The following is a 72089-nucleotide window of genomic DNA, read 5'->3' as shown; positions in this document are numbered from 1 at the left end:
AAAAAATTTAAATAACAATCAGTACTTTTCAGCCATGACTAGAACCCCCCCAAAAAAAGATCTATGCGAAGAGGCATCGGACGTCTCAACAGTGATGACTGACAACTGTGTCATCCTCAGCTAACCAAATTAATTGGAGGGGCACGTGGTCAGCACACCTCTGTCCCGGACCTTGCCAGTTTTTGGCAACGGCGATGCTACTTCTCAGTCGAGTAGCTCCTCAGTTGGCCTTACAAGGACTGCGTGCACCCTTATTGAACCTTGCCCACACAGCACAGTACAGAGAGCTTCACTCACAATGTTTCATCGAGATGTGCGTCGGTTAAAATCACAGGTGGTTTCTTACAGGGCTCAGAATTTTGCTGCCAAGCTGGATAACAGACATGTCTAATCCCACAACCATAGTTTTTTATTACAGTCCCAATGTATTTGACTACATTGCTCGCTAACAAATGAATACTTCACTTACCAACATTTACAGGCTTTGTGAAAATTGGCTACATCTTTCAACAGAAATTTGCCCACTTCATCATAGCTTGATGTGAGGAGTAAGAATATCGTGGTCAAAATTTTGTGTTTGCTTCGAATAACAGTATGCTATTAATCACTTAACTTAAACCATATGCTAGTACATTTGTATGTCATCCTGATACCAGGTTCCCACCATATATTTCATTCCCTTGAGAATCAGCTAGCAAATCTCCTTACACTCTATTCGTGCATGGTACGACATATGACCAGCTGTCTGCTATCCTGAATGGACTCTTCCAAACTGTGACCAACAACCACCTAAACTGACTCGTGTGATGGAATGGGGCATTTACACAACATTTTAAAATATTTCACATTCCAAGCTAAAATTTCAATTGAAACAAGAACTTTCTTTCTGTGGCCATAAAATGATGTAGACCTAACTATGAAGCTATTATAATCGTTACAGGACAACTTTTCAACACTGTCATAAAACATACACAAGTTCTTGTGAGTTCATAGTAGAGGTCCACCTTGAGCCGTGCAATTAATTACGAATGAAGTACGGTATTGATATTAAATGTCTGAGTGATAGTCAGTTTAGAGAGTAATTTAAAACAGATTTGTACAATAGCTGGGAATAAGGGGATCTGGCTGAGCTCGTCTGGAAAGCGGCGGTGAGGGGAAACTTTCACTGTGGCAGCCTGGCCCAGTAAGTGTCTTTGTGATCCCTAATGGCACCACCGTGTGGATGGACAAGAGTCAAGACATTCTGCATTGTTCACTCACACAAATATTTTACGTGTTGGAGTGAGAAGTAATGTTTGTGAAAGATGCAATTGACTGCCAAATGCAGAAAATCTGGCTTTGGGATGTGTGCCAGAGATTGCTGTCTTACAGGTGAACTCCCAGTTAGGCCTTTTAAATGCCACCAGACACATAACTCTTACAAAAATTTTGTTTAGGGATTTAAGACCTTTGGACAGTGGTTCATCTTGATGTTTTTCAGAGTGACAGAGAGCTAAAAGGAAGCTGCCTCACTGATACGGGAGAGAGATACGAATAGTGAGGCATGACTTTTTCCAAGGTGTATAGCAGAAATGGAAGCAATGGTTGCCCGAGTAAAACATAGCCCAGGGAAGGGGAGTTGTGCTCTCTGAGGAGCATTTTTCCCAGTCAGAGCTTGGAAGATCCAGAGCACAGCCAGTAAAATGAAGCACATATAGAAAAATTTGGCAATTTGAGGTTTCTCTCCTCACAGTTGCTACACTGATGTGTAAGGAGACTTGTCAAATATTTGGCCAGCCACAGAAGTGGTCTGCTGCTACTGAATGGTATCAAGGGAACTTCAAGTCATCTTGTAAATACAATCTCAGAGATTCATTCGGAATATTTGTATTGCAAAGTCGTTAACACTCTGCTTCTAAAATCCACAAAAAGTGTGACAAATTACCTCCAATAACTTATTAGTTTCAGTAGTTCTATTCTGTGCTCATAAACCAACTAATCACAATACATGTTCCACAGTCGTAAAACACTCCTTCCCACCCAAACACACAACCTCTCAAAGCTTCCAGAATGAAATTTTCTCTCTGCAGCAAAGTGTACACTGATTTAAAACTGTGTGCTGTACTGAGACTCTAGCTCAGTACCTTTGCCTTCTGTGGGAAAGTGCTCTACCAACTGAGCCACCTAAGCATGACTCATGACCCATCCTCACAGCTTTACTTCCTCCAGTGCCTCATCTCCTACCATCCAAACTTCAGAGAAGCTGTCCTGCAATGCTGGAAGAAAGGATATAGCAAAGACATGGCTTGTCACAGCGTGGGGGATGTTTACAGAATGAAATTTTCACTCTGCAGTGGAATGTGTGCTGATGTGAAACTTCCTGGCAGATTAAAACTGAGACTCAAACTCAGATCCTTTGCCTTTAGCAGGCAAGTGCTTTCAAAGCTTGCCACTGTTTGGAGCTACCATGTACACAAAGCCATTGCTGCTAATTTTGGCTAACAATAAAAGACAAGCTGCTCCATTACACTCAGTCCAATACATTATTGATAGAGTAGTTTGTATTAGGAAACCTGCAATTAAGTTCTATGCATGCACACGGATTAGCATTTTACTTAAGTGTCAGTGTACACCATTTTCCCAAAACTGCGAAAAAGAGAATAATGTATCATGTAATAAAATGTACTGTAGCCTGTTTGATGCATCAGTCCATTTGTCACAAGCAACTGGAGTTGAGTACAATAGTGTTAATAGCAGACTAAGAGTGAAATGGTATATTGAAACTTACTTAACATACTTGTAATCAGAGTGTCAGGGACACCGATTATTAATAACAACTTTTTCATTTATGGTCTTGTGCTGGTATGAACTACCAATTTTCTTTTGGTTCCAGCTGTATGGAATTGAATTCTCACAAGCTTTTTGTTGAGTACTCGTAAACCGATGTCAGATGGTAGCTGACTCTCATACCAAACACGACCTCATCCACAGCCATGTTGCCAGCACTATCATGAAGATGGCTGCAGTATAATTGGATAAATAAGATGATCTACTCACCACACTGGTGGCAGCAGAAACTATATGCAAAGGATATAGAAATGTGGAAGCTTTCAGAGCCAATGGCTCTTCCTTCTAGCAGAAGATCTGAAGGGAAAGAAAGAAGACTGGCAAGACTTAAGAAAGGGAGAGAGTTATGGAAAAGTTGCCCAAAACCATAGGTCAGAGGAGACTTATCAGACAGGATGAGAAGGAAAGACTGATCCTTGGTGCCTGCGCTGGATGAGATTTGAAAACCTGAGAGCTTAACGATGGAAGATGCGGTAATCAGCAAGACACAATTTACTGGAAAAAAAAGGTCATTTGGAGTCAATATGAGCTGAAAGCTAACTGCATTGTACATGATAGGCATATATGGGGAGGGGGAAGATGGTGGAGATGTGTGTGTGTGTGGGGGGGGGGGGGGGGGGGATAGACGGACTGCAAAATGAAAGGGGAGCAAAGAAAAGGAATAGTTACTGAGAATAAATTCTGACAACACTATGATGCAATTTTACTTTTTTAAGCTGATGTTTCTCATTGATTTTGTAAACAAAACAAACGGATCACATACTTTTGGACATATAAATACAGACTGATTATTGGCTCCAGTGTCCAAGGTTGTTGAATAAGTCAGTTTGCAGTCTGCTTGTTTCTATTAAATCATTGTCCACCCACGTTAGCTGAGTGGTGAGTGTGACATACTGTCGATCTTAAGGGCCTGCATTTGATCCCCAGCTGGATAAGAGATTTTCTCCACTCAGGGACTGGGTGTTGTGTTGTCCAGATAATCACCTATTCATCCCCATCCAAGCACAATTCGCCAAAGTGGTGTGAAATTAATTAGTTTGTTTATTTTCATTCATTTTAGAAAAACATCTGTCTGTCTCTGATTTGATTGTCTTGGCCATGGTTTCTAAATCTGCCTCTACTTGTGTGACACGCCTCGTGATGTCATCATGAGGGGTAACGCACTTTCCTACTTTTGTCATTATGTGCTACTTAAAGGTTTGACATTGATTTCATTATGTTTTGCTAAAACTGTTAGTTTTGAAAACTAGGCGGCCATTTGAGTGATCCTTTTGTTCAAGTCAGTACCAATTTTGGTTAATTTAGCGTCATTACTGTCAAGTTTTTTCTTTATTTCCTGAAATTATTCCGTAAACAGTTTCTCATTGTTCTGTAAACTTGTATTCATCTGCTGAAATTGTTGCATGACGGCACTGATAAATTGTGAGAAATTTACTGTTTGAACATTATCTGCTCCCGGTAAATCGTGAGAATTTACTGCTTGTGATCCACTTTCCATATCTTGCAACTCTATGTTGCTGTCGGTTCCTACGGCTAGATTATTTAGGTTCTGTATTTCATTTACTGTTTCACTTGTTTGAGCAAGTGTAATTTAATTCTATGCTGCTTCATTGGATATGGAACTTGCAGTAGGCAAACTGTTTATGTTATCCATTCTGTGAGTCATGACCGTATCAATAGTAATAAGATTTTTTTTTTAAACTCGTCTCTACAATGTTTAGCTTGTATGTAATGTTATTCAAACAATGCATAGAGTTGATCTATTATTGACAATGTCTCTACACGCCATGTTGTCTCCACTGAACTGTGTATCGGCCATTTTGCAGTAATTGTTGTCGTACTTTGAAAAAAACAAAAAATATACACTCAGCAGTAAAAATCACTTTTTAACTTTAGCAAAACTTCGCTATATATCGTGAGTTAATGAAAGATTGTGCCAACAAACAGCCCAAGATGCTATGGGGCAATGTATCACAGGATGGCATTTGGCACCTTTATGTGTCAGAATATACACCTGCATTGCCATCAGAGAGTGGTATGCATTGTAGTGATGTGACAGGACACCCTTCACTGTGACACATGTTCCATTTGACCTGAATTACAGCGATGTCACATCGTATGACAAAAATGACCATTTCCTTGAGGATGTTGCAGTTTCTTCTTTCAGCAGAGTAAATGGTATGCATTTCATTGTAACCTTTCTAGTTTAGTAAATAAATCACCTTCCTTGATAAGGATCTCAATATCTGTTTATTGTTGTTACTAAGTATATACTACAGGTCAAAATTATTCGATCACCTATGAAAAAAGCTGTGCACTTTATTTTAATAGACAACTACACTCTTCAAACTAAATAGGCTAACAATACAAATATTTTCTCTCTCTCTGTCATTAAGTACCCTTCGTGCTAAGAACAGCTGCGCAGACTGTTGGCATTATGGAGATAATATTTTTGCAGAGATTACAGTCCCATGCATCTGTAATCCGTGGATTTTCAACATTAGATGATGCCAGTTCTCTGATCTCTCTGCCATGTTCATCCCAGTGGGTGAGGTGGAGCAGTGGTTAGCACACTGGACTTGCATTCGGGAGGACAACGGTTCAAACCCATGTCCAGCCATCTTGATTTAGGTTTTCTGTGATATCCCTAAGTCGCTTCAGGCCAATGCCGTGATGGTACTTGTGAAAGGGCAGAGTGGACTTCCCTCCCCATCCTTCCCTAATCCAAGCTTGTGCTCCATCTCTAATAACCTTGTTTTCAATGGGACATTAGTGTTTAATCTCTCTTCCTCAAGTTCATCCCGTAAGTATTCGATGGGATTTAAGTGAGGCGGCTGACTTCACCAGACCATATTCTTCAGTTTCCCAAATTTCTTTCCTCTATTGACTTACTATTGGCACAATTTAGAAGTCTGTCTGAGATCATTGTCTTGCTGCAGATCAACCCACAACTAATATGCCTCTTGGCAGATTGAACTGAATTGTTGATCAGTACTGACTTCATACGTTCTCCACGATGTCAATGAGTAAACATTCAGTGAAGGCTTACAAATTTAAAACTCGATTAATCCTTGGACCATTGCTGCGCCCATTGCAATCAATTCAACTTCTCTCTCTCCATCCATGTAAGTCATGGTCACACAAATGGCATTGCTCTGCTGAGACAAAGGTTGGAGCTTCTCACATATTGTTTACTTTATTATTAATTATAGGTGCAGGAGGATTCTTCACATTTACTCTGTACACATAGGAACTAATCTTTGCTTTACCGTGTTACTCAGGGTCTTCCAGATTGTCAAACACTTGAGCTGGCACCAGAGCAATGTATACACTACTGTAGGCTTGGTTAGGCCAAAATTTGTTACTATTGCCTTGCTAGAATAGCCTTTGTGATGCAGAGCTACAATTACAGCACTTTTCTCAATTCCGACCTCCTCCTTCCATCTTATTAGGATGCAATACAGCATGAACTTGAACAAGTATAGAAACTCACTTCTAGGTACACACAGTGTACAAAGGCAGCAAAAGAAATGAGACCTATTTAAATGGAACCCTCTTAGGTAAAGGCCACCAGTGTTGTGGAGACTCACCAGCACCTCTCTGGGTGAAGAATGAGCTTAGTTTTTGCATGTTTTACTATCAAAACAGGTTTATGGTGCAATACTCAAAGTTAAATCCCTGTGTTAACGCAAATCAATAGCTGTGACTGAAAACTTTTCTTCACTTTAGCATCTAAAATTCGCAGACAATGTGTGTGATCATCTGGACCACAGCCCTTGGACACCCAAAAAGATCAAAATGCATCTGACAGCAAGCCATCCGAGTCATTGGCACATCTCAAGGGCCCAAGTAGCATGTACGTGGTTTTATAGTGATCCCAACATAAACTGCTTCCAAACCTCAGAAATGGAATTCTGTGATTGAAATTCAACCTTTGTAAGAGATTAGAATGTATGCCACTTACTACTAGCACAGACATACTGCTATTTTAAGTGTTCTCTCTGTCAAGGTAACTGTAACTGAATTGGCAGAGAAGTGACTAAACACAGGAATGATATTGAGTTGCTACAACAAAATCAGGGATCTTCTCTTTATAACAGTATCTAATTTTGTAATATGTTTCTGCTGTTGAATCGTGTTCCATCTGTGTATTACAGTGCCTATGTAGCACCAAAATGTTCCATCTTCAAAATTTGAATTCAGAATATTTTCATGTGCTTTTGGAAGGTGTGAAATGTCACAACTCGTATCCCTAGAAGTGTTGGTATTATAATTGCCAGCTCAGAGACATGGTTATTCATTACAAATGATGGGGGAAAAAAGCCTCCAAATGAATACAAAGCTGATATATAAATGAGTGAGTGAACGTACAATTGCTCATTCGATTACACTGTGTCTGTTATTGTTATATTTCCAATTCTTAATTTTCTGCATTCAGTTACAGTTATCATTGTACAGCTTGCTACATCGAAGCATGGAAATCACCCCAAGACAGTTAAAATCACAGGGTACATGGGATTAGTGTCTGAACTGAAATGACTCCAAGCAAGCCACCCTGGGAATTTATTAATACTAAACAGCGTGTACTGCTTGGAGTATCTGACAAATTTTGCAGGGTCAGAAACACAAACATTTTACAGAAAAAGTACAAGATGTGGTGAACATTTTGACTGCAGTCTGGTATATTGAACTGCTATGGGTGAAACAGAGTACAGTACTGCTCAAAGTAGAGGTGCTAGTTCTTGGAGTGCATTTACAGTAACCAGGATGAAATGTTTGTGGCTTTGCTTGCCTGTGTGAGAAGGACTGTTGCTAAAGAAAAAATCCATTTTATTTTGCCAAATGTGTTTAAAAGTAAAAAATAATACATATATTGACTGAATTATAAAGGTAACTAATGATAATGGTGTTTCAGACATTCCAGACTACATCTTGGGTACAGTTACAAGAATTATCAGGTGCTGTGAAAAATGGTATTGGCTGCTAAACATTTAAATGTAATGCTGTGGTAATTTAGGATCAAGAAAGTGCCTTGAAAAAAATGTTTATGTCTCCTTTTTCGTATATTTTTTAAGTTGAAGTGACTGTACATCATGTGGCAATAGCTGAAACAAATTGGCAACAAATTTAAATGAAATGTATACAATTTTTACGGTTCATATAGAAGATAACATGTTTAATAAACAATGCTGTTTTTAACAATAGTATAATGAATACTATGCCTTATCTTACGATAACATTAGAATAATATTTAAATACCTAAATTTGGGAGTTGTTATAGCCAGTAGTGTCTGCAACACATCAAACAGAGCTTTTCGTTAGCTACCATTGTATGTTTCAGCACCATGTTAACAAGCCTGCCACTCCTATCATACTTTATGTACACCCTATATAAAGTCCAGGAACACTTTCAAGTAATTACTGCACAAGAACTAAACATTGTACAGATATCATACATATTGCAATTTGAAGCGAAACTGTAAAAAAACTTCCAAACAAACGGGGCACTGCTTCATCATGTGGTAGAGGCAGTACATACACCAGATCTTTAATGCGTCCCCACAGAAAAAAGTCACATGGAGTGAGATGTGGTGATTGGGGAACCATTTAGTGAAACACCTGTCCTCTTCTGTAGCAAGGCCGATCCATCGATGCAGCAGCTCTGTGTTCAGACACCCACAAACTTCACGATGAAAATGGGTTGGAGCTCCATCCTGCTGAAAAATGAATGAAGGGTCCAGTTGCATTTGAGGTATCAGCCATTGCTGCAACACATCCAAGTAGGAATATCCCGTAACAGTGCTCTCAGTGAAGAAGAATTGCCTGTACTGTTTTTGGTACGACAAGGCACAAAAAACATTTACTTTTGGGGACTCATGCTCAAATTCAATGCATTCGTGTGGATGCTTTGTACCCCCAGATATGACAATTATGCCTGTTCACTTTCCCATTAGTTTGAAAAGTGGCTTCCCTGCTAAATATTATGTAATCAAAGCCATTACCATCCCCATTCAGTTTTTGCAACTCTGAACAAAACTCAAAGAGAAGCGTTTTGTCATCATCATTGAGTTCCTGCACTAGCTCCAGTTTGAATGATTTCATTGACACCTTCTGTAGCAGGACTTTTCACTATGTCATTGGAGCTATTTTGAGATCATGGGATGCACGACGCACAGATTTTCTCGGACTCCTTATAGATGACTCTCGTATGCACTCCTCATTCACTTCACTCACACTGGGACGTCTGCTTCTCTTTCCCGGGCACAAGCAACCCATCATAACAAATTTGTTGTGCCAGTGGTAAATGGCCTTCCTTGTTGGTGGCTCCTTACCACACTAGCTTTTGTTGGACGCCAACACACAGAAAGCTCACTCCACACCTCAACTCACCATGTTTTTGACTTTTGCTGACTATCCACAAGTTACAAAACTACACTGTGGTGGTATACATTAAAAAAAACTTTCAGTGTCTCTTTGAAATGACACATGTATGATAGCTGCACACTGTTTGGTTCTTTTGCAATGAATAATTGAAAGTGTTCCTGGACTTTATGTACACCTTATATTTTTTGATACATGGAAAAATCATGATATTCTCAACATTAGAAATGTTCATAATGTAACCATATGCATAAATTAATTTGCAAATGAATGTAAAATGACTCATTCCTCATCATTATGATCCATAGAACATGTATCCTACTAACTAAATTGGATTAGATGATGATGCATCACTATTAAATCATTTGCCTGTATTCTCTCTGTCGCCAAAAAGTGTATTATTAAGGGAGATAAGACTATTAGTTTGTTCTTTCAGTTGTCACTTGAAACTGAAAATAACATTGATATGAATGATCATCAAAAAGAAAAGAAACTTTATGGTTCCATGGACCTTTACAAGTCTCAACCAACTATGCAGTATACATGTAGACTGAAGAGATGAATGAAAATTTGAACCCAGATCCTCTGCTCACTGGGCAGATGCACGAACCACTACACCACCCTGGCACAGTGGCTCTGCACTGTTTGCCCCAGCATGCCTCCCTCCTCAGTCCAAAATCCTGTTCACAACTCAGTCCACTTATTTCCCCAAAACACAAAGAGCACCACAGAGGATGTCAAACTGTCATGGAATAGCACCTCAGTTTTGAATGAAATGGGGATTCCTCTTTGGAACCATATAGTTTCATTTAATGAAAGCAGCTATACCTGGGTCTCAGGCAGGACCTCCTGTTTCGTTTGATTCTGAGGTACTATTCCAATACTGTTGGACATGTTCCACACCCAGGAGGATACCCTCTTTTGTGGGTCTGTGGAATAAATAATTAATGTAATCTAGTCTGAGATCCCCTCCTCTTGTGGCAGTTAATTGTATATCACTGGAGCAACAAGGCATTGTGACTAAAAAGGACACACCATTCCCATTTTCTGGAATGGTTGCAAGGCAAATGCACTTACTTGCAGGCCTTTATTATGGATAACAATCTGTTGAAGCATTAAAGAACACAGTTAACATTTCTGAATTGTGACACACTTTATAGACCACAATTGTCTTCTCTAGGTCTCAACATGAATTTGATGAAGGGTAATTGCCTGGAACTTTACTGATAAAGGCAAAATAGTTCTCTTAATTCACCTCAAAAGCACGATAACCGACCTCGATATCAGATGGAGCAATAAATGAAATATTCGAAAGTGTCATTCATTGGTTCTCAATAAATGGTCTAGCACATCATTTACAAAGAAAAGGCATCTTATTCAGTTTTGTACAAGGAAAGACAAATCATCACTAATAATGAAGCATTACGGAAAAGAAATATGTGAAGACTGATTGTTAAAAATACTTGGGGGTACATAGTGATGAGAACAAGAATTGTAAAACTGAGTGCAGCAACATTTGCTCTAAATTTGATTGCCATAAGTGGCAATGACATCACTAGAAAATTTAACTTCCTTCTTTCATTGATGTCATATTTAGAATGGGGGCCTCTGACCCCTCCCCCTCCCCATCCCCCTACACACACGCACAGTGCCTATCCTCAAACTTCACATAGATAAAGAAATTAGGTAGCCTCACAACACATACACTCTTACAAAGTTTGTTTTGAAGGATCAGCACAATTTGAAAATAATACTGGCATTCATAAATACAATACTAGGAGGAAAACAGTGGGACTTAATCTTGTTGTAGCACAGAAAGAAGCATATCATGCAGCCATAAAAATATTTGACAACCTCCCTTTAATTAACAAGGTGCTGGCTGATAATGAAAGTTGACAAGTGCTATTCCATAGATGAATTTCTGAGAAGGAAACAACAGGTTACCCACGAGCACTGATGTGCTGCTTCCTGGACTTGGGTAGGCGCGCCGGCCCCGGACTGAATCAGCCCAGCAGGTTAACAACGAGGGACGGCATGCCTGAATGTGGTTTTTAGGCAGTTTTCCACATCCCACATGGTAAATACTGAGCTGGTCCCCATGTACCACCTCAGTTACACAACTTACAGACATCTGAAAAACATTCGCACTATTTCATGGCTTACACTAGACGCAGACAGCTAGGGTACATTACTTCTGTCCTGGGGGGTACATGATGGTGACAAGAAGGGCATCTGGCAACAACACTCTGTGACACTAACATTGCCAACTCTATAGTAACAGGGTCAACCCCGTGTTGAAGCGGGGCAAAGGCCCAAGCAAATTATGAGAAGGTGACATCCAAAAATGAACATATCTACTAAATGCAATTTATCACAGTCAACATGAAACTTATTTTGGGCATACATAAGAATGAAAATAGCATACTGCAGTGTGAATGCCTTTTACTTTTAGGCCAAAAGGCTGTTCATATCTGTAAATCAAATCTACAATGAAAATATTCCTTTAAAAAGCACATTTAAATATGGACATGTTCTCATTACATGAACCATGAGCGATTTTCAAAACCAAAAATCTTCTTCTTTCTTTCAAAATAACTTACCTCTTATTGTATAATGCTTGTTATACCATATCATTTCACACATTTTTATAGTGTAGTATGTGATACCATAGAAAAAACTGTAAAGTGGCCACTATAGTACTAATATTCGTTTTCAATATTTTATTCAAATTTCAGGTTTATTATTACTTCACAATTATTTAAAATGTTTCAGATCACCATGCCAGAATAAAGTGACGTAACTGTGGCATTAACTATCTTTAGAAGTATTCTTTGATGTAAGTGTTACATGCAAAAAAGAATAATTTTCTTAACAGTCACAAGCAACATGGAAATATCATCGGTGATGGTTGTGTTCCAACTTAAGTACTAGTGATTTTGGCAGGCTTCTTAAAAAATAGTTTACTGTAAACCATCAACATCTTTTTTCCTATTATCTTAGACTGAATGGCTGAAAAGTACTTGGGCTTTTGTCCAAGAAAAGGGTTTTGTAGTGGTTCATCTGCTCTTTTACATCTAGTTGGGACTTCTAGAATGCATTTGTCTCAACATCAGTATGAGTGTTTCCCATAGCTTTGTACTTGTGTATGGAAATGCATTTTATTTCACATATTTAATGTGAAATCCCTATCTAAGGACCTACAAGATGTACATCGGCGAGCAAGGTTTCTTAGCTGAGTCACTGATTGTAGATCTCATTGTATTCCTCTTTTGTTACAATTGTTGGCCTTTTTCTTAGAAGTCTTCCTATTCTATCAAAAGTGGAGTCAGTGCATAAGTAACTGTGTCCTTTTAATAATAATAATTAGTAGTGCTATGCAACATATTATGAGGGAGCACGGAAGCACAAACGGTTGCTCTGCATTAGAGAAACAGTGTGACTGGAATGGAAATCAATCGACTGGATGTAATGGATTAGTTATCCTTCACACAAAATGTGTATGTGGACACAGATGTATTTTCCTAGGCTTGTATCTTGGCAAATGTTTGATTTCACTTAAATTGTATGATTATCTAGGTTCTGCTTATCCTGTTTGTTTTGTTCCATTCTGTGTCTCATTTATTTTAAATTCCTGACATGTTTGCTTTTGTGTGTAAGCTCCTCATATAAAATTTTGTTGAGGATTAAGGCAGCAACAAAGTTCAGTAAATAGTCAGCATGAACTAATTCTGTGCAATGGGAACCCCAGAAAAGCAGATGATAAAAGCTCTCAGGTTACAATTGCCTTCCTCATCTTCCAGAAAACACGCTACTTTTGATTTTTGGGTCATGACAAATGTTGACCATCTTGATGAGACCAGTCTCATTGACTGGGTGCACATTTGTCAAACATGGATTTCATGAGCTGGGGACTTGTTAACACGAACAGTCGATTGCTACTCTAAGCTCTGGACATACTTTTGCCTACCATCCAATGACACAGTAATGGAACATTGTACGTCATAGTGCATGGGATTTTGATCTTATTGGCTGAACTGTGAACATTGTAGGAGAAAAATAATTTTGAAAATGCACCATTTGTCAATAAGGGTTGAGGGGAGTGAAACAATCATTACTGAGTAACTGCTATGGAATATGCTGTACTGGGGCAAGCAGGGTTCTGTTTGGGTGGGCCCCAAATAGGCTTGTGATTATCTCACTGTATAAATTTCCAGAGGGTTATTGGTTGACCCTACCACCCCATCAGCAAACAAACATTTAACAGTAAAAATGTGATAGTAACACAGTATCAGGAGAATTATTAAAGAATGTTGCACTAGTTACAGAACACAGATTTGAACCGTTGCCTCGTGACTCACATTCATGTGTGTATCTTCTTCTGCTTCTACACAATGAGCACTGATCCAAAGGAATTGCTGAAGAAATGGTCTTGGATGGTTATTGATTCATTCAAGAGACATACTTGAGGTATAGGGACTTCTGAAATTAAGTTACGCAACAGGCACGGCACCCTTTCAGAAGACTGGGCATGTTACCAATTTCCTGAGAGACAATTCTGCTGCAGTACGGACAACAGGTTCATCACATTGTGGGAGTGAAATGGCTCTCCAAAGTTGAGGTACAAGGAACAGTAAGTTTCTTGTTAGCCAAACATACAAATTGCACACAAATTCGCCATGGAATTCTTGCAGTGTATGGTGCAATGCAATGTAGCATCCAGTCGCAGTGAAACAGTGCCAACAATTTGATGAAGACCATTCAGTCTTTCCAGCAAGCTCAGTGGATATTTGACAGGAAAGAGATTTTCCATCAAAGAGGAAATTCACACAGCAATCCTCAAATTGTTCCATGACTGAGGCACACGTTTATATTTTCAAGAAACTGAACAGTTTGTGGGATGTTACAATTGTTGTTTACAGGTTTTAGTGACTGTAGTGAAAAGTAGTATCTGCATCACTTTGAATTGTATTGCAGCATACAGTAAAAGTTACTCAGTCTGCCATAGTAACAGGTCACTTTCTTTCTGAAGTCTCATAGTTTCCTGCTGCTTTCACACCTTTCTTTGACAATCATCAGATGTCAGGTTACTCCTGGATGCATCAGTGAATGGAATCCTACTCTGCTGACTGAGTACCCATTCTGTGTTTTCCCATACCCAACTCCACAGACCAATGCTTTGGGGGAGGGATGCTAGTGCTATCTGAGACTTGGATTCTGTCTTGACCATAGTTGCCTGATATCCCAGATATCTGGTTGGAAACCCAACTCCCAACTGTACTTTGTTGGGATAGATAAAATTCCTGGTTACATAAAAATGGACAACATTATATAAAATGATGTGGTCTTCACTTCAAATTGCTCATTACCAATTTCTAATGAGGGGCAGTCTTGTATGAGTTACTGACTTAAACTCCTCCTTTTATTAACAGTGCTAAGTGGCCATACTTGACTAAATAGCCATTGTTTTCGAGTAGTGCATCAGAGGTCAATCGTAACAGTGCTTTGTAATTCTCTGCTGAAAAAATTGAATAGGGTTGTGCAGTTTCCTTCCCCTGTGGCAGCCTTAGTCGTCATGATGATCTTATCAAAACATTCGAAAGAGAAATTGTGACGAAGGAAGCTGGGATAATTTTTTAATTTTTACTTCCCCCTTGTTTTGCAATATGCCTCCTTCAAATTTGTTTCTTCACTTTCAACTAATTACCATTAACATATGTCAATTGTAATCTGCATTTTCATAAAAGAGAAAGGCAGCCCCCTCAGGTTGAATTTTGTCTGTGTAATTGATTTTCTAATTTATATTGAGTATTCCTAGTTAGTATCTTTTATTATAGGGCAAAATCAGTCATTTTTATGTAACTTTAATTCCGATGTGGACTTATAAACAAATATAAATGGGAAGTTGTGCACTGGCCATACATAACTGTGTATTATTGGGAGGATGTGAAAAGTGAAAGTAGAAGACTGTGAAACGCAAGTGTGCATCTGTCGGCTACATCATTTACAGTAGACAGTACTGCACACCCCTATGTTTTCAGCCAGTATGTAGACACCGAGGACAACAAAGGAACAAAGTAGGCAAACCACAACAAAATGGCAGTTTACTTGCAGCACAGTCTAAACTATGTTGAAAAATGATTTGACTTTGAAGAAAGTGTCTACAGGACTTTCAAACCATTTTCACTGACAGTGAAACAGAGCTCAGTTTCAGAATATCTAGAAGTTATTTCTTGCAGATGGGGATTTGATGTTTGAAGAATGTGTGCAGTTAAAGAACTTTCTCAAGGATGAAGAGAAGAACTTTTCAAGCTGAAATCTGATTAGTGGAAGGAATTTTTCTTCATTGTTATGAAAACTATGACAACTTCTTAAAACTTTTCCGTTTTGTATCAGATGATGGTGAACACTTGGTGAGCTGAGAGGAACCTTTTCCCAGCAGCAACATTAGAAGCTGAAATAATAATAATAATGAAGATGGTTTAGTGATTTACATGTCTCCAGTTTTACTGAGGAAGAAGAGAAGATTCTATGAAGGAGATTGAAAAGTGAGCAAAAATCTCAATAAGGTAAATAAAAAAAAAAACATTGAATTGTAGCCTGTGTGTGTTTAGTCTTGGTTTTTAAAAAATATCCCGATTTAGTTCAGAAAAAACTTGGTGTCTGGTCTGTACTAATACAGCTGCCTTCTAAATGGGCAGTGCACAGCTCTTTTGCATTTTCTTGTGGGTGCCTATGAGCCACAACTCTTATGCTCTAAACAGGTTGTCGACTCCAGGCTACCACTGGAAGATGGTTTGTCTCACAGTAGTGGTTCTCTGTTTGAATGATGTCACTGTGGTGTATGACAAATTGACAGGCAACTTACCATGCTGCCAACCTTCCTGCTATAGACTCACACTGTAGATAAGCCTGAAATGATCCTTCAGACCATGTTTACAGACAACACAGTTGAAGATTTTAATGAATCTGTCTCACAGAGATTTCTGTTCAATAGTAGATTATGATAAACATTCTGGCCAACAAAGTATCTGATTCCATTAAATTTTCAGCTATGTTTTTTCAATAATTGCAAATCTGCTGTTCAAAAATGGAAGCCTTTTGGATTGATATTTTGTTTGAAATTTCTTTCTGTTTCTTTGATGTTTGAGATTATAAATTTCATGTGTTTCAAATTATTTGGTTATGAAAATGCCTCATAGCACTTCTGTGTCAAATAGAAACTGTTATAATTTTTCATAACCACTAGAACAGTTCCTGAAGTTAATATTGTAAAAATGTACCTTTGATGCTTTGCACCCGTGAGTTCAGTTGTGCTATCGTTGTTAACTTTCTCAATAGTTTTAGTGAGGTTACTGAATGAGAGTAGTTGTCTTGGACTTGGTTCCATGTGACATCAAGTGCAGTTTTATCTGTTGGACTGAGTAATGTGAACTCAGTGTATATCATGAACTGTAATTTGCTTTTATACTTCTGCAACTTTGAAATCAGTGACTCTTTTTTAGCCGGTTGCCAAAGCTTTAGAAATGTGGTTTAGCTGTTGATTACATTTGGAGAATTGGGCTTATCAAAAGCTACAATGTTGTTTCATCAGCAAGTCAAGATATTAACTGAAACTATATGACCTAGAGCCCACATGAATTGTACTTCTAAATATATTTGGATGGTGAGCTGAGCCACAAAATACTTCAAATCATGTCGATGATTGTTGATACTGTTTTCTAGGTTATGCAACAGATGTCATTGGAACTCTATCCTACAGTGTCATATCCCAACATTACACTTCAGACAGTTCTGACAAACAAATGTTACATCATTTCAATATTTTCTTGTTGTTTGGAGTGAGTAACGGGACTCTTATAATACACAGGAAGAGAGAAGAAATAAAGCTCTTGATATCAGAGGCAGGAAGGGTCTTGGAAGATAAGTTGAATGGAATGGAATGGAAGGGATAAAAATCAGAAATTTTTGACATTCCTACCTGGAATTTCCATTGGTTGTTTTAAAAATGCTAAAATTCCACCAACCGACATATTGCCCCCTGCCAGTGGTGTGGTGTGATGTGATGCAACATGGAGGGGCAGCTGGTCAGCACACCTCTGTCCTAGGATTTTTTTTACTGTGAAACCACTACTACTCGGTCAAGCAGCTCCTCACAAGACTGACTGCATTTTGTACCAGTCACAGTCCCCCCCCCCCCCCCCCCCCCCCCGAGGAAAAATCGCTGGCAGTTAGTCGAATGGCACAGCTAAGGAGGCAGACAGTGGAATGGGTAGTGTGTTAAAGAGCAGTTCTAAGATGAACATAAGACAAGAATAATGGAATGTAGTCAAGTTGAATCAGGAGATGCGGAATGAATAACGAGGGATGATCAGCGAGTTTGCATTTGAAAGCTGTACGAGGAGGGGTGAAAAAGCTTCTACCCTAACAAATAAAGAGTGAAAGAAATTTCATAATATAAATTTATTTGTATATATAATACCTGTGTACACCAATACACTTGGAGGCATGCTCAGATAACTTCTGCAAACCATTCAAAGAAAAGATCTTTGATTTCAATTGCAACAAAGCATCAGTCACTGCATCATCATCATCCTTTGAGGTATTTTTTTTCGGTTTGGGAAAAGGAAAAAGTCTGACCCAGTCAGATCTGGAGAATATGGCAGGTGACACGTTCCACATCATTACGAAAGAATCGTGTTCATGATCCATGGAACAACGAATATAACTAACTAGAATTGGAAGTTTTTCATTGTCCATTATACGAGGTTTGTCCGGAAAATAAGTATAAAGGTTGAATAATGTCTTTATGTTACAGGTTGCAGTCACCATCAGGTGAGACTACTGCTGTAATCAATCAAATCAATGCTCAGTTCGAGTCAGAGCACTCTGCGTGAAGGTGGGAGTGTGCAGCAGATTGTGTTCTTAAAGACCGTGGATTGACAGAATGATTGCTGACGAGCTGTCAACCCTCAAAACAATTGTTCACAAAAACTTGAAATGAAGAAATTGTACCGAAGCTCTTGACACCAGAACAGAAAGCAAAGAGGGTTGAGTGCTGTAAGGATTGGTTGGAAGCAGAGGAACGAGGGGACTTTCTCAACCGAGTCATCACTGGAGATGTGTCCTGGTATTAGAAATTCGATGTGGAGCTCAAAGCAAGGTATGGAAACTAGCAGGAGAACCGAGAACAAAAGAGTCGCGAAAATCAAGGTCCAATGTGATGACAGTGTTGATTCTTGGAGCATTGTTCACAAGGAATTTGTCCCTCCCAGCCAGAGATAGAACGGAAATTTTTACGTTGAAGTTCTGACACGTCTCGGAGCTCTTGTGGCAAGAGTTTGACCCTTCATCACAAGAATGCGCCCGCACACATGTCGCTCGTTGTGTTTTTGGCCCGAAGCTCAATCACCACTGGATTTAATCCCGTGTGAGTTCTTCATGTTCCCAAAAATGCGTAATGGTGTGGCATTGGGAGATGTGGAAACGACATGGCAACTAAACAACATCACAACTGAAGACTTTCAGCAATGTTATCAACAGTGGAAATGGCGTTGGCAGAAGTGTATCACGTCTCAGGGTGAGCACTTTGAAGGAGACCATATTGTAATACCTGAATAATTGTAAAATAAAGTTATTATGCAACTTTTATATGTATTTTTCGGACAAACCTCGCAGATTAGGAAATGAGACACTGAAGATAATAGAAGTGTTTTGTTATTTGGGTAACAAAATAATTGATTTTGGCTGACACAGAGAGGATATAAAATGCAGGCTTCACTGTATATCTGAGAAAGAGGAATATGTTAGGAGTGGATGTAAATGTTACGGAGTCTTTTCTGGAGGTATCTGCGTGAAGTGTAGCCTTGCTCCGAAACGAGATGTGAACAACAAGCAGTTGAAGCTAGAAAAGGATGGTATCTTTAAAAATGTGTTTCTAGAAAGAAATTTTGATGATTTCGTGGATAAAACATAAGGTAAACTCTGTCCATCGGTACTGGCCGACCACCGTGTCATCGTTTACCAATGACGTCCAGCACACCACTATCCTGCCTGTGTCAGTTTTCTTGTCCTCGAGTTCCTCAGTTGGCATCACAAGGGTGAATGTACACTTTCCCAATCCTCTCACCCAGAAAAATCCGTGGCAGTACAGGGAATCTAAACCTGCGTCCTCGCCATAATAGGCAGCAGCAGTGAACACTAAGTTACAGAGGTAGTCAATAAGTGGATAGATGACTACTACTGGCACTCGACACCCTCTGCACTGCACCTAGAGGTGGCTAATGGAATAATTATGCAGTTACAGATCAAATTACCAGGGACCTAGTACTGAAAGAAATTTTCAGCACAACATGAGTAAAAGAAGGAACTGGTTGATAAGACATACCCTGATGCATCGAGGAATCATCAATTTGGTGTTGGTGGGATTTGAGTGAGAGGAGGAAAAACTGTTGAAGGGGAAATACAGTAAGCAGGTTCAAATAGATGTAGGCTTGCATAGAGAGCTGCATCAAACCAGTCTTTGGACTGAAGACCACAACAACAAAAACAGTTGGCTGTGTGTAGGAATTTTCTGTGGTCAGGAAAGCAATGAGAAATGATTTTCTGATTAAGAAAAGGGCAAACACCATACATTAATGTGGTGTAAAATGTTTCTTGAGCTGTTTATGAAGCCAGAGAAATCTTATATTAGTTCTTTTGGCATGATAAACCTGTACACGATGATTAAACTACACCTACCCATAGGTTTTATGCAACTTGCAATGCCTACAAATGTCATGGGCAAGATTTTCATTTCTCTCACCCACTACATGCAAATTACTAGTCCTACATAAAAAAATTAACAGGATCTTTTTGTGGGAAATTTAATGTAGTCATTTCTTTTTGGGAGGGGAGGGGATACATTTTTACTAGAAGCCATAGTTTTTGAATTATTTAACAAAAAGTACAAGACAGGCATTCAAATGCCTTTTTTCTTGAATGCCACAGAAAATGTGGTGTCCAACAAAGTACAAAATGTAATGTAGTTAATTTTGATACAAAAAGGTTCTGTTCATTGTTTTTGCAGGACTAACAGTGAGCATGTAGGGAGGAGAGAAGATTAAAATCATGGGTGTGGTTCTTGAAGATGTTGCAGGTTCCATAAAACTTTATGGCAAGGGCAGCTGAATAACCCTGTGTATGATCCACAAGATTCAACAACATGCTGGTCAAACCTCATGGTCAAACATGGCTGCTGATAGAAAATAGGTGGTTCATATTGGCTTGAGTATCCCCATTATGTGACTGCTGTAAAGAAGAGGATGTGGGGTGTTCTCCGTCAGCTTTTATACCCACACTGGTATGCCAAAAGGCATTAAAATATACAAGGCATGCCAGAAAAGTAAGTACCATTGTGGGAAAGGACTCATGAAAACATTTCTTCAGACCGTAACAGCCACCACTGTTCAGACATTTGTCATAGCAGTAATCCAACTTTTCTATGCCCTTTTCATAGAAAGATAATACCAGTTAAGACCTCCAATACTGATCACACTTGCTTACATCATCATAGGTGTTCAAGCACCTTCATCCTGACTGATGATGAAGTAAAAGTGGTAGTCCGAAGATGTGAGATCAGCACTGATTGGCAGGTGGTCTCACTGTTCCCAAGTGAATTGTTTAGTAAGGATTTCAGTGCCACCAGCAGAAATGAAGCATCATAATGATTCGATTGAGAGTTTTGCATCTTTTGTTTTGAATAGTGTGATGGAGTTCTCTCGGTGTTTTGCAGTATCATACAGCTTTCATGGTTTCAGCTCTGAGAAGGAACTCAACAAGCAGAATGCCTTGTTGGTCGCAGAATCCATTTCACCTGACTTTTTGCACTTGCAACTTCATTATGATTTCTTTTTTGGGGGTGGTGGAGGATTGTCGGACTGTCAGTTCCTTCACTCCATAGATTGTTGATTTTATTTTGGAGTGTCATGAAGACCCCAAGTTTCATCACCAGTCACGATTCTATTTAAGAACTCATCTTCCTTATCACTGTATTCAGTGCTGAAATGTCAAAACTCTGCCAAGGTACATAATTTTGAAAGCATTTTTCAAACGCAATTCACAAAAATCTAAGCAATTTATGACTGAGTCGTGCAAAACAGTTTTTGAAATACATTCTTATTGTGAACCATGTGTTTTCTCACCCATACCATCAGTGACAACAGAAGGCTGTCCAACACATGGTTCGTCATGAGTGTTTCTTCAACTGTCTCATCCACTTTCTCACCGTAAATGTCTACAAGTTGATGAATTTCAGCTGGCTTAATGTTCTGTGTGTTGGAACTAAACATAACAGAGCACACTTCACAGTCACTGGGCTCAGAGGTTGTCCTAAAGATTTTGACTGATCACTAACAAATATAAATACCACAAAATTGAGCTGCAGTGTCAAGACAATGAACCAGAGAAATGTGTGAACCTACAACACAAGTGCTGCAGTGGCAGTAGAATGATTTGGCAATTACTTTCAGGATGCACCTCATACTTAGGACTTCAATGGAAGTGCCTGTCGCCTTTTAATGTAAATTTTTGCTTATGATGGTAACTATGTTTAAGCAGTGTGTGTGTGTGGCAAGGGGGTAATTAACAGTTGAACTATCTTTGTTTTGTTTATCTCTCTCTAGTCATGACAGGTAATGTGAATCAAGGACAAAGGTACTTTCTGAGTTACCTTAGTCAAGCTCCAACCCTTCTGTCCTGTACAGCTACTTGCTTTTATCCTGAGGTTGTTACTCTCTGGTCAGCAGGTGCTCCTAAAAAAATTGCATACATTGTGTACAAAAATCTACATTTACAAAGAATTTGTGGGGCCAGACATGTTAGTAATTCTCAAGATATGGTGTGACTATTGGTATAGGGGCAATTCAGAAAATATCACCTGTCTACATTATGGCACAACTGGAATATGCTTGCTCAAATAGTGACAATGCATTCAGCTGAACTGGTAACCAGTGCTTCATATACCAACATCGTCTCCCCCTATAAAAAAAGAAATTTAGAGGCAGTCACATAAAAAAAAGCTTCTTTTCCTCTCCTAAACACTCGAAAATTGTGTGTATGTAGTTTGTTTTCATATACAGGGTGTATTAAAAGAGATGTCACCATTACCTACACTGCTTGCATGGTGTTAATTTGCACACAGATTTCTGGTTGTTCCACTGGAAAGCTTACCAAGACATTTACAGCATAAAACTGATACCTGCTTGTATTTTAAAAAATGTACACAGCTCAAAGGTAGTGCAACTGCAGCTCTGTAGAATTACCATGCCTTTCATGCAGTAAAACATTTTTAACCTCTGGGATTTGCTATGAAGTAATTACTCGATGCCATACAAAAAAACAAAACAGCCTCACTGCTAATATTTCTCACATACGTAATAGGTGATGGGAACAATGAAACCAACAAAATTAAGAAGACCATTAGCATTTTTTTTTAAATTCATCTATCTTTTACAGTAAATTTCAACCATAAATGTTTCGTAGGCACATTACTACATTAACAAACACTGCATTATAAATATAATTTGGGACTTCAGTGTGCAACTATATACATGACCATTTTTATTACTTAAGGGTTAATTTTATCAACTTACAGAAACAGTTAGGTTAAGAAACATTTAATCATGCCAATGGTCACCTGTTATCTCCCTGCAGTCTGTCACTGCTACATAGTGTTAAACCATAAGCTAGGTGGAAGACTCACTGGACGAAAAATTGTTAGAACTACCTACATACATTGGTAAAAAGCACTTCTGCTGGTCTCAAAATACTTTATTGTGCGCTTCTTTTCCAAATGACAACTTCACAGCTACAGTAATTTCACCAATAAGGTGGGCTACAAATAGGTTGTAATATTCTGACCTGAGTAGCTCTTCAGCAAATAGAGCTACATAATATGTGCTACTGTTTTTACATGACCACTAATGCTAGTCATGTTTACAATAGAAACAATAATTAGGCCCAATACATTTAAAATTGTATGCCTACAGCCAGAATGTACTACTTGTTGAAAATGAAAATTCATCAAAATACTTGTAGTACACACTGAAATACCTTGCGTCCATTCTCTCTTGCTGCAATAAAGCTAAATCTCATAGCCAAAGGCAGTTGTACATTGTTGAGGGGAACTAGAACAGCTAGTAAATGTAACTAAATAATATCTGTATTCATTTGAGTTTGTTTCACCAAGATCCAGATTATGTTGTCACTTATGTCCCCTTGTTCTCACATTAACCGATTAGTTTTCAATTTTGGCCAATTGATACAAGACAGACTTATAACTCCTTCATGTTCATTGTTATTGGCAATAACTTTACTAGCTCTGATAACAATACAAAACTCGATAAACAAGTCAATGCAATCTGTGCCAGCACTTACCTCTTTCAAATTTTGTTTACATTCAGTGCTATTCATTTTGTTCTAAGGCTTGTGTTTAGTATAAATAACCAATGGTGCATCTGTAGGCCATACCAGTTCCAATATTAAAACTGCCTCAATTTGATCCCATAGATTGCCACTTTACTGATGTGGCATTTAATAAATTAAAAAGAGCATCTCTCTTGAAATATTTACAAACTGCATACTGCTGAACAAGACGTACGTACATTTTGACACAGTTATACAATTGAAAACGTTGACAGATGCTCCAAAAATTTCTTTTGCAACCTGAATACTGAAACATGTTCTAGGAACTAGTTTAAAATGTTAAAATTCTACACTGGAAGACACTCTGTTTCATTTTTATATTACTGCAGAAGGGCAGGAGCAAGATAAGGTACTTTCAGGTTCCAGTACTGACCATGGTCTTACTGTCATCCAGATAGAAACATTCACACAATGTTAGTCATAGCAGAAGCACTTCCACTACAATGGTTGTGACAAGTATGCTCCTAAACCCTATTATTCTCATTTACTTTTTTGTGGTTTACATTGTTCACTGATAAACAATGGCATCCTAGCAGACACTGTAGAAATAAACTTCTTTGGACCAAATACATGTTAATTGTTTATTAGTATTTCTGTCACAACAATAGAAGGTAAGTAAGGTTGCTCCACACCAAAATTATAAATTTTTTTACTGCCAACACCAGTTGTTCTGCTCCAAAATCAAAATAAATTTTCAGGTCTTCTGTGTGGTCTGCAAGTTCCTTTATGTTGGGAGCATATGTTTTACTTAATAGACAAGTTTTCTAGAACTTGTGATTTAGTAGAAAGCAAAGAAAAAACTAAAAGGCGATGAAATGAGAAATTAGAATGTGTGAGAATCACTCCAATTAGGCCAGTGGCTATATAATCTTGGTGGTGCACGGAACTGGGTTCTCAAGGCTGAGAAGAGACAGAAAAATGAAGTGAGATGTTTATGTTCCTTTGAAAGATCTAGAGACACTAGGAAGGATTATGTATGCCAATCAAGGACTATTTAAGACCATGACAGTTGGTCCTCTTGACTAGGGGTGTGAGAGAACAAACCACCTCTTCACCACAGAAGAAAGGGAAAAATATTGTGAACTGCTATGCCAGATAGACAAATGTGTAAATGCATTAACTGAACACATAACAGGTATTGACTTGTAATAAGTTTCGCCAAAGCCAGTTGTCATTGGTTAGGTCAATACATGCCTAAGATGTCATTTTTCATGAGTAACACTGTGTGAACAAAGAACAGCTCTCAAGCATACTAAACATCTATGACCCGCTGCCTACTGGAATAACAAAGTTTCTTTATGGACCACATTTTGATTACTTGGCAGAAGCAATCTCTAGTTTATAGTGGGCTGTAATGATATCAAGCCTCATAACTTTGGCATTCTGCTGTTTTTAGGGCAGTGCTTAACAAATCAAAGAAGTTCGCCAAGATATGGCACCGTTTTTTATAATACCTGCCACTCTGCTTGAGTCATGTTAATGGAAACTGACAATCATAGCACCCACAATGGTTCAATTTTCACTTTCACAAAAAGAAAACCAGACTGTCTGTGGGTTTGGTGTTCAGCAGGGGGCAAAACATTATCTTTCCGCTCGATGATCGTTTGCAGCTTGGATGGTGGAATCCCGAAACAATTCGTTACCTGCTACTTCTCGTTGCATTCCACAGCGTCGAAACTCGTTTCTGTTTTACGAATGTCGGAAACTTCCTGGAAAATATCCTAAAGTGAAAAACGTCTACTTTCTCCGTGGTTGAAGTTCCTTGTGTGACAAAATGGCGTCAGATTTGAATCACTATTAATTACGAGACTGACAGTGCGCAAACAAAGGTTAGGTCCACGTGGTTGTCACTTATTGCCTGTATTGGCATATGCGGGTCATTGTTAGGAATCATCTTTATGTAAAATTATAAACTGGTGAAGCTGTTAGCTAGGATTCTCATTTGTGTGTCATTGCGATGAACAGCTTAGGGAGCGCCGCTAGGTGTAACAGAAAATAAAAATATTCGCTGGAATATAAACGAAAATCTATATTGAGTTTAAACCTACGACACATAGGAAGAGTTCGTCTCAGGACTTGTAAATATGCTCTAAATTACAGAAAACGTGAGAAAAGCCCTCCCAGAAGCCTAAATAGGGCAGCGCTGAGAGAAGGTGACAGCTCCCTCAGAGTCGGAAAAAAAGGAAGAAATTGCGCAACGCAATAACGTACTCAAAGGCTATATCGTACCCCAGCCACTGAAAAGTCCAAAATTGTGAGTGTGACCACTGTAATAAAGATATTGTTAACTAAATTTCATATTAATATGAAACACATGTTACGATTTTATCCCGACGTTTTCACGAAAACTCTACAGCCCAGACCTGAACTGCACACACAGAAATTTATTTGCAACGGATTAATAATATGCTGTGGTATTTCGTGCACTGTTAAAACAACTGATGAAACAGACAGAATTATCTGGTGTAAGCTAGGCGTTGACTTGTAATTATAGAATGTCTGCGGGTCGTTTTCATGTGACAGTCGCCTCGATTAGTGAAGAAGTTACTTCGGTTTTCTCGAGGCATTTGGGAACAGGTTGAAACAAACGATTAACAACCGTCGACTGCATACAGTCGCAAAGGCTGATTTCAAATGTCTTTGGTAACTGTAAAGCTACTTCACCTGGGTAGGGGGGACAGCTACCAGTCGGAGGTAAACACTTCCCCCTCACAGCGTTCTAATGTTGCCGGCTACACTATGCCACTCAGCGTCCGATGTAAACACAGCCGACAACAGGAAGTGTGACAGGACTACCAGACCGAGTTCAGAGCAGGAAACGGCCGGGGTCCCCGGTGGTCTAGTGGTAAGGGGGTCTGGAACGTTCCAGCGCCTCGGCTGGGGCTATTAGCCCCAGCCGGGCCGGGGTTCAATCCCCGGCCGGCGCTGGAATTTTCAGATTTCCGAACACTAGCCTCCACCTCTGCCCTGGCATGTGGCGCATGCCGGGCACCCCCGTGGGGTCCGTGCTTCGGATCCCACGTGGAGCTCACTCCCACACTACAAAATATACCTCATTATGCTGCTGCAATCACTTATTTTAAATTTCAATACGCACACTTTCTTCACCAGACCACATCTACATATATTTTCCAGGTACTTTCTACATAAGACATCTCACTGTCGCAAGAAACTGCATAGTATCATGAACATTAGTAGGATTGCAACAATGAAATGAAATCCTCACTAAAAAAACTAATAAGTTTAATTTTCCTTTTTGTGCTAAATGCTGCTAAGATAAATACCAAAACAGCTTTCATTTTCTTGTAGGTAATTATGAAAGTAAGTTTGGCTATAATACTGAATAAATTATCTCAATGTCAAAGAAATGCAAAATATTATATCAATACCATCACACAAGATATTTTCAGGTGTCTCAGTCTGCCTTTTTTTTTAATTATCCTGATTGATTATACGATAATAAATAAATTCTGTATCAGAAATCGTTTCGTAACCGTTCACACTCAGTGCCATTTATAAGTGTATATTGTCAGCAATTGTAGTTTCAAAACGAACACAGGCCTTTTTTTCAAATTATTCAAGTGTCTAAATGAGATTAAGATAGGATACAGGTCACTAATGAGATAAACTCTTTGTTTGTATGATACAGGATAATTCTCCTGGTCTTATGTCAGCTGAATGCTAAATTAAACAGTTAACATTTAAAAAAACGAATTTTACTGACAGGTCTACATGTCTCATATAATATTTCTGTTGGTAGTTTCATGACAACCTCTCAGGCTCAGTTTTATATAAAAGTATCTTGCAGGTCAGAAAAGAAATTTTATTACTACCTCTACAGATTCAGTTGGTCTATTGTTGTTGTACTATTGTTGCATTGCGAGAGAGAGACTGCTACTATAGCTGTTTTCTTTTGCTATTAAATTCCGTGCCATATCTCCATTCTAAATGCTAAAAGGCGTGGATAAACTTTTAGCAATACTATTTCCTTTTCACCACATCGCTGCTAGATGTCGCTACTGGTCCCTCACACAGTCAGTTGTCTGTAGCGCAGGGCTTCGCTACCAGAGGGCTCTAGCGGAGCTGGCGACGACTCACTCTGCCGGGATTTGCTGCTCCACTCCTGAACGAGTACGCCAGCTGAGATACCCGCTAAATCCTCACACTAAACGAGAAGCGTAATAGCACCAATGCTACATAAGGCAAATCGTGATCAGCGAAACCACCACTATTATAACTGCTTGCTGAAAATACTGCTACAAACTATTTAGAGCGGAAGGGAGCACCTTACCGAAGCCGATCTAGAGGAAAATCCATTTGGAGGGAACAGAACCCATATCTATAACATCTTTAGATACAGAAACTTTTGACAATGTTGACCAGAATATGCAGTTTGAATTTAAGATGCAACCAGGAATAAAATATAGCGAGAGAAACATTACATAGAACACCAGAAATGAGACAGAGGCTGTACAAGTCGAAGGACATAAAAGTAAGGCAATACGTGAGAAGTGAGTGAGACAGCGTTCTAGTCCATTGCCTGATGTTATTCATTCTATATGCAGGGTGTTTCACACTACTCGGGACTGTACAGGCGATTTAACTGATCAAGTTTTACATAGGAATCTACTTCTGAAAACGTCATCTTGCGATGCTACAGAACGTCAAAGTTATAGGAACCGGCATCTACAAAAATAGATGGATCCCACGAAGATGTTACAAACTTTCTAAGACGATGCAGATGGATAAATGCGTACATTTGTGATTATGTCCTTGCACCGGAAAATTATAACAGAAAACCTTTCTGTTACCTCTGACAGCATGTAACGTTATCGTTGTTGCTAGGATGTAGGACAGGAAACTTGCAGAGGCGGTGGTATGGAACGAAAGAAGAAAACAATGTGCAGTACACATAGGCTGTAAGATGCATACATCATGAACCATGAGCACTTGTTCATCATCGCTTGCGTGAAAGCCATCTCCACTATTGAACAAGTGCTTACAGCTCCAGAATTATGCCGTTTAGAGTCCATGTTTACTGCACTTTTTTTCTTGTTTCGGTCTATACTGCCGCCTCTGAACGTTGCCTACCCTACAATCCTAGCAACAACAGTACCAGTACACGTATTCCACTGTCAGAGGCAGGATAACGATTTTCACTTACAACTTTCGACACGTTTGTTTCCGGTACAGGGGCCCTTACCTCAAATCGATACATTTGTCTGTTTCCATCATACTAGGAAGTTTGTAACACAATCACGGATCATCTTGCATATACATACATTTACCGGAGCTGGCGCCTGTGACTTTGATGCTCCACAGCGTCGGTGGGTGACGTTTGCAGGCATGAGTTTCTAAGTAAAACTGCAATCTCTAGAAGTGTTGTGGCTCAGTGGTCTGAAGAAGATGATTCTTGCGAGGAAGGAAATATATTTGAAGATGCAAGTAGTGAAGAATTAGCCAATGAACCTGCAGATGTGAATATTGAGGCAGATGGCAGTCCTTCCGATAATATTACTTCATCAGAGTCTGAAAATGGAGCACAACCACAAAAAGGTATAGAAGACCACACATACATTAGTCGGAATGGAGCGATTTGGAAATTAGATCCTCCTGCAACTTTTCGTACGCCTGTCCATAACATCGTAAAGAAGGCACCTAGTCCAGCCCTTGGTTTGAATACCTGTAAACCTAAGGATGCCTGGGACTATTTCATCTCCAAGGAAATGATCATCTGCACAAATATTGAAGGCAGAAGAGTGGCTGCTTTACGTGGAAAAACGTTTTGCTTCCTGGAATGGTGGGTTTTCTTGGTCTTTTACTGCTTTCTGGTGATGAGAAGACTTGGGATGTCCTTATTAGAGAATTATTCTAGGATGAAAAGGAAAATCCTACATAGAAGGCTACCTTGCCAGTAAATAGATTCGAGGATATAAGGAGAATGATTAGATTTGATGACAGGCGTACCCGTGAAGCTCGATCTGCAGATGACGCAGCAGTTCGCTATGTATGGGAACTATTTCTTGACAAGTGTAGAAATAGAATGAATCCCAATCATTCGCTCACAGTTGACGAACAGCTAGTCCTAATCCGTGGAAGATGCAGCTTCACCCAGTATATGCCCTCTGAACCAGCCAAGTGTGGCATAAAAATATTTATGTTATGTGATCATATGCTTTAGAGGGAACTGTTTACACGAGAAGGAAGCCCCATGAATTTATTCAGAAAAATCTTGGATTGAATGTAGTGAAAGATCTTGCTAAAAGCATTCAATGATCATCAAAAAATATTACCGTTGACAACTTCTTTACTAGTGTGCTTCAGAAGCAAATTACAGTGGTGGGAACAATTAAACAAAATAAACCAGAAATTCCTAATGAGATGAAACCATCTGTCTCAAGAGCAATTCATTCCTCTTTGTTTGCATTTATAGGTGTCATTACAATGGTGAGTTATCTTCCCAATAAGAAGAAGTCTATAGTTCTCATTAGCACAATGCAATACGACAGAAACATTGATGAAACTCATGCAAAAAAGAAACCAGATGCAATAAACTTCTATAACTCTACGAAGGGTGGAGTAGATAAATGGACCAGAATATTCGTTATTACACTTGCAAGAGACAAACGAGAAGATGTCCATTTGCATTATGGATGAATATGACGGACATCGCAGCAATGACCACAGAAATTTTATTTTCCGCCCGACATCTGACATACCATAGTGGAAGAAGTAATAAAAGGCGTTTGTTCCTAAGAGGTTTAGCAGAGGAAATGGTAAGACCTCTAATGGAACTTCATATTCAGATCCCTAATCTTCCAAAGAAAATCGTTGATGATATGCGAAGATGTCATATTGCCAAACCAACTGCATGTTTCAGGAAAAAGAAGAAGATGCAATTATTGTCCATATAAGAAACACAGGAAAAGTGCTATGACATGCATTAAGTGCAAACCCAACTTTTGTAAGGAACATAGTGGCGTTCTTTGTGCTTCTTGTTTGTCACATGTTGAAAACTAAGAAAGATGCAATTTTATGTGAACAATGAATAATAACTTTTTATAAAAATATTGCCTATACACATAATACTGTGAATAATGAGCATGTTTTAATTGAAGAAATTGGTTGTAATAAGTGTTTTAAAATGTAAACTGCAAGTTATAAGTGAATTAATAAAATAATTTGTATATGTTGTTTGTAAAGGAAAGTAACTAATAAAAATTCACTCTTCGAGTTTTATATAAAAGAAATGTTAATCAGGCCCACCAGATCCTGTCACTGTATCTTAGGAATCTTGCGATATGACAAAAAATTTGACAGAACGAAATTTAACTCCAAAGAATGAATATGTGGAAAGAGGAAAATTTTAAATTAGGTCAGGGCCTTGGAGGCCCTGCCTATGCATTCACGTGTGTTTTCGGCACCATGCATCCTAGCGTTAAGAGAAACAGAATGTTTGCATAAAGGCAAACCGCCGGGCTGTCCCCGAGTGAATGATACAGACGTCGAACGCATCCGCCACAGTTTCACGAGGGGTCCGCAGAAATCCGTTCGCCGTGAAGCTCGACAGCTCAGCACGCCTCCGATGTCCGTCTGGCGTCTATGCGTCGACGTTTCTGCATCAAACAATATTAAATTCAGCTACTGCGAGCTGTTCGTGAGGGTGCTAACATCGTGTGAAGTTCCGTAATTTCACTCTTGGCAAGGTGGAGCATGGCTGTTTTCTCCCACAGTTAGTGTTTAGTGACGAGGCAACACTCCATTTACATGGAGAGGTGAACTGTCATAATGTGACAATATGAGGTACGGGACAACCACATGAAGTTGTACAACATAAAATATACTCTCCTAAATTTAATATTTGTCTTATGTATTCCTATTTTTTGTCTGCATCCTAGATATTTATAGGCATCTGTTTATTCCAGCGCTTCTATGCAGTCGCCGTGGTTATCCAATATGTAATCTTCTTGTTTAGTGTGTTTTCCCTTGTCTATGCTATTTTTCTTACATTTGTCTGTTCCAAAAGCCATATTTATATAATTGCTGAATACTTATGTTATCTTTAGTAATTGGTTGAGTTGTTGATTTGTTGCTGCCAGTAGTTTTAGATCATCCATGTGTGGGTATGTTCCAGTAATATTGTATCCATAATTTGTATTATTTAGCATGTTGGATAGTGGGTTCAGAGCAAGGCAGAACCAGAAAGGACTTAATGAGTCTCCTTAGTATATTCGACGCTTAATCTGTATTGGCTGTGATGTGATATTATTTGAATTTGTTTGGATATTAAGTGTCGTTTTTCATTACTATGTTTAGGAACTGTATCAATTTAGGATCTACTTTGTATATTTCCAAAATTTATAGTAACCATGAGTGGGGTACACTATCAAAACCTTTTCAGTAATCAATGTATGTGTAGTGTAGCGTCCTTTGTTTAGTTTTAGCTTGATATGTTACCCCTGCATCTATTATCAGGTGCTCTTTACATACTCGTGCTCCTTTGCAACAGCCTTTTTGTTCTTCATTTATAATTTTGTTCTGTGTTGTATGTATCGTTATTTTCTGTGTAATGACTGAAGTTAATATTTAGTATATTGTTGGTAGGCATGTCATGGGGCAATAATTTGCTGGGTTTGCTGTGTGTGCTTGATCTTTAGGTTTCAGACAAGTTATTCCTTGTGTATGTGTATCAGGGAATGTGTATGGGTCTGCAATGTAACTGTTAAATTATTTAGTTAGATGTGAATGTGTTGACGTGAACTTCTTTAGGCAGAAATTTGCTATTTTATCTTTTCCAGTGGTTTTCCAATTGTGTGTAGAATTAATTGCTTTGGTCGCTTCATGTTGCAAAATTATCACTTCAGGCATTTGTGGTATCATCTTTTATGTCTCTGTTTTCGCTTGTATCCACCGTGCATGTCTTTTATGTTGTACCGGGTTTGACCATATGTTGTTCCAGAAGTGTTCCATGTCTGTTATGTTTGGTGGATTGTCTATTTTAATGCGTGTGTTATCTATTGTCTGGTAAAATTTCTTTTGGTTTGTGTTGAATGTTTGGTTTTGTTTCCTTCTATTTTCACTTTTTTTGTATGTTATAAGTCGTTTGGCCAATGCTTCTAATTTCTGCTTCTTTTCATCTAATTGCTCTATCGCTTCTTGTTGTGAGATTTTACCTAACCTTTTTGGTTTTTTATATGATATTTCTTTTCTTAGAAATTGTGTTAGCTGTCTGATGTCTTCTCTCAGTTTTTCTATTCCGATCTGTAGCCTGTGTTGCCATGCAGGTTTTGTGGGTTTCTTCTGTGTGTTGGTTGGTTCTGATGTCTGTCTAGTGTGTAAATTTAGTGTAGAGAGTGCTCCTATTTAAACCAGTAGTTGTAACTCTCCCATAGTTGTGTTTCCATTTATTTTGTTGTGTATGATTGTGTTGATAGTTTTTATTGTTGTTTCGACTTGTGGGTTATTTGGCGGTGTATGCAAGAATGGTCTAATGTCTGTATTTGTGTCTTTGTATTCTATATATGTCAGCTGAAATTTTTCTTTTATATCTAACATGTGTGTCACTTCGTGTTCTATTTGTACTTGTTCTGGTGGCAGTCTTAAGATTTCGTTTTCCTCTGATTGTTTAATTGATGTGTGTTGTTCTTTGTTTGTTTGCTCTGGGATGTGTGAGTCCATTACTGTATTATTTTCTTCTTCTTCTGATTGGGCATTATTTTGTTCCAGTATTTGTTGTTCTCGTTGTTTGATGTTTTCTAATTCTGATTATTACACGGATCTGATCAGCTAGTCGTTGTTCTGTTAAAAATTTTAAATCTGGGCATCTGGTAGGAAATGTTGTGTATACTTGTGATCTGTATCCAGTTGTATTGGTTGCTAGGTTTGTTGCTTGGTATTATTATTATTTCGTTGTTGTTCTGTTGGTTAAACGTGTGTGTAGCGTTGCCAGGTTACTTACTACAGTAATTTTTTTTTTTTTTTTTGCCTTTGCTAGAGCCGTCTTTTAAGTTTGCAGGAGCAACCGCTAGTTGCTTCTTTTGGACTGCGACATTACTGTTCTTTCGAAATGTGCAGTTTGTTACTCTTAAAACCAACATGGAGAGCTCCCCAGCGGTGGGGTCGACTTTTTGAAACCAAATAAGCGGTAGTGTAACTCAAGACCCCCCAGTATCAGACCCTGCATCCAGGTGGGCCTCCGTTTGCAAGTAACTGACGCAGAAGAGTTTGGAATTTTGCGTCATGCTATATAGCGTTAAGGAAGTCTTATTCCATAGTCTTGTTGCGTGTCATAATGGTTAGGACAGAAGCTTAACCATGCCTCGTCAGGTGCAGTAAAATTTTTTTTAAATCCTTATCGAAATGACTTTGGTGCCTATTTTTACTCAATTTATTGTTTTAAATGTAATTTCGTTCGTTCTATTCCTTTGTCACATCGTTTTAATCACCGTATGAACTTTTCCATTTGTTTCATTTTTCTTTGCATCATTCTTCTTCCAATCGGAATTTTTGTGAATGTGTATTTTATTGTACCTATCTGTTTGACTATTCAATTACTTCAAAACTCCGATAAATTAATTAAAAAAACAAAAGACGAAATAATCTATTTATATTGACTGTGCATTAACGCGAAAAACGTATTTTTCATTACAAGACGTGCCTTTTTCTGCATGGTAATCGACATACAAATATTTAAAACATTATCTAAATTCTTTGTGTACTATGGAAATGTATGGTAGATGATGATATGAATGAGAGAAGGTTTTCTAAGTAAAACAAAATTCAAGCAATGTGAGAAATCGATATAATGAACACAATAACGAAAACACAGGGCCATAAAAATAGGAGAAATTAAATCGGAATTAGTACATGAAGATAATTAAAAGTTCACGAACAAATATTTCCAGTGGAAAATGGATGATAAGAAGAAAAATTAGACCAAATGAAGAAGTTCATATCACTATTGAATCACGTGACCGAGGAGCGGAAATAAAAAAAAAAATATTTACATCAGTTGAATGAAAATGATTATCAATATCACTTCGATAAACACCTAGCATAGATTTCTTCCTCTGGTGAGATTCGAACCCACAACCTCATGCATGTGAAGCTAGTATCCTTTCCAATACCCTCACAACCTACCTAGGTCATTCGGCTTTCTTCACGTTATTGAGTCTCACACAAAATTCCGAATTTCTTTTCTCGTCAGTTCCTCGAAAACGTCTACCCACCAGGATGAATGGCTGCACTGTGTGATACTTGGGTGCTTAACCTACATAACCGTATAGATGGTTACAGAAAGTCGATCCTACCCCTGGAGAAATCTCCTTGTAAGACATAACGAAAGAGTGCCGCCGTTTCATTATATCTACTGATACGGTGGTCGACACACAGTTAGTAGTGTAGCCATAGTAACACAAACGGTCTGAAAACTGCACGATCTAAGCAACGAGGGACTACCTCGCACTTAGTCCAAAGGAAAATCTCCAGAATTACTAAAAGACTTGTAGCCAATGAACCGAGTCCCCTGAAGTCATTTAGTCCGTAGCGACTGCTGAGAACCTTCAGAGCAGTCATTAGGATTCGCACTCTACTACTTCGATGTTACACGTTCGGTGTCCTACTCTATGGAGCTGAGTCATGGACTGTATTAGGCATTTGAAATGCGATCGTATGGAAAAATATTAAGGATACCATCGACAGATTTAGTCAAAAGTACGGCGGTACGAAAATGTAGAAATTCTCAACAGCATCCAGAGAGCAGAACTCGATTGTTTTGGTAGCGCAATTCCGCAACAACAAATAAAACCTGTTGAAATTAATAATTCAAGGAAACATTAATGGACGGCAGTCTGGACGAGCGTTTCTAGGCGCTTCAGTCTGGAACCGTGCGACCGCTACGGTCGCAGGTTCGAATCCTGCTCCGGAAATGGGTGTGTGTGATGTCCTTAGGTTACTTAGGTTTAAGTAGTTGTAGGTTCTAGGGGACTGATGAGCTCAGATGTTAAGTCCCATAGTGCTCAGAGCCATATGAACCATTTTTTGAAAGATTAATGGAATATGTGATCCACGACGCATAGGATTAACCTGGCTAAATAACTCAAACCAGCAGTTTGGGTTCAGCACTGAATCAATGTTCTGAAAAACCATGGACGGACAATAGATCATGCTATCGATCGGCAGTGTTACTGGAGGACGAGGTACTTAAGAGAGGAAGAATGACAATGCTTAAAAATTACATAAATGCTCACCATTAAATTTAATACTCCACTCATATAATCGCGCTAGCTGCCATTAAAATTAATCTGCAATTGGCATACAGTTAAAATTTTTTGAACCTAGTGCTCTTAACAGCACTCATGTCACCACTTATTTTAATCAATGTATTTATTTTCTCAGACATCCACCGTACGAGGACGCACTGAAAAGTAATGTCGACAGATGTTTTACGTGAAAACTCTCAAAGCTTTTTAAATAAAACAAACTTCATTAACATTCTACATTGTATTCTTCACGTCTATAAATTTATTTCTCAAGACACTCACCCTCGGAACCAGCAAAATTTCCCCAACTAGATACTATTTTGTTGACACCGTCACAGTGTACTGTTTGACTATGTTAACAGAGCCACAACCTTACCTCTGCTTGCACCGCTTGAAACAACTGAAGTGCTCAAAGGTTTTCTTAGTTTTGCGATAGACGAAAATCGAGACTGTGTGTAGGATGATCGACGGCAGTGCAAGGACGTCGGCTTGCTGCAGATGCCGCAGCGATCGTGTGTAGTTTGGCACTGCCGTGCTCAAGGAGAGTGTGCTCCACATGCGGACGAAGTCTTCGAATTCGTTCTTTTAGTTTTGTGAGCTCTTTCTCACCCACCAACATAGTCACTCAGATAAGAGAGGTAACTATCCAAAATAAGGATAAACACTTGTTACAAAACGCTCCTTACGCAAAATCAGAGGGCTGCAGATATCCAAAGTAAAGATGTAGAATGTTACTGACTTCATCAAATAAAACAGACCGAGTCATTATCTTCTCAGCACGCCGTCGTGTTATAAGCACAAAAATCCAAAAAATTGTTTCAGAGCAAAGTATGCTGTATTTTTAAGTGATGATCTTTGTAATGTACATCTGTATTAAACGTTATGCTGGTGATATATGGTGACAATGCGTATTTATATTTACAATGAAGAGAGATTGACCAGTGGCCAATATACAACTAAAACCAAGTTGTCAGATGGATATTAACTGCAATGGATTAGTGGAGATATACAGGGATGAAGAAGTAGTTCGATTGTCTTGCCGCATGTATGCTGTAGAGCACATCTTCCACCGGACTGCCTTGATGATGCATGGATGGTAACAGCGTAGTAAATGCCCGGTGACGAAAAGGTCATGAATTCGTAGACTATATAGTCAGTCAATAGATGGAAAATCCTAGTACACCATCTGAAATGTGGAATTGGTGAAGACAGACAGTCGACCGAAATTATATCGAAATAAATTCATTCTTAACTTGTCTTCAGTTGCGTTAGGTAACACCTCGATAGCTAACACATCTGCGTTCAGAGAATTTATTTCGAAGTGATTTCGGTCAGCTATCTACCGTCATCAATTCGATGCACAGGACCATGAATACTGTCGAAGTTTGGCATAGCAAACGATACTCAATCAGGCAAAGGTATCTGAACCTACAATTTCTGATCAATATGCTAAAGGAGAATGTAATAAAATCAATACCTGAAATTTAAAAAAATGTAATCCGTCGGTTAGCCTCTTCAGTGAAAGAGATTAAAAATAAATCCGTGTTGAAAAGGAGTTAAAAGATATTTTAAGAATACATAATGACTTGGTGGATTTAAGGAGTTTAAAATTTACGTCATTCGTACGAAAAGTTCGTAAAATAAGACAGAAGTAATGTTGTAGAACAGAAAATGTAAAAAATAATATTTTTTTAAACACGGCTATGCACAGCCTTAAGCCTAGATAAAATGTGGAGGGGCGATCTTATTACAAAACAACAGGCAGAGCCTCCCCATTGTCGCGGCTTCCTTTGCAGGTCGGAGAAACCGCAGCTAAAATGTATGTGGCCAGAAACACCACGTTGACTCACGGCCGCAGAAGCCCATGACACCCTTTAAGAGGCGGCGAGGCATCTCGTACAGTAGTTATATGAGAGTGAATTTATTCCTCGCTCCTCATGAGACATCATCAAACTTATTTTCCTGCTTCTGGAGTGTCTACAGCGAGTATGAGGGAATCCCGAAACGTGACATCTTACTTTTGTACTGCTCTTCGTTCCACACCTTCAAGGACGAACTTCTTTTCTGTGGCACTCGAACACTTGTACTTCTTCGATGTCATTTTCACGGCGGATCTATGTACTGTGCTTATGCTTTATTGAGAAAACACGTAAATTTTTCAAAGTGTTTAGAGATGAAACGATTATCTTAATAACCGATAAAACAATTCCAGATATCGAGTATTACGTACCGGCTGGCACTTCATTACGAAATGTTTACGGGGCTGTCTGTTATGACAGTCGCTTCCGTTTATGGAATGTACCGAACACAGGAGGTTTCTTCGGTAAACAGAAGTTCTTACATGGGTCTTGACAACACGATCGAATTACAGAGGTTCAAATAGTGAGACGCGACTGTGTGGAACTGCATAGGCAGATTTCGGTCTCTGGAAATAATTGTAACTCAACTAAGGACTTTATAGGACACGAACGTCAGCCGGGTAAATAAGTCCCACACTAAGTGGACATCCAGCGGACGCAGGTAAACACTTCCTGTTACACCACGCCACTGCTGCCTCGGTGTAAACACGGAGGACAGCAGGAAGTGCACGACCACTAGCTGGACTCCAGAGCAGGAAACAGCCGGGGTCCCCGGTGGTCTAGTGGTAAGGGGGTCTGGAACGTTCCAGCGCCTCGGCTGGGGCCGGGGTTCAATCCCCGGCCGGCGCTGGAATTTTCAGACTTCCGAACTCTAGCCTCCACCTCTGCCTTGGCATGTGGCGCATGTCAGGCACCCCCGTGGGGTCCGTGCTTTGGATCCCACGTGGAGCTCACTCCCACACTACAAACTGTACCTGATTATGCTGCTACAAACATTTAAAATTTTAATTCGCACACTTTCTTCACCAGACTTCATCTACATATATTTTAAGGTATTTAATATATCTCACTATCAAAAGAAACTGCTTGGTATATTTGTAGGATTACAACTATGAAATAAAACCCTTACAAAAAAAAAAAAAGATTTTGTTTTCCTTCGTGTACTGAATACTGCTGAGGTTAATACCCAAACATGTGCCATTTTCCTGTAGTTACCAGTGAATATTCGAAAAAAAGGTTATCATACTGATTCATATATTACATACTGTATTTCACACATTCTCAGTGCTGAAAAAGAAATAATTATTTCAACGTCATAAGAAAATACAAAATATTACATCAATAGCAAATCACAAGCCAACGCTGTGTTATTTTTAGTATCATGATTGACTATGTGATAAATAAATCCTGTATAAGAAATCGTTTCGTAATAGTTGACAATATCTTTTAAAAATACTTTTCACTAATTGCATTTTCAAAAACGAACAAAGGCCTTCTTTTTTCTCAAATTATTCTAGTATCAAAATGAGATGTTTGATGTGACACAGGTCACTAAAGAGATAAACTCTTTTTTGTATGAAAAACGTTATTTCTCGTGGTTTTATGTGAGCTGAATGCTGAATCAAACAGATAATACTTAACGTTAACAAGAGGAATTTCTTGGGGATTTCACTAACAAGCCCATATATTTGATATAATATTTCGATTAATAGTTATATGACAACCTCTCTGCCTCTACTTTATGTAAAAGTATCTTTTGGATCAGAAAAGAAATTATGTTACTACTTCTATGAGTTAAGTCTGGTTGAATGAAAGAGATTGTAAAGGCCTTAGCCGAAGATGCAGAATGTTCCCTTCTCTGCAAGGCATTTGCCATCAGTAATGAGTGAAACTGTAAAATAGGAAAAATGGATGACAAACGTCTATTACTGTTGTACTATTATATCACTAACGTTGCATTGCATAAACTTACTTACAGTTCTCGTTGCTGTTCAATATTCTTTAACTCACTATACCGTGCGATTATTTTGTTAACATTTAATATAACAGTAGCCCTGTTCCGAGCCACATATCCATTTTTAATGCTTAAAACTGTGGACAAAACTATTAGTAATACTAAATTACGAAGAGGGAATGATGAATGTAACATGCTGCATACATTAATGTCGCTCGAGATGTAGTTTGCATTATATGTTACGAGAACAGAATTATTTTGTAATGTGTGAAATACACAAAAATACGGTAACAGACAAACCTAGCAGTGATGCCGTAGTCTGTTTTGTAATAATAGTGTAAAGGAAGAAATAAACAGCAACTAGACATTTAAGTCACTCAATATTCGCGGCCATTTTGCGGTTCATCACTTCGCTGCTACGTGTCGCTACTAGTACCTCACACACTTCGTTGCCTGTAGTGCAGAGCTTCGCTACCAGAGGGCTCTATCAGCATCGGCGAGGACTCACTCTGTCGGCGTTTGCTGCTTCACTGCTCAACATCTATGCTCGCTGATATGCTGCTAAATCTTCAGAATAAACGAAAAAAATAACACCAAATATGGCAAATAGTGATAATTGTGAATACTACCGAACCATCTCTTTCATACGTCCTGGCGGAAAATACTGATCCAAAATATTTACAGAGGAATGGAACACATTAGAGGAGACGAGCTATAGGAAAATCGAACACACTAGCCGCTAGAGATCGGTTGAAGAAATTCAACCCATATTTATAACATCTATAGACGTAGAAAATAACTTTTCACAGTTTTGACCAAAATATAGTTTGAATTTAAGATGCAACCAGCGATAAAATACAGTGAGCGGCATGTTATCTAGAGCTCTGCCAAAAATCAGCCAGCAGATGTAAGACTTATAAGAAAGCTGGTAGTTGATAGTTGAGGAGGGAGAGAGAGAGTGAGTTTGCATACAGAAAGTTTCACACGTCGTGCGACACACTTATCGCGTTTGTAGAGGGGACCTACCTGGGAATCGATGTCTGGAAACGTCATCCAGCGAGGCTACAGAGTATCAAAGTTACAGGCGCTGTAGTCTGTAAAATGTGTGTACACAGGGAGATCCAATGAAGATGTTAGCAATTTTCTATGATGATGGAGATGGATAAATTTGAGGTTATGTCCCTATAACGAAAAATTGCAAGAGAAGACATTCCTGTTACGTGTAACAGTATGTACCGGTAGTGTTGCAGCTAAGATGTAGGGCAGGAAACTTTCAGAGGTGGTAGTATGGACCGAATGTCCAGTACACATGGGCTGTAAAATGCATACCTTAAGAGCTGTGAGGACTTGTTCATCTTCGCTAGCATAAAACATATCTCCACTGTTGAACAAGTGCTCATAGCGCCTCAGGTATGCATTTTGTAGCCCATGTTTACCGGACATTTTTTTCTTACTTTGATCCATACTACCACCTATGAAAGTTAGCAACAACAGTACCAGTACTTGTATTCCGCCGTCAGAGGTATGATAACGATATTCCCTTGTAACTTCCGGAACATGATACATGATCAAATTGATAAATAATCACGGCATCACACTCTACTTACATACATTCGCCGGGGCTGGTGCCTGTATTTTGATGCTCTGTAGCCTCGTTAGATGACGTTTGCATGCATGAGTTACTAGGTAAAATTGCAAGCTCTAGAAATGTTGAACACCTTGTATAAAGAAAGCAACATACGAAACGAACGAGATATTTGGGAAATTAATCGAAGATAAGAAAGAAGAAATAGAAATTGTTTCCAAATCGACCTTTCATTTCGCTGCTGCTGATTTGAAATTTCGTGGCATTTATTCGCTCTGAAGAGGATCGTTCAAATGATGGTCGAAATGTCGTTATTTTAGTTGTTTCACTGTTGTATAATGACATGGCCTAGTACCCAAAATGATTTTCTTAAATTTGTTTGTAGGAATTCTATCGCTTCTCAACGATATTTTCAGAATGATAGTAGTATTTTTTCCTACACCTACCAACTTTAATAGTGCTAGAAATGATGAAAATATTACCTAATACTTTTTGATATGGAGACAGAGACGGTGCTTGGTTTTAATGATAACAATATACAGGAAAATTCAGCCATGTTTCTGCGAAGTAGCATTACGCCGAAATTCTGAAATACATCCGTATATTTCGAATGTGGTACAACAGCTGTAGGTAGGAGACGAGGTACTGCAGAAGTAAAGCTGTTTAGACGGGGCGTGAGTCGTGTTTGGGTAGCTCAGATGGTAGAGCACTTGCCCATGAAAGGCAAAGGTAGCGAGTTCGAATCTTGGTCCCGCAAAGAGTTTTAATCTGCCGGGAAGTTTCATATCGGCGCACACTCCGCTCCAGAGGGAACTAATTCTGGAAACAGCTGTATAGTTACTGGAGAGATACAGGATGTTCCAAAATCACGTTAAAAACTTCTAGGGAAATGAGTAATGATATTTTGAAGAGGAGCCCATGTATGGAAAGGTATATCCGTGCTACAGCCGTATGAATACACCTTCGCTAATGTGGTATGCAACAGGGTTATAATCACTGGGGGGGGGGGGGAGGGGGGTTACTTACGTCGGATCGTATGATGTCATTTGACAGCTGTCTCCTCTCTGACCTGGTTCGAGTCTCGTTCATGTTTCTGTGAGTGTTAGAGGAACATTGCTGAGTACACTTTTGCCGAATATACCGACACGAGTATTCTGTGTGGCGAAGCTCACAGAACTGGAAGAGCTGCTGGTCGCGTTTATCAAGATCGTTGTCCACAGCGTCTGACTCCTCCCCACACGCTTTTCGTTACCATTGCACAACGTCTTCGAGTAAGGGTGCCTTCAACGTCATCAGGTGCGTGTGTGGTGCCCGTGGAAACGCAGCGCACGCGAATTGGAAAATATATTTATATGGATATGGTGTCTGTTCTTTCGGACATGTCCGAAAGGACGCTACGAATGTAGTGTGTGGTCATACATAGGTGAGAAAGTGGGTCTCGCGGGAGGCGTGCGAGAGATAATTCCTGTAGTCTCACTATCCTCTGTGCCGTCGGTGGCTCAGATGGATAGATCGACTGCCATGTAAGCAGGAGATCCCTGGTTCAAGTTCCGGTCGGGGCACACATTTTCACCTGTCTTCGTTGATATCTATCAACGCCCGTCAGCAGCTGAAGGAAATAATATCATTCTAATTTCAAATTGGAAAAGGCCCTCCTGTAAAAACAGTGTCTCTGAAGACCGATTTTTTTGATTCTTTGGTTATTAAAGAGTGAAACTGTAGAACAATAGATGTACTCGGCCACATCTACACTGAAATGCCAAAGAAACTATTATAATAATGCGTATTCAAACACAGAGATATGTAAACAGGCTTAATATGGTGCTGCCGCCGGCAACGCCTATGTAAGACATGTGTCTACCGTAGTTGTTAGATCGGTTACTGCTGCTACAATGGCAGGTTATCAAGATTTAAATGACTTTGAACGTGGTTTTATACTTGGCGCAAGACCGATGGGACACAGCATCTACGAGGTAGCGATGAAGTGGGGATTTTCCTGTACGACCATTTCACGAGGGCACCCTGAATATCAGCAATCCAGTAAAACAATAAATCTCCAACATCTCTGCGGCCAGAAAAAAAATCCTGCAAGAATGGAATCTGAAGAGAATCGTTCAGAGTGGCGAAAGTGCAACCCTTCCGAAAATAACTGAAAATTTCAATGCTTGACCATCAACAAGTATCAGCATGCGAACCATTCATGGAAACATCATCTACATGGCCTTTCAGAGCCGAAGGCCCACTCGTGTACCCTTGCTCGCTGCACAGCACAAAGCTTTACGCCTCATTTGGGCCCATCGGTACGAACATTGGACTGTTGATGACTCGAAACATATTGCCTGGTTGGACGTGTCTCATTTCAAAATGTATATACAGTATGGAAGTGTATGGGTATGAATACGACATCATGACTCCATGGACCCTGCATGTCAGCTGGAAACTGTTCAAGCTGGTGGAGGCTCTGTGACGTTGTAGAGCGTGCGCATTCGGAGTTATGTGGGATCCCTGACACGTCTAGATACATTCTGTCTAATCACCTGCATCCATTCGTGTCCATTGTGGATTCCGACGGAAGTGGGTAATTCCAGCAGGACAAAGGAGCGGCCCACACAACCACAATTGCTACAGAGTGGCTGCAGGAACACTCTTCCGAGCTTAAACACTTTCGCTGGCCACCAAACTCCCCAAACATACTGTACGTCTCTAGTAAATTTTATAGCATTAACTACCATATCTGGAATGCCTTGCAAAGTGTTGATCAGAGGAGATCTCTGCTCCCTCTTACTGTTACGGATTTATGGGCAGCTCTGCAGGTTTCATGGTGTCAGTTCCCTGCTGCGCGACTTCAGCCATCAGTAGAGTCCATGCCACGGCGTGTTGAGGCACTTCTGCGTGCTCGCGGGGGCCATAAACGATATTTCTTTGATTCCACAGTGTAACAAATTACTTGTCAATGTGACAGCCTTACCAACATGTTTTCAAATGAATCTAGTATACGGTACGTCTCGGGAGACGGGTTACAATTTAAAATATGAGTATTATGTACTCAGTCCCCTCTAGTGTTGACAACGAATGAAAATACATTAAACATTAAAATAATTATCCACCAGCAGATAGGTGTTCTCATGCTAGAGCTTGATAATACATAATGAAATCTATAGTGCCGGGCCAGGATTCGAACCCATTCACGCGCAGTATGTGGAGATGTTGAGGAATCTGCAGTTCTGAACAAACAACAAATAGTAGCCGTGCTGTATTCTCACGAAGGGATCAAATTGAGCGTTAAGTACGGTCTAAGTTGCATTCCCAGTTCAGAACCGATTTTATCGACATACAGAAGCTCAGATAAAATATGGACTAAATGTCCTTTGAGCGTTATTTAAGCATCACAAGACTGCACATACATGCAATCGATTTCGAGGTGCAAAGTGTTTATCTTACTTTGGTGACAGGTGGGCATAAGAGATTTCCAAAAACTTTTTATCGTACTGAAATAATCTTTTGTCGGAAAGAAACAAGGTAAGTGTTTTATTTGTATATATTTTGTAGGAAACTGTAATCGTGATGGAAGATTATACACCTTAATGTTTGACACAACTGCTAGGAGAAAACGCTGCATCCTAACCAAACCCTGCGGTTCCTCTCCATATCCCCGTAAGACACGAGCAGGGGATTCTCCACGCATACCGCTACACAGCTGTTCCTAGCACACCTGAGATTTGGCAACATCGTCACAAACATTAGGCAACACTGTGACAATGCAATCACTTCCGCCTATGGTACTGAATTGGCTCACTAAATTTACTTGATATTACCTTTCCATTTGAATGGATCATGCTGTATAATCCTTACGTAAACTAAGATACTGAGGCAGAAAATTCAATTTTTTGGCTAAAGAAATGCTATTCTTCACATAAGTGGCAACTTTTATTATCTTTCACGATGCGTTATGAGGCTGAGCGACCAATACCATGATGAGAGTGGTGCAAAGGTAGCAGTGTGTCTGTAACCCGGTGGTACCGCCCATGTCTCGTGTCAGAACGGCTCAATCAGTCGTCAGTTCCAACTGAGGTAGGGACCATCGTGTGCGAGCTTTTTTTTTTAAGGAGCTGCGAATTTCCAGAAAAAATTCTGTATCGAAATCGGAAGAAAACCTTTACACATCAAATCTTCTTGGTAGCTCGACTCAGTAAGTTGTGTTAATCGTCATAGATCATGGCGTTCTGACTTCCAAGCTGCTTCGCAATACCAGCGTCTCTGAAGAAATTCGAATCGATCATCAACGATACGAATTTCAATATTGTTCTTCACTTAAGACTCACATTCCAGGGTGATAAGTATGAAGGAAATGAGCCTCTTGATTACTCTATGCTAAACTTTCCTGCAAACATGTGCTGACAGTGTCTCTAGCAACTTGCTTTTTCTCTGGGTAGCTTCAAATGTGGCAGTTTTGTCGCCTTAAATCCAATTGAATATTCTAAATATCATTTGTGAACAGCGTTCACTTCTCCATTAATTAATTTATGGACCTCAAAAGAAGAAATTTGCCTTAGTAGCTATAGAGCAGGTTCTGATAGGAATTGACGCAATCTTTTTCATCCATTTACCATAGAAAATCAAAGAAAGAAACCAAACATTACATTGCATTTACTCCCTGTGCCTTGAGTAACACATATGAATCCATGACAATAATAAATTATTTGAAGAATCTCCTGTGCAAGGAAAAGAACAGAATGGGACGCTTTAATTATAGCGCACTGGATCAGAAACAATGAAATTAATTCTGTGTCACATTGATGTACTGCATTCTAATGTAATAAAATAATCATCAAATAAAAACGGTTTTGTGCCTCCTTTGCTATCAAGAGTGAAACACAAATCGTAGACAGATTTTATGGGTCACTACTCAACAACATTAAAGCATTTTACATGGTTGAGAGTGTGGAGTGGAGCAGATGTTGTCGGCAGAAGGCAGCGCAGTGCCTCAGCCCCCGCCGGTAGGCAGCAAACGGGTCCCAGAGAACTCAGACGCATGCGGTGTTCAGAGGCAGATGCTCGGTAAAGAAATCTTTCGCTAAAACATTGTTGAACCAAACTATTATTACCAGTGTGACACAAAGCGAAATATGTTGTAGATTCGCTTGAATTACACGCATAGCTTCAGCACCGAGAGGAAAGGGGCGATAAAAATTTTGTCGTTGTCTGCTTCCGGTCGCCAGACGTCATATTAGCTAGTCTCACGTTTTACCTCAAGACTACGGCCTTAGTCAAGAATAATGTACTAAGACTGAACTCAAGACTTCCTCTGGGAGGTGCCGCAGTCTACAATGTTGCAGATCGAGCTTACTGCCGGACACAGGATCCTGAGAGGAGCACGACTGTGTTGTCCACCTTATGTGGACGGCTCGGCGGTCAATGTTTTGCTCTAAGGCTGTATCTACAACACATATTGCATCCTGAACACCTAGAAGAATTAAAATAACAAAAGTAGTTTATGAGAGCAACGTTAACTATGGCGTTCGAAGTATTCATAGTGTTGTGTTCGTGTGTGCAAACGCCTTCCAATGCCCACTCAAGGAGGACAAGGATACAAAGTCTAGCTTCAGTATTATAAAATCGCTACAGTCTGCGGATAAACTCAGACTTGGGTTGATAATTAATTTGAATATTTAGCAATACTATACCCATTGGTGTTAAACTCGTTATTAACCAATGATTCCCACAGCTACAGGGACACTACTTGTGATACTTAGGCAGTGCTATCAGACGAAAAGATCAACCTGACACAAACTGTGGGAAGTTTGTTTTACAAACTTCGTACCAGGATAATGAGCTTTTACGTATTTGGGATGTCTGTGAACGTTGCTGCTTGAGACGATTTAAGACGAAAGTAAATTCCTTTAGCAACGACAATGTTTGAAGAAACCGTCTTAACGGGACTAAATCCTGATTTGTAAATCGTTTACCGGCCGTACTCTACCGCATTTCGCTGATTGGAAGGCAAATAGATTACGGAAAAATGTCACAGAAGGAAAAGGGAGAACGAAATGTCTCCCACTGGAAGGTCATGTTGTCTTATTTAAATGATTACAAAATCAGGTAAAACGACCAGTCAGATTGTCAGTATAAGAACATTACTGTTGTCAGTATGATGTAGCACTGCTCAGGGCCTGTAACGATAAAGGGCCCGTTTAGGTCAGTCATATTGTATAAAGAAGTGGAAGAGAGAGCACCGCTAAATTCCACAATCCGTATGCATTGCAGACACACAGAAATTACTGTTACAGTGTACTAATGGAGCCCAATTAATGAGAGAACTGCGTATTTTCCGGTGAGAGAGAGCACTGGCAAATAATCTTCGCTAAATTAGGTTACTTAATCTGGTGTCACTCTGAGCCAGAATTTATGGCCGGCGGCTGAGTGTAAGGTCAGTGGGCCGGATCCGAGTTTTGCAAGTGCGAAAACTTTCCTACATTATAGAAGCGAATATTAAACTGGAACTAATATTCCAAAAATTTTGAACTTGGATAGCTTAGAATGAAAATCTTTTTCTTTATTGCAAAGGAAAACAATTGATTTTCTAAAACATTCTCTGTCATACACAACTTGAAACAGGTCACGTCGACCAAATCATATGGAAAAATTGCCAGCCGCGTATATCGGCAGGCAGTAAGATCTCTTGGCTTTTGGTTTGGCAGTACTCGACAGCCATTTCTAGGCGCAAGTAATAGAAGAAAGGCAGAGCGTTATTGTTATCAAGTAACGTCTTCATCGATTACTTTAGTTTTAATGTAATCTATGAGTAATTACTCATAGATATTAACATGAAAAGAATTCTGTAGACAGAGAAAGAACCTCTTCTTGGGAAACTACTTGTATGGTGACCAAAAGGCACGAACTGATATTCAAGTACAGTGTTCCAGCAGCGGCATGAAGAAAATGATAGTAATAATGACGGTAATAATCCAATTATCCGGTAACTTCACACTTCCCAGTGGATCTTCACGAACTAAGAAAATATCTGAATTTGTGAACATTTCAAAATGGCTTCACATCGAGCCTATGATGCCTACAAGGGTCTTTACATCCTGCTGACATGAGAATAGCATAATCTCCGCGTCAGAAGCTTGTTTCTACTTAAACATTTAATAGACTCGCGTTTTATCCACCGTGACTACTTTTGTAAGCTCAGCACATCATCCGTTGCAGCTCACTCCTGGGGCTGGGAAATATGGGCACAATGGCCTGGTGGAACTATCACAGGAGCAATGCGTGGGTTCAGACATTTACTTTTAAGAAGCACAAACAGATTTACTTTGCGTCTGGTAACCTCAAAAGAAAGACGTTATAATCCAGAATTCGCAATACAAATCACGTTCCATCATTACCAACTGGGCAGAGCCAGGTTACGTTGGGAAATGACATAGCGGAAGTCATCGTAAACAGAAATACAGTCGCCAGTAAACTTACTTACATTAGAAAATTTTATTTTATTTTATGAACCGATAGCCATTTAAAGGATGGGGCTCTTATTTTACTTGTAATTGATTCAACTAGAGACGTTGAAAAATTTGGTGCTGGACTGTGATTCGAATTCGTTTCTCCTCTTTCGAGGATCTGAATCTCTCGGGACATTATAGTTCAACCATTTCGTCCCTTTTCGCAAGACTGCAACCTTCTCTAGGTCTCCTCCAAAGGTAAGTATGTGGGTCCGAATCCTGATCCAATACAAAAATATTCATAGTTTCAGTTCAAGCCCTATAACGTGCACACCGTCCCGCTAGTGAAAACCAACGTGCGCTTTTAATGTCTATTCATGTGTTGCCAACAATCGCAATAGGTGTCATTATTTCTTGTCAAACACGCACACACCTTACCGTTGGTGAGTAAGCAACTGATATTTAAGCTATATTTGTGGATGCACGGTAGGCGTGTAGTTAGATTGTCGCTTAGGTACAAAAGTTTGTATCCTTAGTTTAGATTCAAACACCTAGCAGCTGGTAAGAAAAACCGATACGTAAATTTGATTTTACTTAATTAACAATACGATTACGTGTTGGGTTCGTATCTCCGTCATATAACTTCACATCATGCACTTAATCTTTAAATGCATGCGCACTTTGTTACTTGAGCATGGAGGTATATCAGACATCTTTCGTGGTTAGTTAACAGGGACGAAATTGTCTTGTTAGGAGTCCCGGTTTATTAAAAAAATTGTCGTCTTTTATTTTCAAGTTTAGATTTCATTACTGGTATTGGCAAAAATTTCGGTAATTCATGACTTCATGGATAGCCATCAATATGATATGATTAGATTACATTAGATCAATTCTTGTTTCATAGATCATGAATACGATATTTCGTAATGACGTGTAACGTGTAATTTTAATGAAAGATTTCTTTACATACCATGATTCAATTTCTTTACAACAATTTCTTACTCTCTCTCATTCTTTTTGATTTCTCTCTCTCTCTCTCTCTCTCTCTCTCTCTATCATACACACACACATTCTTTTTTTCTTTATTTGTTTGTTTTGCTCGACTATCGGCGAGGCATGAAAACGTCTCTGAATGAGCTTCTTAGTTTTTAGTACACTTACGAAATAAATATAAAAATAACTGTGAGAGTTACTGATATATGATGCTTAGTTTTCAGTCAGTTCCGAGTATTATTAGTAACCACGCTCCAGTCCCTAAACCTAGTTACAGAAATGCGAATCAGACGCATTACGTATTCCAGGCCGTAGCAACCGCGACTTGGAGACACCAGCTATGGTCACTTCCCAGACCGCTGTACGATCACATTGGTTCGTCTTCTTTCTGCTGGTACTGTAACTGAGATTTGACAACAAGGCAACGTATGTTTGGCAACTCTGTGATCGACCAGTTGCTTCCTGGTGTGCACGGAATTTATCCTCAAAGTTCACTTGATTTTACCTGTCATTTCCATTGAATAATCTGATTTATTATCGCTTTACGTGTAACAAAAGATTGTAAATTTACGGTTTTCAGCCCAGGAAAGTCGTTGCACGTGGAAATCGCAACTAATCTCGTCCTTTAAATAGCGGTTTACGAGTGCTAGACATTATCGATCTCGTAAGAGTAAGCTAAGACACGTACTTCTACTCCAGCTCTATGGTAATGCGCTGACCTGAGAAATAGCATCTGTTATGGTTCACACTTCCAGTCTCACTGACTGTAACGTTTTTATCCCTTCTGTGAAAGAGCTACTAACAGTCAGATAAAACATCGATAAGGAAATCGCAAAAAAATACTTTCGGCTCATAGTTCAATGGTGAAAACTTACAATGCTGCACAACGGGTAACTCCTCTTTCCGCCGCTGACAAGCAAATTTTGGGTTTCTAGGAATACAAAACTTTACTTATGAAATGCGACATTTGTACTGCACGACGTTTTCAACAAAGAGATGGCGCAATACAGTAGCTCAAGTGGAAAGAAACACTTCCTTTTCAAATTTGTGCATCCTACACTGTTGGCTGTTCTGTGTAGGTGGCAGGTACGTGATTTTATTTCGGTCGAATTTATGCACTGGGTTGTCGAGGCAGCTAGTTCATTGTGATTCGGTCAACCAAGTAAATGAATTTACTGAACCTGCTGCAAATTACTACAGGAAGCCTGTGTGTCAATTCTCATCCAGTGTGGTGCAACGGCGTTACGATAGAAAAATGAGCCACATACTTATGATATGCTTGAATATCTATGGACTGGGTTCGATTCCAACTTCTGTCAATGATTTTAGATAAGAAGAGACAGATTCCATTCTCTTCTGGCTACACCAAGTGAAGAAGATATAATGACATTGTGGTCTGAAATTGACATAAAAAATGATATTCCTTTTCTACAAAGTAGACGTTATGATGAATCACAATAAAGACTGGAGCGGCGACACGTAGAAACCTTTCTTATACTTGTTATTTATTTCTAGAGACGAAACAAACGCTATGTAGGCTCACAGGACATTTAGTCCATATTTTATCTGAGCTTCTGTATGTCGATAAAATCGGTTCTGAACTGGGAATGCAACTTAGACCGTACTTAACGCTGAATTTGATCCCTTCGTGAGAATACAGCACGGCTACTATTTGTTGTTTGTTCAGAACTGCAGATTCCTCAACGTCTCCACATACTGCGCGTGAATGGGTTCGAATCCTGGCCCGGCACTATAGATTTCATTATGTATTATCAAGCTCTAGCATGAGAACACCTATCTGCTGGTGGACAATTATTTTAATGTTTAACGTATTTTCATTCGTTGTCAACACTAACGATATGTGACGTTTTTGACACCCAGTGAGACACAGAACTATTTGCGAGATCACTGTAAGTTCAAGATGTTAGTCCGAGCTGGACAAAAATTCGGAAGCTGACGTATCTTTGTGTGTAGTCAAAAGCGATATGATGTGTGGAGCTGTATTCCCAGTGAGCACCGAACTCTCGTCATATTATTTCTAGTTCCAACACGCTCACATGTCGCTGCTGGTGCAACAAACCCATATTTAACGTTCGTTTTCTCTAGAATATAACAGCGATAGATGCCGGGTTGGGGTCTTGGGAAGGAAAAAAATTAATGTTTCGTCTCGTCATTTCAGTTAAAACATCTAGCTACTGCCGAGAAAATCCGAAATGTCACAGTTGATTGTGCGTCGATATCTATCCGATTAAGTTCCAAGTTCGAATCCCTGCCCAATACAAAGCCTTACCTCACGGCAATTCACGTAAGTTACTTGTTAAGAACCAAGATTCAACATCTCTCGTCGTTCGTTACAGGGACAATAAATTCGCGTCCGGCAAAAATACTTGCGATATGTAATTTAAAGATGGAATTTGCAAACTGGCTTTGTCTAAAATCGAGGTATATCACTCTCTGTATGCCTAATCAGGAGTGGCAGTTAGTATCCGTCAGGCACGAAATCATTGCTTAGTCTGCATGACCTGAGTTTGCATCCATATGCAGAACGAGACGGTTCGTCGTGTCATTTGAAGTTCATAAATATTCTCAATTAGCTGCTCGTGAATACCTTTAATTTTTAATCTTATTTTGTGTTAAATAATAAGTACGGTATGTTACTTTGAAGAGTAAATCATGAATACGACGAATTTACTACGTGCATTACCTATCTGACGTAATAGTGAGAGTGGTAAAATGTCAGGTATGTCATTTATTGTAATAAATGTGAGCTACAAGCCTTAAGGGCAGTCTTATCTGTGATAAGGTGTTCCGTGATATTTGTAGTATCGTGGTATTACTTTACATCTTGAGTTATTGCGATACAGAACAGTTTTTTCTCGTGGTGACTTGTTGGAACCACTTTCAATAGTCAAACGACTGTACCAAGGAGCGATAAGGAGACCTGCTAGACAGTTGCGCTATGTGGGTTGCATGTGAATCAGGCGAATTTCAATTCAGGTCGTTCGGATACTATTGGGCATGAATGAACATCACGTGTATCGATTTCCATCGCGCTGGGGTAAGTCCTCCGGGATACGTTTATTCTCCTTAGTGTGTAAATATATTTGGAGCATGTCATTCAAAAACGTTTGAAACGACATAGACGGGAGCGGGTTGTTGTTAGGAGAGCAGAATGTATTAGACTCGCGGATCATGTGGTGTTATTGGCAGAGAGCGAAAGAAGTATGAATGAAATGTTAAAAGGATTCAACAAGAGGCGTGAGTAAATTGGAATGATAAATAATAAGAAAATCGCAAAATGTCCGGTGATAGGTGCAAGAAAAGCAAGAACAACTATAATGTTAGGCAGGAAGATACACAACAATTTAGTGTTTTTAGATAACTGCGACGTGCTATTATGGACGACATTGGAAGTAATATGGAGGTGAAAATACGTATAGCAATTGCCAACGAGACGTTTCATAACAGGAGGCTTTTATGTGAGTGCGTTGATAGGGGATAAAATAGGCAGGCACAGTGAGAAATGAGGTGGTGTTGAGTGGGAGAACAGAGAGAAATTTTAAAGGTAGCAGGATGAGCAAACACAATTGGCATGGACACTGAATGAGAAGAGATTGTTTACTGATGGTATGGAGGAAACGGTGAATGCAAGAAGAAGAAGAAGAAGAAGAAGAAGAAGAAGAAGACGATGAACATACCAGGTGATGGACAGCGTAAGAACAGAAAATAGTTGTGAGAAAACAAGAGGGTAACAAATGATGGGACTGCATGGAGAGCTACATGTGAAGACCTGCCCTAGGGCAGAACACTCGTGGTGGTGTTGATGAAGAGGAGACTTATGTAGGACATTTTGCAAAACGCCCATTTTCTTGTAATCCAAATTTAAACAAAACATAGGCAGCTTATAATTTGTAGTCTATAAATGACCGTGAATTGCGTGACAGATGGAACTTGCCAGTATACCAGTTATTAGGACTTATTCCCACTCCACTGACGTATGGAGCGTGCGAACTGTGGCTGCTTAAAAGCCTCTGTGCGTGCTGTGCTTAGTCTCTTCTGGTCTTCACGCTTCCTACAGTTACAATACGTAGGCGGTTTAAGTATATTCCATTCCTACTTTCATCATGTAACGTCAGTTCTAGAAACTTTCTAATTAGGTCTCCTCGCGATACTTTGCTCTTCCACGGGATAGTCTGTGTCTACCATGAACTGTCCGTTAGTCAGTAAGTGGAATAATTGGTTTTCCGACACATGTCACCATGTTACTGTCGCCCTGTCTCCACGTCAGAGAGACGGAAATTCTGTGTGCCACATTTGAAGATGAGTCTGTAAAGGTTACAAAACTAGTTAATGGAATTACAAATAGTTCAAAAAGTGAGTTTTTGCAGTTTTCCGTATTTACATTCAATGCACTAGTCACAGGCTCTAGGCGATCCTTAGGGGATATGCTTAGTCGGTTGGGAGCGTGATGTGTCCCTCCGAGATTAATTTCACCTGGGCTTTAAGCGACTCACCGGTCAGCATTTACAGAGCTGCCAACTGCATCTCACACCGGGAATATTACCAGGATTAGTTTGCATCGCAGCCTACGGAAGAGAACGCAAATCGAACGAGCATTCGCAGTCATTCCCTCCATTGACCACCATTCGCCTATATTCAACAGTTAAGGATTCCTCCGGAAATATTCCAAGTAGACTTTCTCTGGATATTTTACGTTTGTTTCCAAGCGCCTGCCTGTTCAATTTGATCAGAAACTGTGTGACATTCTCCAACGGGTCAAAAAACCTGTGACCATTCGTGCCGCCCTTCTCTGTATACATTCAGTATCGCCGGGCAGTTGTATCTGATTAGGATCCAAGAATCTCGAGCAATATTGGGGGATGGGTCGCAAGCGTGATTTGTAAGCAATTTCTTTTGTACACCGATTGTATTTTCCTAGAATTCTACCAACGAATTGCAGCCAGCCACCGTATTTCCCTAAGACTGCGACTATGTGACGGTTCCATTTCAAATCTCTAGAAATTTTTACACCCAGGTATTCATGTGGGTTGAGCGATTGCGAATTTGACTCGCTGCACTATACTCGTAGGATAAGGTTATATCGTTTTGTGAACCGAACAATTTTACATTTCGGGAACATTTAAACTAAGTTGTCATGCTTTGCACTACACTGAAATCTTATGAGGGCGTGGCTTCTTTCAAACAGAACTTTATTACAGGCAACAGCATCATTTGCGGAAACACTGAAGATCCAAATAGACCGCGTAACCACCGCCCCTTCTCCTCTCCAAATTGCTGTCTCAAAACGGTAAGTCCCATATGTAAACCACCTTCAGAAGTTCGTTCACTTTCCGTATCAGTTAATGTGTTAAAAACTTGACCTGAAGAAACATAACCCTTTGCAGTTGAAGACGCTCTGTTGTAAGAGAAGCTAGTTTTTCGAAAACGTCTCAATATTTATGTACTGAACTAGGTGTTGTACAATTCTATAATTTTCAGGTACATTTGGCGACGTATGTGGATACTGTCTGACAAATGTGTTGCGAATAAAGTGAGTAGTAAAGAAGTAATGAAGTGAAACATCAAGCCTGATGCTGACACTTTACTGCACGAACAGCGAAAATGTAGAAGTGATAAAAGTCTTTTTCCTTTCATCATTCTGTCAGGGATGTCAGAGGGGAAAAAAAGTTTCGCCAAGTTTCGAAATTATGTGTGAAGTTTGTTGGAAGTCGCCACGTGCTGCCTTTCACAAATGCTCGGTGAATATAGTCTCGATAATTTGCGCTCCATGAAATTATGCTGCCTTAGACGAGTACGCAGTTTGTAACTTTTAACGCCCGACTTATTGCGTAAACCTATGCCTTTAAATGAAGGACGGAAGGAGGATTGCATTTAATGTGCTATCGATGTCGAGGTCATTAGAGACGGAGCAGGAGTTGGCAATGCGTCAGGGAAGGGTAAAAGAAGTCCGCCGTTCCCTTTCAAAGGAATCATCCCAGCATTTGCTTGGAGCGATTCAGGAAAGTTACGGAAAACGTATCAGGATGGCCGGATGCGGATTTAAACGTCATCCTCCCGAATGCGAGTCTAGTGTACTAGTTGACAGCTCGTCGTGTAGAAGCTAGCGTTGCTGGTGATGGGATTCCGGGTTCGATTCACGGCTGGGTTGCTTTCTCCGCCCGGGAAGTAGGTGTCTGTGGTGTCATCATTTCATCATCATCCGTGAAGGTGGCGAAACTGGACTGTGTAAAGGTTGGGGCTTTGTACAGGCGCTGATAACCATGCAGTTAAGCGCCCCAAAACCAAACATCATCATCATCATCATCATCATCATCATCATCATCATCATCATACCATGTACTAACCACTGCGGCAGCTCGTTCGGTATACATTTAAATGAGCAGATTGAGTCAGCATTTTTAGTATTTACATTGACTTCGTTCTTCATAAATGAAAGCAGGAACTACGACAAGACAAAAGAATTGGGATAACGAATGAGAAATACCTGATTGTGCTTCTGTTTGTAGATGACATGATTCACGTTCACGAAATGACCTCCAAAGATCTATATACCACCTGAACGAAATATGCAATGAATACAACTTTAAAATTTCTAGTAATAAAACGAAAATAAGTGCACTCCGAGGAAAATACTCAGTCATTTTAAAACTAGTTTTGGATAATCCTGCTTTAGAACTGGTCTCTTAATCTTTCACTTAGGCTACGCTGTAAGATCTGATTTTTACTCTGATACTTAAAATAAATTACACAAATTCTAAGCTGTCTGTGACACTATTATCTGAATATTGGGCAATAAAGTACAAAAAGATTGTTCCGAAATTCTATAACGTGGTCCCGGTTCCTGTATTATGCTATGAAAGCGAAAACATGGTTAAAAAAAAAAAAGCAAAAAAAATCACACGGCAGAGATGAGGTTCCTAAGAAATTCGAAGAGCTGCACAACAAGAAATGATTAGGAATGAAGATACTAGAGAAAAATTAAGTATTTTCAACAGAAACTAAAAAAATTCAAAAATATCGTGAAGACTGGTGAGAATGCTACGTCCCAGACTTCCCCAAAATATTCTGAACTACAAACGTAATGGAAGACGTGATATTGAAAGGCCTCGGACGTGGGAGCAATTTCGTTTGAGAGACTATCCCGCACGGCGACTACTGAAGTACTTATACATTATAGAATTCTTAAGTTATACAAGCAAAATAAGTAAGTTTTAATGTAGTTTACGTTCACTGATGCAAAAAAAAATTTTTCTTGCTTTTTAAAGTGGGCTATGTTCTTTCTCAGAGTTCAAACTGTCTCCATGCCAAATTTGAACAATATCTGTTAAGCGGTTTGGACTCGAAAACGAAACAGACTGTGTTACAAAGCAGAAAAGCAACTGAGAGAAAGAAGCGGCGTCGGTTTCTGCAGGAGGCGGACATCATTTTGTAGGACAATGTTCGGGCACGCTCGGTTCAAGTCGTGACTGATTTGATCGGTATATGGGGATGGGGAGCGCCGCATCACGCACCACACTCATCTACATCTACATTTATACTCCGCAAGCCACCCAACGGTGTGTGGCGGAGGGCACTTTACGTGCCACTGTCATTACCTCCCTTTCCTGTTCCAGTCGCGTATGGTTCGCGGGAGGAAAGACTGTCTGAAAGCCCCTGTGCTCTCTCTAATCTCTCTAATTTTACATTCGTAATCTCCTCGGGAGGTATAAGTAGGGGGAAGCAATATATTCGATACCTCATCCAGAAACGCACCCTCTCGAAATCTGGCGAGCAAGCTACACCGCGATGAAGAGCGGCTCTCTTGCAGAGTCTGGCACTTGAGTTTGTCAAACATCTCCGTAACGCTATCACGGTTACCAAATAACCCTGTGACGAAACGCGCCGCTCTTCTTTGAATCTTCTCTATCTCCTCCGCAAACCCGATCTGGTACGGATCCCACACCGATGAGCAATACTCAAGTATAGGTCCAACGAGTGTTTTGTAAGCCACCTCCTTTGTTGATGAACTACAGTTTCTAAGGACTCTCGCAATGGATCTCAACCTGGTACGCGCCTTACCAACAGTTAATTTTATATGATCATTCCACTTCAAAAAGTTCCGCACGCATACTCCGAGATATTTTACAGAAGTACCTGATACCAGTGTTTGATCCGCTATCATATAATCATACAATAAAGGATCCTTCTTTCTATGTATTCGCAATACATTACATTTGTATATGTTAAGGGTCAGTTGCCACTCCCTGCACCAAGGGCCTATCCGCTGCAGATCTTCCGGCATTTCGCTACAATTTTCTAATGCTGCAACTTCTGTGTATGCTACAGAATCATCCGCGAAAAACCGCATGGAACTTCCGACACTATCTACTACCTCATTTATATATATTGTGAAAAGTAATGGTCCCATAACACTCCCCTGTGGCACGCCAGAGATTATTTTAACGTCTGTAGACGTCTCTCCAGTGATAACAACATGCTGTGTTCTGTTTGTTAAAACTCTTCAATCCAGCCACAGAGGTGGTCTGATATTCCGTGGGCTCTTACTTTACTTATCAGGCGACAGTGCGGAACTGAATCTAACGCCTTCCGGAAGTCGAGAAAAATAGCATCTACCTGGGAGCCTGTATCTAATATTTTCTGGGTCTCATGAACAAATAAAGTGAGTTGGGTCTCACACGATGGATGTTTCCGGAATCCGTGTTGATTCCTACAGAGTAGATTCTGGGTTTCCAAAAACTACATGATACTCGAGCAAAAAACATGTTCTAAAATTCTACAACAGATCGACGTCAGAGATATAGGTCTATAGTTTTGCGCATCTGCTCTACGACCCTTCTTGAAGACTGGGACTACCTGTGCTGTTTTCCAATCATTTGGAGCCTTCCGTTCCCCTAGAGACTGGCGGTACACGGCTGTTAGAAGGGAGGGCAAGTTCTTTCTCGTACTGTGTAGAATCGAATTGGTACCCCGTCAGGTCCAGTGGACTTTCCTCTGTTGAGTGATTCCAGTTGCTTTTCTACTCCTTGGACACTTATTTCGATGTCAGCCATTATCTCGTTTGTGCTAGGATTTAGAGAAGGAACTGCAGTGCGGTCTTCCTCTATGAAACATCTTTGGAAAAAGGTGTTTAGTATTTCAGCTTTACGCCTGTCATCCTCTGTTTCAATGCCATCATCACCCCGGAGTGTCTGGACATGCTGTTTCCAACCACTTACTGATTTAACGTGAGACCAGAACTTTCTAGGATATTCTGTCAAGTCGGTACATAGAATTTTACTTTCGAATTCACTGAACGCTTCACGCATAGCCCTCCTTACGCTAACTTTGACATCGTTTAGCTTCTGTTTGTCTGAGAGGTTTTGGCTGCGTTTATACTTGGAGTGAAGCTGTCTTTGCTTTCGCAGTAGTTTCCTAACTTTGTTGTTGAACCACGGTGGGTTTATCCCGTCCCTCACAGTTTTACTCTACACGTACCTGTCTAAAACGCATTTTACGATTGTCTTGAACTTTTTCCATAAATACGCAACATTGTCAGTGTCAGAACAGAAATTTTCGTTTTGATCTGTTAGGTAGACTGAAATCTGCCTTCTATTACTCTTGCTAAACACGTAAACCTTCCTCCCTCTTTTTATATTCCTATTAACTTCCATATTCAGGGATGTTGCAACAGCCTTATGATCACTGATTCCCTGTTCTGCACATACAGAGTCGAAAAGTTCGGGTCTGTTTGTTATCAGTAGGTCCAAGATGTTATCTCCACGAGTCGGTTCTCTGTTTAATTGCTCGAGGTAATTTTCGGATAGCGCACTCAGTATAATGTCACTCGATGCTCTGTCCCTACGACCCATCCTAAACATCTGAGTGTCCCAGTCTATATCTGGTAAATTGAAATCTCTACCTAAGACTATAACTTGCTGAGAAAATTGATGTGAAATGTATTCCAAATTTTCTCTCAGTTGTTCTGCCACTAATGCTGCTGGATCGGGAGGTTGGTAAAAGGAGCCAATTATTAACCTAGCTCGGCTGTTGCGTGTAACCTCCACCCATAATAATTCACAGGAACTATCCACTTCTAATTCACTACAGGATAAACTTCTACTAACAGCGACTAACTCTCCACCACCGGTTGCATGCAATCTATCCTTTCTACCTGTCTGTACCTTTGTAAAAATTTCGGCAGAATTTCTCTCTGGTTTCAGCCAGCTTTCTGTACCTATAACGATTTCAGCTTCGGTACTTTCTATCAGCGCTTGAAGTTCCGGTACTTTACCAACGCAGCTTCGACAGTTTACCATTACAATACCGATTGCTGCTTGGTCCCCTCATGTCCTGCTTTGCCCCGAACTCGTTGAGGCTGCCGCCCTTTTTGTACTTGCCCAATGCCATCTAACATAAAAAACCGCCCAGCCCACGCCACACAACCCCTGCTACCCGTGTAGCCGCTTGTTGCGTGTAGTTGACTCCTGACCTATCCAGCGGAACCCGAAACCCCACCACCCTATGGCTCAAGTCGAGGAATCTGCAGCCCACACGGTCGCAGAACAATCTCAGCCTCTGATTCAGACCCTTTACTCAGCTCTTTACCAAAGGTCAGCAGTCAGTCCTATCGACAATGCTGCAGATGGTGAGCTCTGCTTTCATCCGGCTAGCGAGACTGGCAGTCTTCACCAAATCAGATAGCCAGGGAGGGTTTCCTCCGATCCATAGCGACACACATCATTGGTGCCGACATGAGCGACCACCTGCAAATGGGTGCAACCTGTACCCTTCATGGCATCCGGAAGGACCCTTTCCACATCTGGAATGACCCACCCCGGTATGCACACGGATTGCACATTGGTTTTCTTCGCCTCTCTTGCTGCCATATCCTTAAGGGGCCCCATTACGCGCCTGACGTTGGAGCTCCCAACTACCAGTAAGACCACCCTCTGCGACTGCTCGGATCTTGCAGACTGAGGGGCAACCCCTGGAACAGGACAAGCAGCCACGTCAGGCCGAAGATCAGTATCAGCCAGAGACAACCCCGGAGTTGCGCCCTTCTGAGCTCAGCTTGATTCCTGACGTGAAGGTAGCGTTCTCGCTTTCCGCGTCTGGGTTCCGGGGTTCGATTCACGGCGGGGTCAGGGATTTTGTCTGCCTCGTGATGGCTGGGTGTTGTGTGATGTCCTTAGGTTAGTTAGGTTTAAGTAGTTCTAAGTTCTAGGGGACTGATGACGATAGATGTTAAGACCCATAGTGCTAAGAGTCATTTGAACCATTTGTCGAACTTTGTGGTATTCGGTTCGGAGCTGTTATGGAGATACGTCAGACAATAGACCGCTCCATTCGAACTACCTATACAACTGCCGTAGTTAGGGGTATCTTGCTCTTTCGACATCACTGGCGATGGCTTATATACATGAGCTGTTCAAAAAATATCCGACCTTTTTTAATTGTTGAAATCAACAATGGTATCAGGGCGCGCATGCGCTGATGTTTTCAGGCATATTTAGCACACATACCTGATTTTCTCCACTACTTTGGAACGCTTGCAAGTGGTACACGTTGGATTTAGTATTCTGAGCAAAATGACGTCTTTACATCAAATTTGGCTCCAAGCTTGGCAATTCTCAAGTTGAAACCATCGTGTGTTTGTGGACAAAGTAATGGGTACTGCAGGACTAAAGGAGTGGTACAACCATTTCAAAGGTAGCCGCTAATCAATGAAGACAGAAGCCAGTTAAGGTACGCCCGCAATATCCGCAAATCAGGTCGTTACTGATCCCGCAATATTGCTGGTGAAGCAGAATGGACGAATCACTATCAGAGAAGTTGCAGTCTAATCTAAAAGCCGTAAAGTCAACTAAATAACTAGGTGTTACAATAACTAACGTCCGCCCGCGGTATCTGAGTGGTCAGCACGACAGACTGTCAATCCTAAAAGACCGGGTTAGATTCCCGGCTGGGTCGGAGATTTTCTCCGCTCAGGGACTGGGTGTTCTGTTGTACTAATCATCATTTCATCCCCATCGACGCGCAAGTCGCCGAAGTGGCGTCAAATCGAAAGACTTGCACCAGGCGAACGGGCTACCCGATGGGAGGCCCTCGTCACACGCCATTATTATTATACAATAACGAACAACTTAAATTGGAAAGAACACATAGAAAATGTTGCGGTTAAGGCTAACCAAAGACTGCGTTTTATTGGCACGACACTGCCATGCACTTAAATGTGACTTGCAGAGTATCCATGTAGATGCAAGTATAGGTGGTCACATTTTTACTATCCCCTGTATGTGCATATCGCTTCACACGACCTTTGTTACCTCAATGTCGATATCGGCATCATTTTCGAAATATGTGAGCTTACTTATATTATCTGTAATGTTAATATACAACAGGAACAATAAGGCTCCCAACACACTTCCCTCTGGCACAAGTGGTTACTTTTACACGTATAGATGAACTCTCCATTTAGGATGAGATGATGTGTCCCCCCTACAAAAATATTTTATTGGCCGTACTTTATACGATGCAGGCAAACGGTCAACTACAATTGTTGTTTACTGTGCGGTAACCTCTAGCGTATCAGAAGCGGTGTAGGAAAATGTTTTCAAATGAGTATACGCACTCGTATTTCGGCAGGTGCACAGTTTTGCCATTTCAATTTTTGCACGTTTTTACAGATACCTTTTCGAAAATTTCGAGCAAAACAAATCGAAATCTTTATTACATCACGAAACAATGAAGAAGCAAATGCGGGTTTGTTCGCAAGCCCGAAGCTTTATCTGGTACAAGAATCATTGATTTTAATAAAGTAGCTGTCGATAGGTTTTTTTCGTTGCTAACAAATGTAACTGACAATCACAAACTAATGACTTCTCAAATAACTAATTGTGATGAAACAGGCGTCTCGGTTAATGCTAAAAACCAATCGAACATCGCAGCTTGCAAAGGGAACCGTCCAGTGCGATCGTTAACCTCTGCAGAAAGGGGCGAAACTGCAACCATCCTCATTAGTACGTCAGCAAGCGGAGCTGACATTCCTCCTACGATTATTTTTCCACTAAAGAAGAAGCAGAAAGAATTAGAGTTAGGACTGACAGCAGGAGGTTGCGCTGAGGTCCACAGCACCGCATGGATGGCCACAGAGTCATTCTTTGTATGGTTTCCACAATTAGTGGTATTTTCTAAGACATCAAAGCACGTCCCAGTTCTCCTTATATCAGATGGCCACTCAGCTCATACCACGAACAATGACGTTATGGACTACGCGAGGGAGAGTGGCGTTTCTTCACCACCACATTGCTCTCACAGACTTCAGCCGCTTGATGTTTGTTTTATAAATCCTCATTATAGTGATCAGCTTCGAAAATGGCTGCGAAGCCACGCAGGGAAAGTCGTAACTATCTTTCAAATTTCAACGCTTTTTGGTTCAGCTTTCGTCTAAAGCGCAACAATGAAAACCGCTATTAAAGGTTTCGAAGCTACTGCAATATGGCCCACGGACCCATCCATATTCAAGACGCACACTTCCTATCGGCACACACAACTGACAGCGGACGTGATAGGCCGTCAGATGAAGGGGTTATTATATCTGAACAATTGGAATTGCCTTCACCTAGCACACCAGCTGAAAAAGACGACTCAAACGGGCTGGATAATCAAGGGGACGAGGTTTCAGCGAATTGTTACAATGAACTGCCGCCTAAGAATAACAAAGTTATTGGGGCTAATTGTTCTAATCTTGGGTGCTCTTGGATGACAACTGACAACACAACCTCCTCATTTCATATTTCACCTGAGATTCTGATTTTCTTGTCAAAAGTTAACGAAAGCAAGAAAAGAGCGAGACTGAAAAGGGGGAACAACGTTGTTTTAACTGATTCGCCGTACAAAAAAGAGTTAAAAGTCATTAATGGGAGAAATAGAAAAAAGAACTTTGACAAAGAAGAAAGAGCAAACAGAAAACTTTTTGCGAAAGAGAATAAAATTAAGAACTCAAAAACGAGAGAAAGAGCCTGAAGATAAATGGAAGAAAGGAGTAAGAATACTATACTAACGAGAGTGATTATGAGGTAAGTTCTGACTGTCAGTGTGTATATTGTGGTGGGTTATATTCAAAATCAGTTGGAGGTTGGGTCGCTTGTTCCACGTGCAAAAAATGGACACACGATTCTTGTGCAGGAATAGATAGCGAAGATGATGAGTGTCTCCCCGTGTGTGAATTTTGTAAACAGCCTCAAGAAAAGGATACGATACATGAAAACTGTAGTTTGACATTAATACTCACTTTAAACTAAAAAAAAATATCGAGCAAGCCAATATTTTCTGCATTTCCGATAATTTTATACGTTTTTGTAATCACTTGTATTTACCACCCCATTCTGCCGCGTGCAAATGATATAAATTTCTGTTTTTGAGTGAGAAAATATTGTTGTTTTATTTTATGGCAATGTTCTTATATTTTTGTGATTAATACATCATAATGTGTTCATATAAAAAATTGTAACTCTCTTATTTATCAATTTTGTACATTTAATCAAAGTTTTCAACTGTGTACCCCATTATACCTTGGATTCCCCAACGTGTCGGATAAGAAAGATAAAAATACAATCACTACTCGTTTCTTCAACGACAATTTAAGCTGTGTTCTGTGGTTCCTCCCAGAGTTCATCACGATATATTCCGAAAAAAATCATAGTTAACGAACGTTATAAATTGCTCTAGAAACGAAGGCAACCCCAGTTAACATTTAATAAGGCCACTGGTATCCTTCGAAATGCAACTAATCAAAGTAATGCAGAACGTCGTGGGTCACAGCGGATGGGTGGAATCGAAATATGACATTTACCCACGATCGCTTCTTTTTGTCAATTTGTGCCATTAATTTCTCTGCTCCCTAATCTGATTTCGTATCTCCCCATCAGCTATTCGATCAAAACTTTTTTAGCATTCTTCTACACCACCACATTTCGGAAGTTTCTAGTCGTCTCCTGTTTGGGGCACCAGGCATGTTAACTGCTGATTCGCAATATATTTATTCCGAAAGGCAAAAGGAACCCCGAAAACAATGAAAATAATTTTGTTTATTGGTGACTGTACCCGTTTGATTTACACTTAGTGCGAATATGAAAGTATTTTATTCCAAATCCTTATTTGAAGGTACTAAAATGTCGGTTTAAATGGCAGCTTGCTATGTAAGACATGCCCACTTGTTTCTCTGAGCCATCTCTTCTTTGAGATGATAAGCCTAGGGACATTTTACCCGTAGTTTTTGAGCTTTCACCTATTGAATACATTTTTTCTTGTCTCGTAGTCAGTTGTTTGCTACAGTAATAACGTTTCTGAACAAAACAAATGCCAAGATCTACCCACAAAGGTTTCGAGAGAAGTTCTAGAAGACTTGCAAGAAATAAAAAAGTAAATATCATGAAACAAATGTTATGTTTTTGTACAGCATGCATACTATTGGAAAGTGAAAGAAACTATGAATTTAAATGAGTGCATGTACGACGTTAAGTGCAATGCAACTTTAAATTTTCCGTAACTTTTCTAACTAAATGTACCTTTCCTCTCAAACCATTTATCCCAGAACCATGGAATTCTAACGGTCAGTTTTCTTACTCGAGGGCATGAAGAGTCGAGGGATATGAAAGGGAAGCAGTGGTTGGGAAGGGAGCGAGACAGGGTTGTAGCCTATCTCCGATGTTATTCAATCTGTTTGCTGAGCAAGCAGTAAAGAAAACAAAAGAAAACTTCGGAGTAGGAATTAAAAACCATGGAGAAGTTGTATTATAATGAACACTATGGTCTTTTTATTTTTGAAATTTGCCTGCAAAACCTCTCTTTCAAAATTTTTCTAAAAATTTCAGTATTAATATATTATTCATGAAAAATTGTCAGCTTGTTGGAAAACAGTGGAAATGCATGTAAGTAATGTTTTGTGTTTTACCGTTAATATAACACAACTTAGAATAAGGATCATATAAATAGATCAGTTAACATGGTGGAGATGGAAGATACGTTCTCCCCGTGAATATTGTGTTTAAAAACAAATGAATATTTTCAAATCAACAGCTCATTTCATGAAGTCATAACTAGAAGTGAATAATCTCCACAAAAATTGGTAAGTTAATTACTTTGGTGCAAGAAAGTCTCCATCATTAAGGAGAACAATGTTTTCAATAACTTGCCGGCAGCCACAAAAAGCTTTACTACTGACAGATTTCAGTTTACGAGGAGCCTAAAGGATTTCTTGCTAACCATCTCTTCCCACACCATTAATGAATTGAATTATTTATTAGAACTAGCGCGCGCGCGCGATTGAGAGAGAGAGAGAGAGAGAGAGAGAGAGTGTGTGTGTGTGTGTGTGTGTGTGTGTGTGTGTGTGTGTGTGTGTGTGTGTGTGTGTGTGTGTGTTTTTTAGAGAGAGAGAGAGAGAGAGAGAGAGAGAGAGAGAGAGAGAGAGAGAGAGAGAGAGAGAGAGAGAGAGAGAGAGAGGGGGGGTCAAATAATACGTGTACAATCAGAAGTGTGACTAAATTTTCATTCCTCGTTCATGATCAGTCCATTTGCGGTCTGTGGATAGTAAATTAGCATATTATTTTCCCATTGAGTATCTCCCCATTATGGATCAATTTCAATGGAAAGTACATATAATCTAACCCTCTTGTCTGCCCCACTTCTGTTGAAGGTTAAACATCACACAAATACCTTGTTGTTGTTGTTGTTGTCTTCAGTCCACAGACTGGTTTGATGCAGCTCTCCATGCTACTGTATCGTCTGGAAGCTTCATCTCCCAGTACCCACTGCAACCTACATCCTTGTGAATCTGCTTAGTGTATTCATCTCCTGGACTCCCTCCTCGATTTTTACCCTCCACGCTGCCCTCCAATATTAAATTCGTGATCCCTTAATGCCTCAGAACGTGTCCTACCATCCGACCCCATCTTCTAGTCAAGTTGTGCCACAAAGTTCTCTTCTCCCGTATCCTATTCAATACCTCCACATTAGTTATGTGATCTACCCATCTAATCTTCAGCATTCTTCTGTAGCACCACATTTCGAAAGCTTCTATTCTCTTCATTTTCAAACTATTTATTGTCCATTATTCACCTCCATACGTGGCTACACTGCATACAAATACTCGGAGAAAAGACTTCCTGATACCTAAAGCTATACTCGATGTTAGCAAATTTTTCTTCTTTAGAAACACTTTTCTTACCATTGACAGTCTACATTTTATATCCTCTCTACTTCGACCGTCATCAGTTATTTTGCTCCCTAAATAGCAAAACTCCTTTACTACTTTAAATGTCTCATTTCCTAATCTAATTCCCTCAGCATCACCCACCTTAATTCGACTACATTCCATTATCCTCGTTTTGCTTTTATTGATGCTGATCTTATATCATCCCTTCAGGACACTTCATTCTGTTCAGCTACTCTTCTAGGTTCTTTGCTGTCTCTGAATTACAAAGTCATCGGCAAACCTCAAGGTTTTAGTTTCTTATCCATGGATTTTAATTTCTACTCAGAATTTTTCTTTTGTTTCCTTTACTGCTTGCTCAATAAACAGATTGAATAACATTGGGGATAGTCTACAACCCTGTCTCATTCCCTTCCCAACCACTGCTTCAATTTCATATCCCTTGACTCTTATAACTGCCACCTGCTTTCTGTACAAATTGTAAATTGAATTCGCTCCCTGTATTTTACTCCTGCCACCTTCAGAATTTGAAAGAGAGTATTCCAGTCAACATTGTCAAAAGATTTCTCTAAGTCTACAAATGTTAGAAACGTGGGTTTGCCTTTCCTTAATCTACTTAATAAGGTAAGTCGTAGGGTCAGTATTGCCTCACATGATCCAGTATTTCTATGGAATCCTAACTGGTCTTCCCTGAGGTCGGCTTCTACCATTTTTTCCATTCGTCTGTAAAGAATTTGCGTTTGTATTTTGCAGCTGTGACTTATTAAACTGATAGTTCGCTAATTTTCACATCTGTCAACACCTGCTTTCTTTGAAATTGGAATTATTTCATTCTTCTTGAAGTCTGACAGTATTTCGGCTGTCTCATGCATCTTGCTCATCAGACGGTAACGTTCTGTCAGAGTTGGGTCTCCCAAGGCTGTCAGTAGTTCTAATGGAATGTTGCCTACTCCCGGGATCTTGTTTCGATTAAGGTCTTTCAGTGCTCTGTCAAACTCTTCACGCAGTATGTCATCTCCCATTTCATCTTCATCTACATCCTCTTCCATTTCCATTATATTGTCCTGAAGTACACTGCCCTTGTATAGATCCTCTATATACACCTTCCACCTTTCTGCATTCCCTTCTTTGCTGATAACAGGGTTTCCATCTGAGCTCTTGATATGCATACAAGTGAATCTCGTTTCTCTAAAGGTCTCTTTAATTTTCCTGTAGGTAGTATCTATCTTACCCCTAGTGATATGCGCCTCTACATCCTTACGTTTGTCCTCTAGATATCCCTGCTTAGCCATTTTGCACTTCCTGTCGATCTCATTTTGAGACATTAGTATTTCTTTTTGCCGGCTTAATTTACTGCATTTTTGTATTTTCTCCTTTCATAAATTAAATTCAATATATCTTCTGTTACCCTCTTTCTCTGCGCATGTCAAGTTCCGTAGGCCCAAATTGAGGAGCAAATCTTCAAGGCCATGGAACGTGTCAGTATCTACATCTACATCCGTACTCCGCAAGCCGCCTAACGGTGTGTGGCGGAGGGTACCCTGCGTACCTCTATCCGTTCTCCCTTCTATTCCAGTCTCGTATTGTACGTGGAAAGAAGGATTCTCGGTATGCTTCTGTGTGGGCTCTAATCTCTCTGATTTTATCCTCGTGGTCTCTTCGCGAAATATAAGTAGGAGGGAGCAATACACTGTTTGACTCTTCGGTGAAGGTATGTTCTCGAAACTTCAACAAAAGCCCATGCAAAGCTACGGAGCGGCTCTCCTGCAGAGTCTTCCACTGTAGGTTATCTATCATCTCCGTAACGCTTTCGCGATTACTAAATGATCCTGCAACGAAGCGCGCTGCTCTCCGTTGGATCTTCTCTATCTCTTCTATCAAACCTATCTGGTGTGGATCCCACACTGCTGAGCAGTATTCAAGCAGTGGGCGAACAAGCGTACTGTAACCTACTTCCTTTGTTGTCGGATTGCATTTCCTTAGGATTCTTCCAATGAATCTCAGTCTGGCATCTGCTTTACCGACGATCAACTTTATATGAACATTCCATTTTAAATCACTCCTAATGCGTACTCCCAGATAATTTATGGAATTAACTGCTTCCAGTTGCTGACCTGCTATTTTGTAGCTAAATGATAAGGGACCTATCTTTCTATACATTCGCATCACATTACACTTGTCTACATTGAGATTCAATTGCCATTCCGTGCACCATGCGTCAGTTCGCTGCAGATCCTCCTGCATATCAGTACAATTTTCCATTGTTGCAACCTCTCGATACACCACAGCATCATCTGCAAAAAGCCTCAGAGACTTTCCGATGTCATCCACCAGGTCATTTATGAATATTGTGAATAGCAACGGTCCTATGACACTCCCCTGCGGCACACCTGAAATCACTCTTACTTCGGAAGACTTCTCTCCATTGAGAATGACATGCTGCGTTCTGTTATCTAGGAACTCCTCGATCCAAGCACACAACTGATCTGATAGTCCGTATGCTCTTACTTTGTTCATTAAACGACTGTGGGGAACTGTGTCAAACGCCTTGCGGAAGTCAAGAAACACGGCATCTACTTGTGAACCCGTGTCTAAGGCCCTCTGAGTCTCGTGGACGAATAGCGCGAGCTGGGTTTCACACGGCCGTCTTTTTCGAAACCCATGCTGATTCCTACAGAGTAGATTTCTAGTCTCCAGAAAAGGCATTATACTCGAACGTAATACGTGTTCCAAAATTCTACAACTGATCGACGTTAGAGATATAGGTCTATAGTTCTGCACATCCGTTCGACGTCCCTTCTTGAAAACGGGGATGACCTGTGCCCTTTTCCAATCCTTTGGAACGCTTCGCTCTTCTAGAGACCTACGGTACACCGCTGCAAGAAGGGGGCAAGTTCCTTCGCGTATTCTGTGTAAAATCAAACTGGTATCCCATCAGGACCAGAGGCCTTTCCTCTTTTGAGCGATTTTAATTGTTTCTCTATCCCTCTGTCGTCTATTTCGATATCTACCATTTTGTCAACTGTGCGACTTCAAGAGAAGGAAGCACAGTGCAGTCTTCCTCTGTGAAACAGCTTTGGAAGAAGACATTTAGTATTTCGGCCTTTAGTCTGTCATCCTCTGTTTCAGTACCATTTTGGTCACAGAGTGTCTGGACATTTTGTTTTGATCCACCTACCGCTTTGACATAGGACCAAAATTTCTTAGGATTTTCTGCCAAGTCAGTACATAGAACTTTACTTTCGAATTCATTGAAAGCCTCTCGCATAGCCCTCCTTACACTACATTTCGCTTCGCGTAATTTTTGTTTGTCTGCAAGGCTTTGGCTATGTTTATGTTTGCTGTGAAGTTCCCTTTGCTTCCGCAGCAGTTTTCTAACTCGGTTGTTGTACCACGGTGGCTCTTTTCCATTTCTTACGATCTTCCTTGGCACATACTCATCTAACGCATATTGTTCGATGGTTTTGAACTTTGTCCACTGACCCTCAACACTATCTGTACTTGAGACAAAACTTTTGTGTTGAGCCGTCAGGTACTCTGTAATCTGCTTTTTGTCACTTTTGCTAAACAGAAAAATCTTATTACCTTTTTAATATTTCTATTTACGGCTGAAATCGTCGATGCAGTAACCGCTTTATGATCGCTGATTCCCTGTTCTGCATTAACTAATTCAAATAGTTCGGGTCTGTTTGTCACCAGAAGGTCTAATATATTATCGCCACGAGTCGGTTCTCTGTTTAACTGCTCAAGGTAGTTTTCAGATAAAGCACTTAAAAATATTTCAATGGATTCTTTGTCCCTGCCACCCGTTATGAACGTTTGAGTTTCCAGTCTATATCCAGCAAAATTAAAATCTCCTCCCAGAACTATAACATTTCCCTAAGGGGCTCCATCACTAGCCTAACGTTGGAGCTCCCAATAACTAATAAACCCCTCCCCCCGTGTGCCTGCTCGGACCTTGCTGAAGGAGCAGCCACATGTCCATTCACAGGCAGAGCGGGCGATGCCACACGGCCAGCCTCCACATTGACCCTCCGCCTCGTGCGCCGCGAACGCCACTGAACCCGCCACTCCCCTTGGGGAGAGGGTGGCCCAACCGCGCCCGGTACCCGCGAAGATCTCTCGACAGCAGGGACAGTGGGTGAAGCATCTAATACCTGGGGTGCACCATGCGACGCACCAGACTCCCCACTGCCGCTACACTCCGAGGCAGCAACCTGAAGACGGCTGACCGCGGCCATCAACACGCTCAGCTGTTCGCGAAGAGTGGCCAGCGTCCGTACACAGCAGTCACACATCCTATCCATCCTAAGGAATCAATTTACCGAAGAGACTTAATCAACATTTAAGTAGACTGCTAATTCACTAAAGGCGATTGATTACTGACTAAACTGTGATTGCTAACCACTTCTTGTGGAAAACAATGAAAATAGCACTACCTGTCTCTGGACTGTATTCAAAACAAACACTAGCACTACTGGCACTATGGCTGACTACAAGGACTCTCTCTGACTGTATTCAAAACAAACACGAAATCTATGTAACACTATTACTAGCACTCGACAATTAAAGCTTCCTAAAAGCAAAAACACACGGAAGAAGAAGTGACAAGTAAGAAAAATACAGTTAATACTTAAATTAAGGTAGCTCGCTGCACAGCAGACGTGAAGCAGCCGGCGGTTAGGGCGACACATGAACTTACAACAAAAAAGTAATAACAGATAGAAATACATGTTCATGAACCTGAGAGAAAATCAGTCCATAAGTTTAAGCAAACGCTATCAGCAGTACAATGAGAATCAGCTTAATTTTTCAATTAACTCCTCGACAGAATAAAAGGAGTGACCCATGAGAAAACACTCCAGTTTCGATTTGAAAGCGCGTGGATTACTGCTAAGAGTTTTGAATTCGAGTGGCAGCTTATTGAAAATGGATGCAGCAGTATACTCACACATTTTTGCACAAGAGTTAAGGAAGTCCGATCCAAATGGAGGTTTGATTTCTCCCGAGTATTAACCGAGTGAAAGCTGCTTATTGTTGGAAATAAACTAATATTGGTAACAAGAAACGACAATAAGGAATATACATATTGAGAGGCCAATGTCAAAATACCCAGACTC

Source organism: Schistocerca gregaria, unplaced genomic scaffold, assembly GCF_023897955.1.
Source record: "Schistocerca gregaria isolate iqSchGreg1 unplaced genomic scaffold, iqSchGreg1.2 ptg000387l, whole genome shotgun sequence".
In the NCBI taxonomy this organism is placed as follows: Eukaryota; Metazoa; Arthropoda; class Insecta; order Orthoptera; family Acrididae; genus Schistocerca; species Schistocerca gregaria.
Note: the sequence above shows the minus strand (reverse complement) of the source record.